This window comes from Lampetra planeri, chromosome 45, assembly GCF_965212315.1.
Source record: "Lampetra planeri chromosome 45, kcLamPlan1.2.h2, whole genome shotgun sequence".
NCBI lineage: Eukaryota > Metazoa > Chordata > Hyperoartia > Petromyzontiformes > Petromyzontidae > Lampetra > Lampetra planeri.
The window spans coordinates 7,342,304-7,411,035 of record NC_136151.1 but is presented as its reverse complement, the minus strand read 5'-3'; the positions used below and the strand labels follow the sequence as shown (position 1 = coordinate 7,411,035).

The 68,732-nt window shown below is 46.6% G+C and overlaps 2 protein-coding genes across 4 annotated transcripts in view; both read right to left on the bottom strand.

The window, feature by feature from the left end:
- Positions 1 to 10,310: 10,310 nt before the first annotated feature.
- On the bottom strand, positions 10,311 to 38,980 carry LOC144733213 (E3 ubiquitin-protein ligase TRIM11-like). Of its 3 annotated transcripts, none has more exons than XM_078615007.1 (6): positions 38,347 to 38,980; positions 37,989 to 38,084; positions 29,648 to 29,881; positions 28,779 to 28,801; positions 27,939 to 28,039; positions 10,311 to 11,006 (listed from the first exon to the last, which is right to left on the bottom strand). In XM_078615007.1, exons 1-6 carry the CDS (start codon positions 38,902 to 38,904, stop codon positions 10,456 to 10,458), a joined length of 1,563 nt encoding a protein of 520 aa, XP_078471133.1. In that variant the 5' UTR covers positions 38,905 to 38,980; the 3' UTR covers positions 10,311 to 10,455. The 3 variants fall into 3 exon arrangements, with proteins under 3 accessions (XP_078471133.1, XP_078471134.1, XP_078471135.1); XM_078615008.1 differs by having other exon boundaries at positions 29,648 to 29,866; XM_078615009.1 differs by lacking the exon at positions 29,648 to 29,881.
- A 20,277-nt stretch (positions 38,981 to 59,257) lies between these two features.
- The window catches only part of LOC144733208 (nuclear factor 7, brain-like), a 14,829-nt gene continuing 5,354 nt past the window's right edge, over positions 59,258 to 68,732 (bottom strand). Inside the window, 3 exon segments of the mRNA XM_078615002.1 lie at positions 59,258 to 59,865; positions 64,718 to 64,830; positions 67,957 to 67,979. Coding sequence (XP_078471128.1) covers positions 59,315 to 59,865; positions 64,718 to 64,830; positions 67,957 to 67,979 — 687 coding nt within the window. The 3' untranslated portion in view covers positions 59,258 to 59,314.

Genomic DNA, 68,732 nt, shown 5'->3' with positions numbered 1-68,732 from the left:
GCCGAGCACCCATGGCGCGCTGACGCGGAGCGCGGCACCCGGACGCCACGTGGCCCCGGAGGCCGCAGTTATAGCACGTGACGAGGGTCGGAGTAGATCTTGGTTGCTCCGACTTTCGGCCCGATCGCAGAGGCGACCGAGCCCCCGGCCTCCAGTCCCCTGGTCGTCCCGTGGCGAACGCCTCCTCTCGTGGGCTGACGACTTGGGGTTCGGTGACCACCGAACCCGGAGCTGCGACGACAGCAGCGTTGCAACCAACTCCTTGTTTCCGTTGTAGGGCCTCGTGCGCTTGAATACTCGTGGCGACTCTCAAAGAAGAAATATCAATCTCGTCAGCTGTGTTGATAGGGACCCCCAGGTCCTGCGCCAACTTAAGCAGCTGCTCCAAAACCATCGCGTCTTGGCCCTCCTCGTCCATCCGAGGGAACGCAGCATCAGCAAGAGCTAGCAACGCCGTGCGATAGGCCAGCGCGGTCTCCGTGGCCGCTTTCCGTCTTGCGTAGAAATGATGGCGGCACGCCGAGGGAGGTCCGTAGACCCTGGCCAACAAACCCAGCGCATCCTTCAGCGTGGAGCGGTCCGACTTCCGTGCAGACCTGAAGGCCGCGAGCGCGTCGTCGTCCAGCAGGGCAGGCAACGCCCGCAGCGCCGTAGCATCGGACCACGCTGACATCTCTTGATGCGCCAAAAACCTTCGCTGAAATTTGCCCCAGTCTCCGCCTTCCGCCTTGAAGGCTGACAACGTGGGCAGACGCTGCTGAAAAATGAAGTCATCCGCCTCGTGGTTCCTCTCCGCCTCTCCGTCGGTGTGTAAGATGGCGGCTCCAGCGGCAGACGTAAAATGGCGGACCCCCTCGCGCGCTGATGACGTCGATGCGCGCGCTTGGGAACCCACCACCATGTGGCGCTCGCCGTTCCCGCCAAAAGTAGGCCCAGGCGCAATGGCGGGAATCCCCCATTCGTTTTGGCGGGAATCTGCGGGGCGACCTTGTAAAATGTCCCCCACCGTCCCCGCTCCTCCCGACGAGCTGATCTCCGCCAAGATGGACGCGGCGGCGAGCAGCAGCTCCGCCAGTCGGGAGTGCGCCTCACGAAGCACGGCCTCGGTCCCCGGTCGCTCGGCCGGCGCCGTCGACGGATCCTGTAGCGTGGGCAAGTCTTCCTCCTCGCCCCCCGCCACCAGCGGCCCCGAGTCGTCCAGGTTTTCCTCGCGGTCAATCCCTTGGGTCCTTGTCTCCATGCTTGGAAGCCCGTTTCACTTCTGACGCCAGATGAAGTATTGGAAAATGACGGCAGGAAACTCCTTGACGGGAACACACTTCTTTTATTAAATCTTGACTTGTAACGATACAACGCGTGGCCTCTCTTCTTCACAATGCGGTCACCATACAACGGTACAACTCGTGACCTCTTCTCTCCGCCTTACGCTTCTCTCGACTCTCGTAGATTCTGTGCTGCTGGCTCTCTGTGCCTCGTGTAGACTCCGCGCCTCGGCTACACTCTTCTCTCGTCTCGTGTAGACTCTGCGCCTCTGCTACACTCTTCACTCGTCGCGTGTAGACCTTACGCCTCTGCTACACTCTTTACTCGTCTCGTGTAGACTTTACATCTCTCTCTGGCTACACCGTATGCATACTCGGCTCGTGTAGACCTTTCTCTCTCTCTGGCTACACCGTATGCATACTCGGCTCGTGTAGACCTTTCTCTCTCTCTGGCTACACACTATACATCGCTCAGCTCGTGTAGACCTTTCTCTCTCTCTGGCTACACACTATACATTACTCAGCTCGTGTAGACCGTTCTCTCTCTCTGGCTACACACTTATACCTTACTCTCCTCTACTCTCCATTACTCTCCTCTCCTCTCCATTACTCTCCTCTCCGGGCTCTATCTCTGCACCTTCGTCTTCATTCTTAGATGGTTCCACTTCTGCCCTCTACTCCTCTGTGCATCATCTTATATATCTCTTCCTCCCGGGAGACGGAGCGGATGCGGACCTCAACGTCGGCACCGCTCCTCAGTTACCCAATCACCACGCGCTATCTCTACGATCCGTTTCCGCCCAGCGCGTGTTTCCACTCCTCGACCAATCACACCGCGCTGCCACCCGATCACTCCCTCTCAGCGCGTCACCGGCACACAGCCAATCAGCAGCACTACCCCCACCCGCGCACTGACGCCTGCTCCTCCCCGTCAGCGCGCGTCACCACACACACACGTACATACGCGCTGGCACATGACGTACACACCCAGCGCGTATCACCACTACACAGACAAGAAGCAATGATATAAAATTACTTTACACGGGGTTACAAACCTCACGAGGTACCCCATGGAATGTGCTCAGATGTTTAAGGAATGTAAAAACAAGCCCCGCATCACACAAACATACAAACCTGTCTAGATGTACCTGTAGATTCGCGCCGTTGGCTTTAACAAGTACCAGCGTGTGTCACGCTAGCGCTCATTATTTCCCGCCTGTTGATTGGCCAAAACAACATTTACAATCGGGGATGTTTACACGAAAGAAAGTGTTTCTGTATTTAAAAGTTTAAATACAATAACATGTTTAAAACATACTTGAAAGTTGAATTACAATTGATTAAAATAATTTGTCTTGCTATGACCCACGGAGAGAGAAACCATTATCAACCATAGGGGTGATTCCTGCCATTATTTCACAATGTTACGACTAAAACTTTACCATATTCCGTCGATTCAAATTGTAATTTGTTAATCATTGCATAATAATCGTTACAGTGATTTTATAATGCTGTATCTTGCTTTGTATGTTTATGTTTTAAAGTAAAAGTTAATGCAAAATTATTGCTACCCCCCCCCCCCCCACCCGTTGACTGAGTGGTACATCCCGAACAGCCCAACAGCTACGGTGAGCAATGTGGATCAAAGCAGATACCGGTAACGAGATTTGTTATTATCACAGATGTTAATTTGGCATCTTTGAACTGACGTACACCAGAATCGGAATATTTACACTGCACGAGAAATCCGATGACCTGTAAAGCTCTTTGTAACAGATGTCCAGTAGGAGCACGGGGTAAGAACGTTACAACAACAAACAGAACACAAACATGATAGTAGCGCAAGTACAAGGAAAGTTAACACATCACCATAACACATCCACAGTATTTTAACACCATAACACACCTAACTGTATTCTTAGTTTTTTCGGTAAAGTCACGTCTAAAGATAAAATAATAAATTAAATAATAGAATACGACGTTTCGATTGCAACACAAGCAATCATCATCAGGTATAATGAAATAGCGACATAAAATCTAACCAGAAAACTATAGACAGACATATTAGCAGACAGATATCACCAAGATACATAGAGAGAGCAACACAGGTAACAGAGAGAGGTGGTCGTCTCTGTGGGGTGGCCTTAAATAGACAGAGGGCGGACGCAGAGAGAGGGAGGGGGGTTAGAGCACCAAGATACATAGAGAGAGCAACACAGGTAACAGAGAGAGGTGGTCGTCTCTGTGGGGTGGCCTTAAATAGACAGAGGAGGGCGGACGCAGAGAGAGGGAGGGGGGTTAGAGAAAAAATTAGCATATCAATGAGTGGACAACAAAACGTGGTGCTGCAAGTGCGATGACACGGCAAGCAAGTCTGAAAATCAGGAGAAGGACACACTAAAATTAAATAACCTAGTAAAATATCGAAATGTAATGTAATACAACACAGAGGGTCGGTCAACACACAATTAACGCATAGCCTGGTTGATTACGTATTTCAAAGATTGCGTCCGCCCTCCTCTATCTATTTAAGGCCACCCCACAGAGACGACCACCTCTCTCTGTTACCTGTGTTGCTCTCTCTATGTATCTTGGTGATATCTGTCTGCTAATATGTCTGTCTATAGTTTTCTGGTTAGATTTTATGTCGCTATTTCATTATACCTGATGATGATTGCTTGTGTTGCAATCGAAACGTCGTATTCTATTATTTAATTTATTATTTTATCTTTAGACGTGACTTAACCGAAAGAAACAAATAATAATTCATGCAGTCACGAAAGTTCTAAAAATTAAGATTTTTCGGTAAAGTCACGTAGGTAAAAATTCTAAATAAAAATTAATAAAAGTAAAATAAAAATTAAATAAAAATCACGACGTTTCGGAGGCAACACAAGCTTCCGTCTTGCCTCCGAAACGTCGTGATTTTTTATTTTATTTTACTTTTATTACTTATAATTTTTTACCTACGTGACTTTACCGAAAAAAACCTAAGAATATGAATCCTTGCAGTCACGAAAGCTTCAAATCTAGAACACCTAACAGTAGTTTAATACGTAAAGCTTTCGTGACCATATCCATTATATAGTTTTATTCGGGTTAACCATCTAACCCAATCAACCTGCATTATGCACATCCACAGTATATATACATATAAAAGTTAGTAGTTCCCTGCGTCTTGTTGACATTCGGGCGATTGCCACAAAGTGCTTTGCTTTATCCACCGCTTTCTTTGTTGTCGGAGTGCAGCGACGACTTCGCCTTGGCTCCGTGTCGCCATGGACTGCGTCTGTAGCGCGTTGTGGCGAACGGCGTGCGAGTGGTGCAGCTCGTTGACGCACAACAGCAGCAGCTGCTGCTGTTGTTGTTATACAACATTAATGGTTGACGCCTCATCAATGTCTCTTTCAATTCACGACGCGTGTTTTAATCGCCGATGTGACTTTTTTACTTTGACGACGTAATTCTTGATTTGAAGCTTTCGTGACTGTAGGCATCCATACGCTTTGGTTGTTTCGGTAAAAATATCTACGTGACTTTTACCGATAGAACCGATGAGTTTACTTCTCATAAATTTCTCACAATAACCTCGCCTTAAAGCTTTCGTGACTTCTTGGTCAGGTCTGTCATCTCGACAGACCTGTTCTCCATCTGAGGACGGCTCCTTGCGTTGTGGCCGAAACGTCGTGAGAATTATTTTATGTTTTATTATTTTATTATTTCCATTCTACGTGACTTTAACCGAAAGAACCAAGAAGAATAACCTCGCCGTTGACTGTTTACAGCTCAGATCTAGCACGTGGTGTGGGTATGCAGAGCTGTCAACCCCTTGTCAGCGCCCTACTTTGTTACGGACCAATCCAGACGTGATCGGTCACCCCGTGTCCCTTATAAACCTCAGCGTTCATGCTACAAAGTCCCCATCACAAGGGAGAAACACAAACAAATAGACAAACACAATGTTTTTACTCAATTTCCCTGTACAGGAATACGGGTACACCCGTATGGGTTGACAGGTTTGGGTATGAAACAGCATTACACATCACACTATACAGCACTCTATGCACTGTCTATAACTCAGCTATAGTATATGGTGAGGGTATGTAACAACATTACACATCACACTCTACAGCACACTATGCACTGTATGTAACTCAGCTATAGTACATGGTGAGGGTATGTAACAGCATTACACACACACGTGTACTATATCTGAGCTTTACACAGTAGATAGTGTGATGTGTCATGTTAGAGACAACCTCATTGCTTGGGTCCGGGTAACGGCCCCCCAGATAGTAAATATAAACACACCCGGACATAGCTACTCATTGGTGTGAGTCACTCTCTTTCATTTAGATACAATACTGACGCATTTACAACTCATTCAAAAATATTAATATAAACACAAAATCACATAGCTACTCAGTGGTGTAAGTTACACTCTCATAGACACACGAAGAAACCGAAATGCACGCAAATATTCGTGCAAATTCACACGTAGTAAATCGTTTTGTCGAAGTTAACAGGCATGTGTCACTTGATATCGAGGACACCCTTGCTAATGAGAAGTTCAATCGAGGGACGTTCCCATTAAAATATTTTAACCATCAACATCCTGGGGGCTCACAACATCGGAGATGAACAAGGAAGCCAACATTACTTAGCACGAGGTTACAAACCTCACGAGACACTCCGTGGAAATGTGCTCAGATAATCAAGGTCACAGACACGAGCTTCGTATCGCACGCAGCTGTCTAGACGCACCGTGAGACACGTTACACGGTCGGCTTTGACCACTTCCAGACGGGAGCCAGGTCCACTCGCTACGCTCTCAGTGGGAGCTGCGCTCGCCACGACTCTCAGTGGCTTCTCACCGATAGCCGCTCGCTGTGGCTGAGAGACGCTGTCCCTGGGGCGCACACGGCGGCGACGAACCAAGACACGAATCGACTCTCACCTGCGTAGACAGGAGCGTTGCATTCACACCGCGGTGTTGGGGTTTACGGGTCGCGATTTTTACAAAACCCACAGTGGCCAGGCAAACGGTGATGGTTTGTCCCTTGGACTAATGTCGCGAGGCTTTGTGGGTTTCTGCACCAAACCGTACCTTGTAAAAAAATATTATTAAAGGTTAAAAAAAAAGTATGTCGTCTCTATCATTGACATTTATTTGTTCTGTTTTAGCATAACTGTTTAAAATTGTCTTTAAAAAATAGTAACCATTAGTATTGTTAATTTTTTGACAAATCATCTCACTTCACGTGTAAATGAGTGGGGGATCAGGTGGGAAGGTCGGAGGGTGATCGTGTAGGTGGTTGAGCAGGTGTGTGTGTAGGTGGAGATTGGTCTTGAAGTGGTTAGTGCACTGTGCTATGAACCTGCCGATCCAAGTTAAATTCCCACTCATGACCACCAACACCAATGATCATTGTCTGAACCGGTCATGGGCCTCCCCTAGGTCGATTCAGCCTCAAATGAGTACCTGGTGCGGAGTATAAATATCACCACTCGGGAGACAAAGGCGACCGGGCTTTGTGCTGGCCGCCCACCAACTCGTGTGCCATGCCGGCCTTCATAGATGCTCGCTAACAGGACTTGCCCAACAGTATGTTCAGGCTATACGGGGGATCTTTGCCTTTGTGCGGGTGGGTGAGTGAGCGGGTGTGCAGGTGATCAGGTGGGAGAGAGATCAGACGGAAATGGGCGCTTGAAAATGCATGAGGTGGGCAGGTGGGAGGGTGGCAGGATGGGCAGGTCTATGGCCGAGCAGGTGTGAGTGTGGGCAGGTGGGAGGGAGGGTCTCTGTAGACGGCTGGGGGGGTAGTAGGTTAGGGTGTGGCAGGTGTCGGGGAGGAGAGTGTTTGGTGCAGGTGAGTTGGTGGTGGTCATCATTACCAAGCGAAGTCATCATCATCGTGCTCTTCATCATCATCCATCAGTCAGGATCCATTCATCATCATAGCTCATGGTGACGAGGAACAAGCAAACTGACTGAGAGTGCAGCTATAAATGCCACGAGATGCGCCATGGAATCTGGCCCAAGGCTACAGACAGCACATACCTGTGAAGGCGTAAGCTGAAGATTTACAAACCGTGCCCGGGTTTAATCTCCAATACTATAACATCTATACAAACAAAACAACAGTAACCATCCCAAAAAAATACATGTTTACACAAGTCAGTCTCAGCTATGAGAGATTCACATTCACAGCCTGGATGACAATCTTAACAATAGATTTTCAGATTTAATTTTTTATTCACCGAGAACACATTGACCCTTGACCCACAATACAATGTCATTACAATTCACAGGTAACCCAGAACACAATCAAGTCTATGTATATTTACGCGATCTAACCCAATAAACCTTTATCATTGATAATATTGGTCGCGAAAGCCTACGTGTTAAAGTCGATTTGTTTAACCAGGTGAGAACTCAAGAGACCAGGATGAGTCTCGGTTGCAAGAGTAATGATGATGCTGATTCTGTTGCTGATGATGATTCTGTTACTGCTGATAATGATTCTATTATTATTGATGTTACTGGTTCTACTCCTGATGCTGATTATGATTGAGCTACTGCTGTTGATGCTGTTGCTCCTGTTATTAATTCTGCTGCTGATGATACTTCTGCTGATGATCGAGTCGAGTTAAATTTAACGAGGTGAGAACTCAGGAGATCAGGATGAGTCTCATTGACAAGAGTGACCTGGGTCACAAAAATGAAAAAAGCTAAACAAGCCAAAATCATGCCAGCAATGAAGCAAATATAAATCTCACCCACAGCCCAGAGCACAATGCGATTAGCGTTCACACAAGTACACAACTGGTACGATATAATCAATGCGTCTCAAATCATCTAAGCGATGCTAAACAGCCTGAGACTCGAGGTTGGGTTCACACCGTATTGGTGTCTCACGTTAAGGAGGGACGCCGTTGTGGCTAGGATATGTTAACTCCCTCGCCTGGTATGCAAGAGGTCATCGGTTGGATTCCGACCCTAACAGTTGCTGGAAATTTGGAGTTTGTGTTGTCTCTATCCCTGTAATAACACACAGTGTCTTTGTGTTATTAATGCGTGTTGAGACAATGTTAGTCGTGTCGTATTGTAAGGTAGATCCTCACTCTAGATATATATATCAGGCGCTTAATATCTTTAACCCACTTCAAAGTCAAAACACAGTTCCCATTTTTGTCAGCAGAAGCGTTATCCCATGAATCGAAGGTTGTGGCTTCAGGCCCAAGTCTTAGAGCAGATAAATAAAATATTAATCAAAACAAATCTTTACGAATATTGGTGGTGAAAGACCTCCTACTTCTACTAGGTATTAAAATGGCTTATATCTCTCTCTATGCCCTGTAAAATAAAACTAGTTTGGGTGGGGGGAGGAGGGGGTCACTCGACCCCAGGTTATAACAACAATGTTTTGGCCCAGCGACGCTCAGCACACACCACGAGTAGTCCCCCCCTAGTGATGCCATCCCATTCCCACCCCGGGTTTATCGCCCAACGAGCGAGTAACCGCGAGGGGGACGGCGCGCGTCACCCCGCAGCGTCACGTGACGCGTGTTCCCAGCACGCCCGCGGTGGAGCTCCGCCCTCTCGGCGTTGAGCGCCACGCGGCGCGCGGTGCGAGGGACGATGACGTCAGAGAGAAGCTTGGCTCCCCCCGCCCTCCCCCACCAGTGCGCTAACCACTGCACCACCACTCCACCCCACACTACACACATAGATACCCCCTATAGCCTTAAAATACCCGCCTTTGTATCCCCAGGGGCGATATTTACTGATCGCACCAGGTACTCATTTGAGGCTGAGTCGACCTAGGGGAGACCCAAGACCGATTCAGATAATAGTTATCAATGGTGTTGGTAAACCGGTCATGGGCCTCCCCTAGGTCGTCTCAGCCTCAAATAAGTACCTGGTATAATGTGTAAATATCGCCACTTGGGAAACAAAGGTGGCCAGGCGTGATGGTGGCCACCCACACCCTCGTGTGAAGTACCGGCCTTTATAGCCGCTCACTTACAGCACTTGCCCGTACAGTCTGTTAAGGCTATACGGGGGATATTTGTCTTTGTATCTGTGTATCTGTGTGTATGTATCTGTGAGTGTATGTGTGTGTATGTACATGTGTCTATGTGTTTGTGTGTCTGTGTGTTTGTATGTATGTGAGTGTGTTTGTCGATCTGTGTGTGTGTCTATGTAGTCTTAACAGACTGTTGGGGAAAGGGCTGTTAGTAGCAAGTAGCAGAGACTGTGAAAGGTTGTCACTCTTGCACACGAGGGGGTGGGTGGCCAGCACCAAACCAAAAACACACACAAAGACACACACATAGACAAAGGTATACAGACCAACCCACGAACCCAAAGAAAATTATCCCCGTGTAGCCTTAACAGACTGTAGGAGCAAGTGCTGTTTGCTAGTAGCACCTATGAAGTCCGGCACTGTGGCACACGAGGGGGTCGGTGACCAGCACCACGCCCGACCCGCCTTTGTCTCCCCAGTGGCGATGTTTGCACATCGCAGCAGGTACTCATTTGAGGCTCAGTCGACCTAGGGGAGAGCCTGGTCGACTCAGCCTGAAAAATAGTTCCTGGTACGGTGTGTAAACATCACCACTGGGGAGACAAAGGCGGCCGGGCGTGGTGTTGGCCACCCACCCCCTCGTGTGCCGTGCCGGCCTTCATAGGGGCCGTCCATAAATGACGTCACGCGATTTTTGACCCCCCCCCCCCTTCGTCACACGGCGTCACAAAAAGTCAGACCCCCCTCTCAAATATGACCTCACAAAGCTCTGCCCCACCCCCCACCCCAAAAAAAATGCTTCAAATCGCTTTAAACTATTGTCATTGTAGTGCGTATTTAATGTGGCGCTGCACTCTGATGTTGTAGGAGAAAACATTTATAAAAAAAAGTCTTTAACTAAGTAGAACGTGTTGTCTATATTTATTTAAAGTTACTCATTTTTACGTGACGTCACAGTTCTCAAACACCCCCCCCCCCCCCATCGTCACAAATATTTGCCCCCCCCCCCCATGTGCGTGACGTCATTCATGGACGGCCCCATAGGTGCTCGCTAACAGCACTTGCCCCAACAGCCTGTGAAGGCTACACGGGGGATCTGTGTCTTTGTGTGCGCGAGTCTGTGCGTTGTGCCCGTTTCTCTGCGCTGCTCACACTCCGTGCTCTCAGCACGCACGACTCAGATCCAGAATCCTCACTGAGTTACCATCATCACCATCCACCCACAGTGCGGGGTAGAGCGGTTGACTAAACGAGTGGTGGACGGAGTGCAGCAGCTCCATGGAGTCGGCGCGGTAGAACGACAGCAGCCCCGCCTCCCAGTGCAGGTGACACCCGACTCTCCGGGGAGGATCCCTCACCGGCACTGAGGTCGCTACACCACCATGCCACACTGAGCAGCTGTTGTTATCTTTATATAAAACCCAGGATGAGTCGTTCTGTCCCAGCCCGCACTCGTCACCACTCCCTTTCCGTGCGATCGTCCCGTACGCGACTCCAACCGCACAGCCCCGCGCCGCACCCCCCACGTCCACCTCCCAGTAGTGCTGACCCGACGAGAAGCTCTCGGAGCACAGGGCTTGTTGCCAGGCATCAAAGCGGTGCGGGTGATCGGGGCGACCCTGGGAGACAGCGGTCAGCGTCACCGTCCTGAGGTCCGAGGAAATCTGGAGGTAGTTGTAGGCCGAGTTTGTGTCGACAGTCGGTGAGCGTCCGTCTGCAGTAACGACAATCACAGTAGCCGTGTAACAACAGCACCACTATAACAACAGCACTCGTGCACTAACACGCACGTGCACTGCAATAGAGCAATTCATAATGAGCATTGTTATACACCGTTGTAATGCGTAGCTATCGGTGTGATGACATGTAACGGGCACTTTGTAAATCCGCTGCTGGATGAGGGCCTCCCCACACCGTGCGGGTCGCGGGGGACATTTGACCATACTTCACCACGCCGGTCACCGCGTGTTGGCGAAGGCAGGTGGCGCAGCTGGCGAGAGCACAGAAGTACAGTACAGCGGTGCGTTTGTCTGCCCCGTCATCTACATTTTTAAAAGTCGAGCTTCAGTTCAATATTCACTGTGTAATGGATGTACAACATGTGATGATACCATCAAAATGTGAACTGCTCTATATATTCTAATGCAAGGATGAGAACTTAACAGATATGAATTGCTTCCAACATGTATTTATTTAAAGAAATTTATAGAAATAAAACGATCAAACATAGAGCAATTGTTAAGTTAAATAAATAAAGTTATATTAATAACAAATATATAAACAACTCCAATAAGAAAGTAATAGGACTTTTCAAATCGCAAAAAAATCGCAGCCTTTGCGATTTGCTAATCGCATTGTCTCAAATTGCGACTTCGATTTGGAATCGATTCATCGTTCAGCCCCACTGTGCGGAAGTGCCCGTGGGAGGCAGTGGATCACAGCAGCAGCGGCAACGTGGATATCAACACCGCCGCAGCGTCTCTGTGTGTGTACAACAAACACAAACATCTCCCGTGTGTCACCTTTCACAGACTGTAGGGGCAAGTGGTGTTGGTGAGCACCTGTGAAGGCCGACACGGCACACGAGGTGGGTGTGATAGTGTAGTGATGTACACTCGTGTGTGTGATAGTGTAGTGATGTACACTCGTGTGTGCGATAGTGTAGTGATGTACACTCGTGTGTGTGTGTGTGATGGTGTAGTGATGTACACTCGTGTGTGTGTGTGTGTGATAGTGTAGTGATGTACACTATGTGTGTGTGTGATAGTGTAGTGATGTACACTCGTGTGTGTGTGATAGTGTAGTGATGTACACTCGTGTGTGTGTGTGTGTGATAGTGTAGTGATGTAAACTCGTGTGTGTGTGTGGTAGTGTAGTGATGTACACTCGTGTGTGTGATAGTGTAGTGATGTACACTCGTGTGTGTGTGTGTGATAGTGTAGTGATGTACACTCGTGTGTGTGTGTGTGATAGTGTAGTGATGTACACTCGTGTGTGTGATAGTGTAGTGATGTACACTCGTGTGTGTGATAGTGTAGTGATGTACACTCGTGTGTGTGATAGTGTAGTGATGTACACTCGTGTGTGTGTGTGTGTGTGATATACACTCGTGTGTGTGTGTGATAGTGTAGTGATGTACACTCGTGTGTGTGTGTGTGATAGTGTAGTGATGTACACTCGTGTGTTTGTGTGGTAGTGTAGTGATGTACACTCGTGTGTGTGTGTGATAGTGTAGTGATGTACACTATGTGTGTGTGATAGTGTAGTGATGTACACTCGTGTGTGTGTGTGTGTGATAGTGTAGTGATGTACACTCGTGTGTGTGTGTGTGATAGTGTAGTGATGTACACTGTGTGTGTGTGTAATAGTGTAGTGATGTACACTCGTGTGTGTGTGATAGTGTAGTGATGTACACTCTGTGTGTGTGTGATGGTGTAGTGATGTACACTCGTGTGTGTGTTAGTGTAGTGATGTACACTCGTGTGTGTGTGTGATAGTGTAGTGATGTACACTCGTGTGTGTGTGTGTGTGATAGTGTAGTGATGTACACTCGTGTGTGTGTGTGTGATAGTGTAGTGATGCACACTCGTGTGTGTGTGTGATAGTGTAGTGATGTACACTCTGTGTGTGTGTGATAGTGTAGTGATGTACACTCGTGTGTGTGTGATAGTGTAGTGATGTACACTCGTGTGTGTGTGATAGTGTAGTGATGTACACTGTGTGTGTGTGATAGTTTAGTGATGTACACTCGTGTGTGTGTGTGTGTGATAGTGTAGTGATGTATACTCGTGTGTGTGTGTGATAGTGTAGTGATGTACAGTCGTGTGTGTGATAGTGTAGTGATGTACACTCGTGTGTGTGTGGTAGTGTAGTGATGTACACTGTGTGTGTGTGTGTGTGATAGTTTAGTGATGTACACTCGTGTGTGTGTGTGTGATAGTGTAGTGATGTATACTCGTGTGTGTGTGTGTGATGGTGTAGTGATGTACACTCGTGTGTGTGTGATAGTGTAGTGATGTACACTCGTGTGTGTGTGTGTGTGTGATAGTGTAGTGATGTACACTCGTGTGTGTGTGATAGTGTAGTGATGTACACTCGTGTGTGTGTGTGATAGTGTAGTGATGTACACTCGTGTGTGTGTGATAGTGTAGTGATGTACACTGTGTGTGTGTGTGATAGTGTAGTGATGTACACTCGTGTGTGTGTGTGATAGTGTAGTGATGTACACTCGTGTGTGTGTGTGTGTGTGGTGTAGTGATGTACACTCGTGTGTGTGTGTGTGGTGTAGTGATGTACACTCGTGTGTGTGTGTGTGTGATAGTGTAGTGATGTACACTCGTGTGTGTGTGTGGTGTAGTGATGTACACTCGTGTGTGTGTGTGATAGTGTAGTGATGTACACTCGTGTGTGTGTGTGTGATAGTGTAGTGATGCACACTCGTGTGTGTGTGTGGTGTAGTGATGTACACTCGTGTGTGTGTGTGGTGTAGTGATGTACACTCGTGTGTGTGTGAGATAGTGTAGTGATGTACACTCGTGTGTGTGTGATAGTGTAGTGATTTACACTCGTGTGTGTGTGAGATAGTGTAGTGATGTACACTCGTGTGTGTGTGATAGTGTAGTGATTTACACTCGTGTGTGTGTGATAGTGTAGTGATGTACACTCGTGTGTGTGTGTGATAGTGTAGTGATGTACACTCGTGTGTGTGTGTGATAGTGTAGTGATGTACATTCGTGTGTGTGTGATAGTGTAGTGATGTACACTCGTGTGTGTGTGATAGTGTAGTGATGTACACTCGTGTGTGTGTAATAGTGTAGTGATGTACACTCGTGTGTGTGTAATAGTGTAGTGATGTACATCTTCTTAGGTTTTTTTCGGTAAAGTCACGTAGGTAAAACATCAAAATGAATGAAAATAAAATAAAATAAAAAATCACGACGTTTCGGAGGCAACACAAGTCTCCGTCATCAGGTGGGACCGTCACAGCCAGATTAGCTGCATCAAGTGAGGCAATGATTCAAGATGTAATCCCTTAAAAGCGAGTTGAGGGGGGGAGGAGAGGGAGGGGGGAGCTCATCAGACTATGGTAGCCAATGAATGGAACGTATCGGGAGGGAGGGGGGGCGAGGCCAAAAGGGTGGGCGACGGCGTGCAAGCGATTGTGCGCAAGCGGCTAATTACTGCACACGCCAACACAATGGAGCGATTATGCGCAAGCGGCCAACTGCCACACACGCCAACACAATGGGTAGAGAGGGGGAGGGAAGCTCTAATACACATGATAGACAAAAGAACGAAAATGCCCATGTTAATACCAATGCTGGCTGAACAATGAAGAGAGTACTGTTAAAAAATAACTGGGGATGTTAACACTCGGTAAAGTAAAGTAAAATAGTGCCTGTCAGATAAGATGGTCCAAAAAATTGTAATTAAGTCTTTTTTGCGTGGTTGATAACATCTTTCCAATGATTACTAAGTTTGTACCCATCATCACGGTTGAAATTATGTCTGTGTTTGTATATTTGTATGGCTTCGTGTACAAACCTTTGATGGTAGCCGGGAGGTTTGCAGAGAACCTTGGTCTCGGAAAAGACAATTTCATGAGAGCCCACCGAGTTGTAGCAATGATCGGCAACGGCAGAAAAATCAGTTCTGCCGTGTTTCAGATCTGACTTGTGCTCGCGGACACGATCAGAAACATGACGTTTCGTTTCTCCAATGTAGCAATCACCACAAATGCAACTCAATTTGTAGACTCCAGGATACTGTAAGTCAGGAACGACATCCTTCACAGATGGAATCAGATCACGGATTTTATGCACTGTACTGAATCGGACTTGGATCTAATGTTTGTTTAGAATTTTGGAGATCTTTTTGGTCACGCCAGCTATGTATGGTAACGTGATGGTTTTGGTCGGAGTTTCATGTGGCTGTTTCTGTGTGGTGGGAGAGACAGCTTGGCTGATAGTACGGTCAGAGTATCCGTTCATCCTGAGGGCCCGATGTACATGTCTTAATTCACCAGTCAGGTGGTGTTTGTCAGAAATGCCATGGGCTCTGTGGTATAGCGTTTTGATGAGAGAATTCTTTTGAGATGGGTGGTGGTGGGAATCCGGTTTCAAGTAGGAATCTGTGTGGGTGGCTTTTCTGTAGACAGAATGTCCCAAGGATCCGTCAGGCCTCCTCTCAAACAGAATATCCAAGAATGGTAGTTTACCGTCTTTCTCCACTTCCATGGTGAATCTGATGGATGGGTGTCTGGAATTGATGTGGTCCAAGAAGTGGTTCAATGCTGGGAGGCCATGTGGCCAGATGACGAAAGTGTCATCCACATACCTCTTCCACAGGGAAGGACGTAGGGTGGATGTCTGGATGGCGTCTGATTCAAACTTTTCCATGAACATGTTGGCTATAACTGGTGACAAAGGGGAGCCCATAGGGGTACCCTCATTCTGTTTGTAGAAGGTGCCATTCCAGGTAAAATAGGTGTTGGTGAGGCAATGCCTAACCAGCGCAGGTGCATCAGAATTCAATCCATGTTGGACTAAGTCCTCAATTATTGTTAGGGTGTCCGGTACTGGGACTTTGGTAAACAAAGATACTACATCAAAGCTGACGAGGATGTCATCAGGAGATAGTACCATGTCCTTAACCATAGAGACTAATTGGGTTGAGTTGAGTACTGCCGAAGAGGTCTTGCCTGTGAAAGGGAGCAGAGTATCTGATAGAAAACGGGCTAGTTTGTACGTAGGAGAGTTTATCGTCGACACAATGGGTCGTAGCGGGGTGCCTTCCTTATGGATTTTGGGAAGACCATAGAGTCTGGGAGGTCTTGCAGCCGATGGTTTTAGAGAGGGACGTTTTCTTGGTTCGATTAGGGAAGTCGAACTCGTGATGATACTGTTGGTTTTCGTCGTTAGGCTTTTAGTGGGATCGTTTTTAATTTTGGAGTAACTCCCATCATTAAGAAGGTCCAGGATTTTGTTGTTGTATGAATCTTTATCCATGATGACCGTAGCATTGCCCTTGTCTGCCGAGAGGATGACTATATCATCTCATTTTTTTAGGTCTGCGAGTTCAGAGCGTTCGTTTTTGCTGATGTTACTAGTGGGTTTCTTAGCATTCTTAAGAATCGTAGCTATTTCAGCTCTTGCTACATCCGCATGGATGTGTCCTATGCCTCTGAGGGCTACATCAATCTGGGAAATCATATCCTCTACTGGTATATATTCAGGGGTGACGGCGAAATTTAGTCCCTTGGCCAGTACCGTTTTTAGAGTGTCAGAAATTGGGATGTTACTCTGATTAATCACGGTCTTGTTAACATCCAGCTTTGCGATGTGTAGCTCTGGTTTCTTCTTAGATAGGAGGTTGAATTTGGAAATCAGATTAGCTTTGCATTTGGCTGACATTGAGTCAGCAGAAGCAGAAGTCATGTTATCAACGTGGTTCCAATCAGAAGGTGACATTTTTTGTGTTAACATTAAATGTGTTTGTAAGAGAGTCTTGTCTAAATTATCGAGTTCAGATCGGAGTAACCTTATTCTCTCCGAGATTAGTGATAGGCTGGCTTTAAATAAGATCTGTTTGGAGTTCGGTGAGGACACAGCAGCGGATGTGAGTGTGAAAGCGATGGGTATTACCTTGTTATCTCGGCATCTCTTGAGGAAGGCCAGCGTCTCGAGAAGCTGTGACTTCTTGTCTCTTTGTCTGTTAAAAACTCTAACAGATAGGTGGAATTCCTCCCCGTAGAGGGCATTAATTCTAGATTTGAAGCTTTCGTGACTGCAAGGAATCATCTTCTTAGGTTTTTTCGGTAAAGTCACGTAGGTAAAACATCAAAATGAATGAAAATAAAATAAAAAATCACGACGTTTCGGAGGCAACACAAGTCTCCGTCATCAGGTGGGACCGTCACAGCCAGATTAGCTGCATCAAGTGAGGCAATGATTCAAGATGTAATCCCTTAAAAGCGAGTTGAGGGGGGGAGCAGAGGGAGGGGGGAGCTCATCAGACTATGGTAGCCAATGAATGGAACGTATCGGGAGAGAGGGGGGGCGAGGCCAAAAGGGTGGGCGACGGCGTGCAAGCGATTGTGCGCAAGCGGCTAATTACTGCACACGCCAACACAATGGAGCGATTATGCGCAAGCGGCCAACTGCCGGACACGCCAACACAATGGGCAGAGAGGGGGAGGGAAGCTCTAATACACATGATAGACAAAAGAACGAAAATGCCCATGTTAATACCAATGCTGGCTGAACAATGAAGAGAGTACTGTTAAAAAATAACTGGGGATGTTAACACTCGGTAAAGTAAAGTAAAATAGTGCCTGTCAGATAAGATGGTCCAAAAAATTGTAATTAAGTCTTTTTTGCGTGGTTGATAACATCTTTCCAATGATTACTAAGTTTGTACCCATCATCACGGTTGAAATTATGTCTGTGTTTGTATATTTGTATGGCTTCGTGTACAAACCTTTGATGGTAGCCGGGAGGTTTGCAGAGAACCTTGGTCTCGGAAAAGACAATTTCATGAGAGCCCACCGAGTTGTAGCAATGATCGGCAACGGCAGAAGAATCAGTTCTGCCGTGTTTCAGATCTGACTTGTGCTCGCGGACACGATCAGAAACATGACGTTTCGTTTCTCCAATGTAGCAATCACCACAAATGCAACTCAATTTGTAGACTCCAGGATACTGTAAGTCAGGAACGACATCCTTCACAGATGGAATCAGATCACGGATTTTATGCACTGTACTGAATCGGACTTGGATCTTATGTTTGTTTAGAATTTTGGAGATCTTTTTGGTCACGCCAGCTATGTATGGTAACGTGATGGTTTTGGTCGGAGTTTCATGTGGCTGTTTCTGTGTGGTGGGAGAGACAGCTTGGCTGATAGTACGGTCAGAGTATCCGTTCATCCTGAAGGCCCGATGTACATGTCTTAATTCACCAGTCAGGTGGTGTTTGTCAGAAATGCCATGGGCTCTGTGGTATAGCGTTTTGATGAGAGAATTCTTTTGAGATGGGTGGTGGTGGGAATCCTGTTTCAAGTAGGAATCTGTGTGGGTGGCTTTTCTGTAGACAGAATGTCCCAAGGATCCGTCAGGCCTCCTCTCAAACAGAATATCCAAGAATGGTAGTTTACCGTCTTTCTCCACTTCCATGGTGAATCTGATGGATGGGTGTCTGGAATTGATGTGGTCCAAGAAGTGGTTCAATGCTGGGAGGCCATGTGGCCAGATGACGAAAGTGTCATCCACATACCTCTTCCACAGGGAAGGACGTAGGGTGATGTCTGGATGGCGTCTGATTCAAACTTTTCCATGAACATGTTGGCTATAACTGGTGACAAAGGGGAGCCCATAGGGGTACCCTCATTCTGTTTGTAGAAGGTGCCATTCCAGGTAAAATAGGTGTTGGTGAGGCAATGCCTAACCAGCGCAGGTGCATCAGAATTCAATCCATGTTGGACTAAATCCTCAATTATTGTTAGGGTGTCCGGTACTGGGATTTTGGTAAACAAAGATACTACATCAAAGCTGACGAGGATGTCATCAGGAGATAGTACCATGTCCTTAACCATAGAGACTAATTGGGTTGAGTTGAGTACTGCCGAAGAGGTCTTGCCTGTGAAAGGGAGCAGAGTATCTGATAGAAAACGGGCTAGTTTGTACGTAGGAGAGTTTATCGTCGACACAATGGGTCGAAGCTGGGTGCCTTCCTTATGGATTTTGGGAAGACCATAGAGTCTGGGAGGTCTTGCAGCCGATGGTTTTAGAGAGGGACGTTTGCTTGGTTCGATTAGGGAAGTCGAACTCGTGATGATACTGTTGGTTTTCGTCATTAGGCTTTTAGTGGGATCGTTTTTAATTTTGGAGTAACTCCCATCATTAAGAAGGTCCAGGATTTTGTTGTTGTATGAATCTTTATCCATGATGACCGTAGCATTGCCCTTGTCTGCCGAGAGGATGACTATATCATCTCTCTTTTTTAGGTCTGCGAGTTCAGAGCATTGGTATTAACATGGGCATTTTCGTTCTTTTGTCTATCATGTGTATTAGAGCTTCCCTCCCCCTCTCTGCCCATTGTGTTGGCGTGTGCGGCAGTTGGCCGCTTGTGCATAATCGCTCCATTGTGTTGGCGTGTGCAGTAATTAGCCGCTTGCGCACAATCGCTTGCACGCCGTCGCCCACCCTTTTGGCCTCGCCCCCCCTCCCTCCCGATACGTTCCATTCATTGGCTACCATAGTCTGATGAGCTCCCCCCTCCCTCTCCTCCCCCCCTCAACTCGCTTTTAAGGGATTACATCTTGAATCATTGCCTCACTTGATGCAGCTAATCTGGCTGTGACGGTCCCACCTGATGACGGAGACTTGTGTTGCCTCCGAAACGTCGTGATTTTTTATTTTATTTGATTTTATTTTCATTCATTTTGATGTTTTACCTATGTGACTTTACCGAAAAAACCTAAGAAGATGATTCCTTGCAGTCACGAAAGCTTCAAATCTAGAATTAATGCCCTCTACGGGGAGGAATTCCACCTATCTGTTAGAGTTTTTAACAGACAAAGAGACAAGAAGTCACAGCTTCTCGAGACGCTGGCCTTCCTCAAGAGATGCCGAGATAACAAGGTAATACCCATCGCTTTCACACTCACATCCGCTGCTGTGTCCTCACCGAACTCCAAACAGATCTTATTTAAAGCCAGCCTATCACTAATCTCGGAGAGAATAAGGTTACTCCGATCTGAACTCGATAATTTAGACAAGACTCTCTTACAAACACATTTAATGTTAACACAAAAAATGTCACCTTCTGATTGGAACCACGTTGATAACATGACTTCTGCTGACTCAATGTCAGCCAAATGCCAAGCTAACCTGATTTCCAAATTCAACCTCCTATCTAAGAAGAAACCAGAGCCACACATCGCAAAGCTGGATGTTAACAAGACCGTGATTAATCAGAGTAACATCCCAATTTCTGACACTCTAAAAACGGTACTGGCCAAGGGACTAAATTTCGCCGTCACCCCTAAATATATACCAGTAGAGGATATGATTTCCCAGATTGATATAGCCCTCAGAGGCATAGGACACATCCATGCGGATGTAGCAAGAGCTGAAATAGCTACGATTCTTAAGAATGCTAAGAAACATCAGCAAAAACGAACGCTCTGAACTCGCAGACCTAAAAAAGAGAGATGATATAGTCATCCTCTCGGCAGACAAGGGCAATGCTACGGTCATCATGGATAAAGATTCATACAACAACAAAATCCTGGACCTTCTTAATGATGGGAGTTACTCCAAAATTAAAAACGATCCCACTAAAAGCCTAACGACGAAAACCAACAGTATCATCACGAGTTCGACTTCCCTAATCGAACCAAGCAAACGCCCCTCTCTAAAACCATCGGCTGCAAGACCTCCCAGACTCTATGGTCTTCCCAAAATCCATAAGGAAGGCACCCCGCTACGACCCATTGTGTCGACGATAAACTCTCCTACGTACAAACTAGCCCGTTTTCTATCAGATACTCTGCTCCCTTTCACAGGCAAGACCTCTTCGGCAGTACTCAACTCAACCCAATTAGTCTCTATGGTTAAGGACATGGTACTATCTCCTGATGACATCCTCGTCAGCTTTGATGTAGTATCTTTGTTTACCAAAGTCCCAGTACCGGACACCCTAACAATAATTGAGGACTTAGTCCAACATGGATTGAATTCTGATGCACCTGCGCTGGTTAGGCATTGCCTCACCAACACCTATTTTACCTGGAATGGCACCTTCTACAAACAGAATGAGGGTACCCCTATGGGCTCCCCTTTGTCACCAGTTATAGCCAACATGTTCATGGAAAAGTTTGAATCAGACGCCATCCAGACATCCACCCTACGTCCTTCCCTGTGGAAGAGGTATGTGGATGACACTTTCGTCATCTGGCCACATGGCCTCCCAGCATTGAACCACTTCTTGGACCACATCAATTCCAGACACCCATCCATCAGATTCACCATGGAAGTGGAGAAAGACGGTAAACTACCATTCTTGGATATTCTGTTTGAGAGGAGGCCTGACGGATCCTTGGGACATTCTGTCTACAGAAAAGCCACCCACACAGATTCCTACTTGAAACCGGATTCCCACCACCACCCATCTCAAAAGAATTCTCTCATCAAAACGCTATACCACAGAGCCCATGGCATTTCTGACAAACACCACCTGACTGGTGAATTAAGACATGTACATCGGGCCCTCAGGATGAACGGATACTCTGACCGTACTATCAGCCAAGCTGTCTCTCCCACCACACAGAAACAGCCACATGAAACTCCGACCAAAACCATCACGTTACCATACATAGCTGGCGTGACCAAAAAGATCTCCAAAATTCTAAACAAACATAAGATCCAAGTCCGATTCAGTACAGTGCATAAAATCCGTGATCTGATTCCATCTGTGAAGGATGTCGTTCCTGACTTACAGTATCCTGGAGTCTACAAATTGAGTTGCATTTGTGGTGATCGCTACATTGGAGAAACGAAACGTCATGTTTCTGATCGTGTCCGCGAGCACAAGTCAGATCTGAAACACGGCAGAACTGATTCTTCTGCCGTTGCCGATCATTGCTACAACTCGGTGGGCTCTCATGCAATTGTCTTTTCCGAGACCAAGGTTCTCTGCAAACCTCCCGGCTACCATCAAAGGTTTGTACACGAAGCCATACAAATATACAAACACAGACATAATTTCAACCGTGATGATGGGTACAAACTTAGTAATCATTGGAAAGATGTTATCAACCACGCAAAAAAGACTTAATTACAATTTTTTGGACCATCTTATCTGACAGGCACTATTTTACTTTACTTTACCGAGTGTTAACATCCCCAGTTATTTTTTAACAGTACTCTCTTCATTGTTCAGCCAGCATTGGTATTAACATGGGCATTTTCGTTCTTTTGTCTATCATGTGTATTAGAGCTTCCCTCCCCCTCTCTGCCCATTGTGTTGGCGTGTGCGGCAGTTGGCCGCTTGCGCACAATCGCTTGCACGCCGTCGCCCACCCTTTTGGCCTCGCCCCCCCTCCCTCCCGATACGTTCCATTCATTGGCTACCATAGTCTGATGAGCTCCCCCCTCCCTCTCCTCCCCCCCTCAACTCGCTTTTAAGGGATTACATCTTGAATCATTGCCTCACTTGATGCAGCTAATCTGGCTGTGACGGTCCCACCTGATGACGGAGACTTGTGTTGCCTCCGAAACGTCGTGATTTTTGATTTTATTTTATTTTATTTTTATTCATTTTGATGTTTTACCTACGTGACTTTACCGAAAAAACCTAAGAAGATGATTCCTTGCAGTCACGAAAGCTTCAAATCTAGAATTAGTGATGTACACTCGTGTGTGTGTGTGTGTGTGATAGTGTAGTGATGTACATTCGTGTGTGTGTGATAGTGTAGTGATGTACACTCGTGTGTGTGTGTGATAGTGTAGTGATGTACACTCGTGTGTGTGACAGTGTAGTGATGTATACTCGTGTGTGTGTGATAGTGTAGTGATGTACACTCGTGTGTGTGTGTGTGTGGTGTAGTGATGTACACTCGTGTGTGTGTGATAGTGTAGTGATGTACACTCGTGTGTGTGTGAGATAGTGTAGTGATGTACACTCGTGTGTGTGTGTGTGTGATAGTGTAGTGATGTACACTCATGTGTGTGATAGTGTAGTGATGTACACTCGTGTGTGTGTGTGTGATAGTGTAATGATGTACACTCGTGTGTGTGTGTGTGTGTGTGATAGTGTAGTGATGTACACTCGTGTGTGTGTGTCATAGTGTAGTGATGTACACTCGTGTGTGTGTGTGATAGTGTAGTGATGTACACTCGTGTGTGTGTGTGTCATAGTGTAGTGATGTACACTCGTGTGTGTGTGTGATAGTGTAGTGATGTACACTCGTGTGTGTGTGTCATAGTGTAGTGATGTACACTCGTGTGTGTGTGTGTGATAGTGTAGTGATGTACACTCGTGTGTGTGTGTGATAGTGTAGTGATGTACACTCGTGTGTGTGTGTGATAGTGTAGTGATGTACACTCGTGTGTGTGTGATAGTGTAGTGATGTACACTCGTGTGTGTATGATAGTGTAGTGATGTACACTCGTGTGTGTGTGTGTGATATTGTAGTGATGTACACTCGTGTGTGTGTGATAGTGTAGTGATGCCCACTCGTCTGTGTGTGTGATAGTGTATGTACACTGTGTGTGTGTGATAGTTTAGTGATGTCCACTCGTGTGTGTGATAGTGTAGTGATGTACACTCGTGTGTGTGTGTGATAGTGTATGTACACTGTGTGTGTGTGATAGTGTAGTGATGTACACTCGTGTGTGTGATAGTGTAGTGATGTACACTCGTGTGTGTGTGTGATAGTGTAGTGATGTACACTCGTGTGTGTGAGATAGTGTAGTGATGTACACTCGTGTGTGTCTGTGCGTGAGATAGTGTAGTGATGTACACTCGTGTGTGTGTGTGTGATAGTGTAGTGATGTACACTCGTGTGTGTCTGTGCGTGAGATAGTGTAGTGATGTACACTCGTGTGTGTGTGTGATCGTGTAGTGATGTACACTCGTGTGTGTGTGTGATAGTGTAGTGATGTACACTCGTGTGTGTGTGAGATAGTGTAGTGATGTACACTCGTGTGTGTGATAGTGTAGTGATGTACACTCGTGTGTGTGATAGTGTAGTGATGTACACTCGTGTGTGTGATAGTGTAGTGATGTACACTCGTGTGTGTGTTATAGTGTCGTGATGTACACTCGTGTGTGTGTGATGGTGTAGTGATGTACACGTGTGTGTGTGATAGTGTAGTGATGTACACTGTGTGTGTGAGATAGTGTAGTGATGACTGCGGTGTGTAGTAAACATCGCCACTGGGGACAAAGGCGGTCGGGCGTGGTGCTGGCCACCCACCCCTTCATTAGGAGCTCGCTAACAGCACTTGCCCCAACAGTCTGTTAAGGCCATACGAGGGGTCTTTGTCTATCAACTTATTGGTATTTATTGATACGTATTCTTTTGTAATTAACTTGTTGTTGCCCGTGTAGTGATTTAGGGTATGCCTTGGTCTGGCTGTCGAATAAACACTAAAGTTTCCTTTGATTCTGAGAGCTTCAGGCTGTAACACTGAACCCTAAGAATCCTCAAGGCATCTGAGTCTGGACCTTTCAGCCTCAAGTACAGTACTCTAATAATGAAATCCTAAAAATCTTTGGCATAATAGCGTGTGTGTAAAATACACTCACACGCAGGATAGCAACAGCTTCCTGACTCGATCGTACACACACGTGTGGTGTTATTAGAGCCCATGTAAGAGTGATGTACACTCGTGTGTATGCAGTGCCGGATTATCCTAGTAGCAAAAGTAGCTACAAATGCTACGGGCCCGGGCACTTTCGAGGGCCTCGCGCTAAATGCTTTCAAGCTGTCAATTCTGCTTCAGTGATTCTGCACTTGCTCTATTACTATAGTACTCTACTACCCTTAAACTTTTATGAACGACTGGGTGTTTAAGGTTAGCGATTTGTCGTTTTATCTGGCTGTATAGGAAATGAAAAGATTAAAATTACTTTACTATGCAAGTTAGACATATGTATTTTAATTTTTACGTGTATATTTTTTATTTAGAGACTCTTTATAACATATGCTACAGGCTCCGCACTAGCTTAATCCGGCACGGCACACGTGTGGTGCGAATAGAGGCAATGTAAGAGTGATGTACACTCATCTGTGTTTGTGTGTGTGCTATATATTAATGTATAGGTATATTGATACATGTTTTATTGTAATTACCTTTTTGCCTGTGTAGTGCTTTGCATGGCCAACCAAGCTTAAGCGTTGGTCTGGCTTTCTGATAAAAATCTGAATATTAACACAGAATCCTGAAGGTGCCTTTGATTCTGTGTGAGTTTCAGGCATTAACCATAAACCCCAAGAATATTTAAGGTGTCTTGAGTCTGGATCTCCCAGCCTCAAGATAAGCTACGAATGGACGCATCTGTTACATTGGAATGGACACTTCACCCATTCCTTATTCATCATTTCTAAATGAATCAGAATGTTCACGATTTTACTGAGAGGCTCTCATCCCTTATCAATTTCTCGTGTGATAACACGTCATATAACAGCCACACTCGACCTCTATGAGCAAGTGTGGGGGAGAGCAGGTGGGAGTGCTATTGGACATCTGAACTTGACAATGAAAAGCAGCATAGCGTGTGTCCAATCAGGGAAAGTTTTCAATCAGTGGAGTGGCACCTATTGTGTTAAATTGTTCAGATACATAAACACTGACAAATTCTGACAAATCTTCCGATAAGCACAGTTGGCTCAGTATTTTGCAAAATAATTTTAACATATATACACACATACATAGTGACTCACAGACACCCAGCCGCATATAGACCCGCAGAGACTCATCGATTAGCACGGTTGGCTACGTACAGTGCAAAACAAGTTCAACATGCATACATATGTAGAGGAGTAGTATGGAGACGTGACGTCATGCGCGCGGTGAGGCGCGATTATGTCATGTCACCTCGGGGTACTTAAGGGGGATCGGGTTGACGTAAGCGGGGTCATTGTTGGAGCCCGGGATGGAGAGTGTCTGAAGAGATAGCCAGGGGTAGGGCTGAGAGAAGTCTGCAAGAGCCAGCTAGGTTTATGTGGAGTGCTGCTCTCCTCGGTCGGGCAGTGTTGGTTCAGCCCCCGTCCCAACTCGAGTGAGAGAACCAAGAGATAGCCAAGGCTAGCAGCAGATAGAGCCAGAGGTCCGCGTGAAGGGCCGAGTGTAGGGACACCTACCTCTGGTGTGTAGTGTTATCCCCTTGTGTTAATAAACTGGCGTAAGCCCTTACTAGCAATTCTGCCTCCCGAGTCTTCATACACCACACAACACATACAAATGACATTTAACAAAAGCTGAAAAGTGCGCAAATAAGGATGGAGAAGTACACACTTGTAATATAACTGACAGACAGAAACAGGAGCCCGTGCAGAAGGGAACACAGGCAAATTAGATAGCATAATATAAGCTACTAAGAAGACTACGTAAAAAAACTTGCATTCATCAATAAGAGTACCTTAAAAGTAAAAATATAGTCGTGAACGTGTATAAATATGCGTGTGCTCTGAATAATCTGTTGAGTTGTTTTGTTATTTGTGATTGTGCACCAATGCCGACATGGCGCCAGCATCACCAAACCATTTGGTAAGTAAAAAAAAAGTAGGGGTGCTAGAGAATGGCTTGATGCCGACATCACAAGAGATTAGTGCCCGAAAGATGTGGTCACTACTTGAGCATATTGGCACTACTGATAACAAGAGGAAAGTGGAAACAAATTACGAAATATGCAGTGGACACCTACTTCGGGCTATCTGCCAATGGATCGTGATGATGATTGAGTCAGAGACTCAGAGACTCAGTGATCCATAGAGACTCACAGATCCAGAGATGTATGGAGAGCTATAGATACTCCTTGAGACTCGTAGATACCAACTGAGACTCGTAAAGACCAATTAGGGATTCATAGACTCATAGAGGAAGACCTATCACAGAATGAGACAAGAGATTGGTGCCAGAAAGATGTGGCACTACTTGAGAATATTGGCACAAGACAGAGGAAAGTGGAAACAAATGACCAAATTTGCAGTGCTCAGGCGGGACACATCGCCAGAACGGACGAGGTCTGGTGGTCGACCCTAATGATGGAGTGGCAGCCAATGGTGAGTGCTTGCCCGAGAGATGGAGCGACGATGTGAGCGCATTAAGATAAAAGGTGCTCTAGATATGTAAAATGAGATGTGGAGTAGCTACATTATGACTTGTGGAGGCATTCATCCAGCAGTGGATAGATCATGAATGATGATGAGGGTGTTGATGTCATTACTCCCGTGCGACAGAAGCTGAGTTGTCTACGTTATTGAGCTCCACTCTACCTCCACCACTGATATCGATGCCCTCACCCCTGGTTGAGAGTTAATTGAGTGCCATGAGTTGTGAGGATTGGATGTGTTGTTCAGTAATTGGAGATTAAGCTAAGGCTAGACTCATCCCACTTGAGGACATTGGCTATCCTGGATAGGAGTTAGAAATGGGGCTTGAACCCAGGGCCCTGCTATTTGGGCTTGGCTGCTTCAACAGCACAGGCCTCCCCTTTACACTGAGCCAGGTTTGATGAACTCATTGGGGGAATGATGATAAATACCATCTGCCACAAGCAAAAACCAATATATGTCCTCATTTATTTGTGTGTTTCTATCCTTTGGTCTGTCTCCTTGGCACAGTAGGGGGCACAGGTGGTACATCGGCCAGTCATTTCAGTCAGTCGACCCATGGCACCTGGGTTTGTCCTGTGACCTGTCAGCGGGCGTTCGACACTTCACGTGCCCTTAACGTGCACATAGCCTGGCACTGGCACCGTGGTGAAGTAACCACCACTTAGTGACAAATGGTGGTTGCTGTTGTCTCATTCTATATGTCCGTGTATGACCTCTGATTAGCACGGTTGGCTCTGTACAGTGGAAAATAAGTTGAACATACAAACATACATACGTATATTGGCAGTGTGAATGTGAACTCACATGGTGCAGACAGCTTGAGCTTCTCAATGACTCCACTCAGCCAGCTCACGTCACCCAAAGTCAAGTCACTCGGAGGAGCGGGCGGTGGGGGGCGCTCAGTCCTAAGCACACGGGAAGAGAGGACGTCACACGAGCGCGTGTCAACACGTAAACAACAAACAGTGCAGACACAGCACTGATACAGCACAGGGTAGATGACTTTAGGCAGAATCCTGCAGGAGGTGGGCTAGGTAGTGTTTAAGTTTATTTAGATTTGTTACACGGTTGGTCGCGCTTAGCCAGTTGCCTGGCTATCTTACAAAGGAGATCCGTGGTGCGTTAGCACGGCAACAACGAAACAAAAACGTCAACGTTGCAGAGAACGAGTACAGGGTCCTTAAGGAATATTGCACAACTATGGACAGAGGAAGATGGATGCGTTTGAAGCACACAATAAATATATACACAGACACAGTGAGACAGGGAGAAGACACTGAAACACTTGCGCTCAGCCACTATGTTGCTAAACTCTGCAATAATACCCTCCCCCTGAATTTAGGTGGCAATAGCCATTCTTACGTAAAGATCTTATACAATGGACTCTGCCACCATGGGGTACAACTTAGATATGCAGTAGCAGAAACCAATATTAGTAGAGACCAACATAGGAGGTTGAACAAAGACATGGACACAGGAGACACACAAAGACCTAGCGAGAGAGAGAGAGACAGACAGACAGCCATGGGGATAGACACAGCAACACTCGCCGATACATTTCTGGGTTCTTCAAATCCCTCTCTTACTAACGCATTCACATGGTGAGCAAACCCAGCCTCAGCCTGTGTTCGTGCACTAAGGTACCTCTCTGTCTTCTTCATATGGCCCTGTGGAAGAAAAAAGGGACAGAGATTGATACATAATATAAGATAAATTTAACCATTGATAGACAGGAGTGATCAGAGTGTATTATTGTATTGATGTAAAACACGATGAGAATAGAAGGCAGGGGAAGAGCATTCATGGGATGGTGACCAAAAGGAGTAAATTGCGAGGGTATTGAAAGAGATCTTGGATAATAAACAACTTGTTGACAATGTGTTAATGTGATGAAGATGCACACAGAATCTGTCTTTGTGGGCAAGTCATTTCCTTTGTTATCAGTACGTGTGCTGTATGGATAACACGTTTTTCTTCTGATTCCGATGACGTATGTGTACGTCGTAACTTTATCAGCACCAAGGCTTCCACAATGCCATGCAGGAGGGCGTTTGGCACAGTTTGGCGCCCACAATCGCAGAGTGCGGTCGAGTCGCTACCGTTTTCTGCGGTGACTACAATGTGTTTTAAAACAAAGGCGCCATGCCTCTCTGAATAAAATGTATGCTAATTGCTTGCGTGTTCCGATATTAATTGGTGAACGGAACCCACACTGCAACTTGCAGACGTTAAGAGTATGGGAAAGGGTTAACCACCGTATGGTAGGACACTACATTTCTCTTTCTCCTTTCCTCACACTAAACGTCCTTGAAAATGTCTCACTTGGTCTCTATTTACAAGTTCGAAGGTGTCAGTAGCCAGTCACTTTTTGTTCCAAACCTTGGGGCCTGTGCTCGGCAACCGTGGTTGAACACACACACACATAGATGTGTTAATATACGTGAACCCTTTAGCCAGGAGTCTGAGGACTCTGTCAAACTGGGACACTCGCCTAGGCTCTGCGAGCACTCTACCTGCAGGAACGTGAGCGAGTCCCTCTCCTCCTGCAGAGCGTGCAGGCGCATGGCTGCTTCCTGGAGCTCGCTGATCTCGCGCTCGTAATGAGCGATGTTCTCCTCGATCTGGGACAGCAGCTCGCGCCCCTTCACGTCCACGCGGTCCAGAGCTGCCCTCTCGTCCTCATTCAGCGTCGCCCTCATGCGGGTGAACTCACCTGCGATGCGAACCTTGGTCTGGGCCATGGAATCCTGCAAAGGGCGTGTGATGGATTCTATCAATTAACTTTTTCAGAGCCCTATTACCAGGTGGGATAGTGGAGGTAGGTTTGCTACTTTTCCCACAGACTAAACCCAGGCATATTTAATAGTTGGCCCAGGTTTATCTAAACCATGCAGTATAGTGTAATGAAGTTCAAGCCAATACGACCACATTTCATTACAAATCAATTCCTGGTTTAACACGTAGGCTTTCGCGACCAATATCATCCATAAAAGATTTGTTTTGGGTTAGATCGCGTAGATATATAAATGTGTCGTTAAAACCCATCACCACCCGACACAGCCAACAAGTAAGGGTTGTCACGTAAACAGAACATGCCAATTCGTCACTAGTACAGCACACTGGTTTGTTGGAGAGCCAAGCCACAACATTTACAATCTGAGTATGACGTTTCGCCAGTAATTAAAACTAGCTTCATCAGGCGACAGCCAGCTTTGTGGAGAAGTCCACCTGTTTTGTTCCTTATATAGAGGCGTAGATGTGGTGACCACACTTCTGCGCTCTTGCGGTCATTCTGTGTATTGCACATCAGTGTGTTTATTTACTACCCTCCGAGTGTAAGTGGACCGGAGTGAGATGATGTGCCATCCGGCTGACACCTTAAAAGCTCTTTTCTTGACAAGTTTCCTGTGGAAGCTGTCCCTTCGTCTGGCAACGAACGTGGCTCCCGTTGAATTCTTCTTCGCAAAATTGTGGGTCACGTGGTCTTTCCTTATATAGAGTGCCTGGCTCTCCACGTCTAAGCTCCTCCCCCTCCTATAAATACTCTATACCCATATGGTGATCTCTCGCACACTTATTAACTCTCTCCCAGAAAACAATAAATTACAATTATTATTATCCACTGTCCATTTGTACAAAATGTTCGTCACAACAGTGAATGCAGGAACCACTATAAATCAGACACAATGTATACGTTATGGAGATTTAAAACCTGTTTAATTGTATTTCAGTTCGCATGAATGTATCGTGCATTCGTGATTGAGTACCGGTGTCGTACATTTTAATGACAAAGATAATTACGTAATTGCGTCTACATTTGATGACTTCAATGATATCTCTATACGCTTGTTGTTTTGTTGTCACCTGCATAGATTTCCATTGCAAAGCAAATGCTGCTGTAAAAGAGGGCACCAAGTCACCTGGTGGTATAAATAATTTACACAATATAACCATGTTGTGGAGAATATTAATACAAACAGATAATCAGACACGACATCTTCAGATATGTCTCTATGTAAAACTTATGCAAATAAGAAACATCCCATCAGCCCCACAAACTGAGAGTACATAATTTAAGAAGTATTGATTCAGTACAGGAAACTCTGGAGAGGTTCATGCATCATATAATTTTGCGTCTCATTAAGATCCATATACAAAATAGGCTAATTGCCTATAATTTTTGGCAGGTCATCAGCATTGATTCAAGCGAGCCTGACACTGCTAATGGGATACTCCATGTCAAAGCAGGTCCAGAGTTTGCATATACTGAATCAATGGTGATAAAATTATGCATTACCAAATGCAGACGGATCTCTTAAGTAGGCGACTTGTGTGCTTATTGATTGTATTAATAATTTGCAGATCATTATCAATACACCTCTGGATGAAGGCTTCCCAACATCGTGCTAACCAATGAGGCTAGTGTGGCCATACTTAGTTCCTCCTCATTAGGGTTGACAACTTCCCAGGTTTGACTTGGGAGTTGGCTTCAGTGTTCGGGTGGTAAGAATTGATTTCATAATAGAGGGGTTTTTTCCGGTTAAATCATGTAAATATATTAGTGTCGTTAAAACCCGCCACCACCCGATACAGCCAACTAGTAAGGGTTTCTCCACAGGGAATGGATTTTTCGATTTAAAGCTTTCGTGACTGCAGGGATTCATCTTCTTGGTTCTTTCGGTAAAGTCACGTAGAAGGGAAGTAATAAAATAATAAAAATAAAACATAATAAAATGAAATAATTCTCACGACGTTTCGGCTACAACGCAAGCAGCCGTCTTCAGGTGAAGAATGAGACACTACCAAGCTAGGAGCTTATATATAAACTGGGTTGGAGGTGGAGGAGCGCCTTAACAAAAAAGAATGTGCATATGAAGAGGAATTTAGCATATTCATGGAGAATGCGTAGGAGGTGGGCGGGGGGGGTTTCAAAGGCATATTATGCCCATGCATTATGCAGGATCAACAGCACCAAGGGGGGGTGCAGGGAGTAGCATTAACAAAGGAAAGGAATGTTATTGATATGTAGCTGCAGTTACTAAACAACCACGTAGAAAACTAAAGTATAAACTACATAAAAAATTAAAGTATAAACTGCATAGCACCATCAGTATACTTACTATACTCTACAATAAGCTGAGTTACTAACTCTAGATTTGAAGCTTTCGTGACTGCAAGGAATCATCTTCTTAGGTTTTTTCGGTAAAGTCACGTAGGTAAAACATCAAAATGAATGAAAATAAAATAAAATAAAAAATCACGACGTTTCGGAGGCAACACAAGTCTCCGTCATCAGGTGCGACCGTCACAGCCAGATTAGCTACATCAAGTGAGGCAATGATTCAAGATGTAATCCCTTAAAAGCGAGTTGAGGGGGGGAGGAGAGGGAGGGGGGAGCTCATCAGACTATGGTAGCCAATGAATGGAACGTATCGGGAGGGAGGGGGGGCGAGGCCAAAAGGGTGGGCGACGGCGTGCAAGCGATTGTGCGTAAGCGGCTAATTACTGCACACGCCAACACAATGGAGCGATTATGCGCAAGCGGCCAACTGCCGCACACGCCAACACAATGGGCAGAGAGGGGGAGGGAAGCTCTAATACACATGATAGACAAAAGAACGAAAATGCCCATGTTAATACCAATGCTGGCTGAACAATGAAGAGAGTACTGTTAAAAAATAACTGGGGATGTTAACACTCGGTAAAGTAAAGTAAAATAGTGCCTGTCAGATAAGATGGTCCAAAAAATTGTAATTAAGTCTTTTTTGCGTGGTTGATAACATCTTTCCAATGATTACTAAGTTTGTACCCATCATCACGGTTGAAATTATGTCTGTGTTTGTATATTTGTATGGCTTCGTGTACAAACCTTTGATGGTAGCCGGGAGGTTTGCAGAGAACCTTGGTCTCGGAAAAGACAATTTCATGAGAGCCCACCGAGTTGTAGCAATGATCGGCAACGGCAGAAGAATCAGTTCTGCCGTGTTTCAGATCTGACTTGTGCTCGCGGACACGATCAGAAACATGACGTTTCTCCAATGTAGCAATCACCACAAATGCAACTCAATTTGTAGACTCCAGGATACTGTAAGTCAGGAACGACATCCTTCACAGATGGAATCAGATCACGGATTTTATGCACTGTACTGAATCGGACTTGGATCTTATGTTTGTTTAGAATTTTGGAGATCTTTTTGGTCACGCCAGCTATGTATGGTAACGTGATGGTTTTGGTCGGAGTTTCATGTGGCTGTTTCTGTGTGGTGGGAGAGACAGCTTGGCTGATAGTACGGTCAGAGTATCCGTTCATCCTGAGGGCCCGATGTACATGTCTTAATTCACCAGTCAGGTGGTGTTTGTCAGAAATGCCATGGGCTCTGTGGTATAGCGTTTTGATGAGAGAATTCTTTTGAGATGGGTGGTGGTGGGAATCCGGTTTCAAGTAGGAATCTGTGTGGGTGGCTTTTCTGTAGACAGAATGTCCCAAGGATCCGTCAGGCCTCCTCTCAAACAGAATATCCAAGAATGGTAGTTTACCGTCTTTCTCCACTTCCATGGTGAATCTGATGGATGGGTGTCTGGAATTGATGTGGTCCAAGAAGTGGTTCAATGCTGGGAGGCCATGTGGCCAGATGACGAAAGTGTCATCCACATACCTCTTCCACAGGGAAGGACGTAGGGTGGATGTCTGGATGGCGTCTGATTCAAACTTTTCCATGAACATGTTGGCTATAACTGGTGACAAAGGGGAGCCCATAGGGGTACCCTCATTCTGTTTGTAGAAGGTGCCATTCCAGGTAAAATAGGTGTTGGTGAGGCAATGCCTAACCAGCGCAGGTGCATCAGAATTCAATCCATGTTGGACTAAGTCCTCAATTATTGTTAGGGTGTCTGGTACTGGGACTTTGGTAAACAAAGATACTACATCAAAGCTGACGAGGATGTCATCAGGAGAGAGTACCATGTCCTTAACCATAGAGACTAATTGGGTTGAGTTGAGTACTGCCGAAGAGGTCTTGCCTGTGAAAGGGAGCAGAGTATCTGATAGAAAACGGGCTAGTTTGTACGTAGGAGAGTTTATCGTCGACACAATGGGTCGTAGCGGGGTGCCTTCCTTATGGATTTTGGGAAGACCATAGAGTCTGGGAGGTCTTGCAGCCGATGGTTTTAGAGAGGGACGTTTGCTTGGTTCGATTAGGGAAGTCGAACTCGTGATGATACTGTTGGTTTTCGTCGTTAGGCTTTTAGTGGGATATATACCAGTAGAGGATATGATTTCCCAGATTGATGTAGCCCTCAGAGGCATAGGACACATCCATGCGGATGTAGCAAGAGCTGAAATAGCTACGATTCTTAAGAATGCTAAGAAACCCACTAGTAACATCAGCAAAAACGAACGCTCTGAACTCGCAGACCTAAAAAAGAGAGATGATATAGTCATCCTCTCGGCAGACAAGGGCAATGCTACGGTCATCATGGATAAAGATTCATACAACAACAAAATCCTGGACCTTCTTAATGATGGGAGTTACTCCAAAATTAAAAACGATCCCACTAAAAGCCTAACGACGAAAACCAACAGTATCATCACGAGTTCGACTTCCCTAATCGAACCAAGCAAACGACAATTTTAACCGAGAAGATGGATTCTGGCTTAGCAATCATTGGAAGGACGTAATAAACCATTTCGATACACATTAGGGTGGGTAGAATAATACATAGTGTTATGTTGAAATGTATAAAGTATAGGGTGGTTCATAGTAATACAGTATATAATTTAATGTTGGGTTTATCTATGGCAGTATATAGTACGGTATATGCTCGTGTGATGTAAGAGAATAAAGTTTAGATGGAAGCATACTATATAACTTTTACGACGTAGAATTGTAATGTATTACTTGCTGTTAGTAACTCAGCTTATTGTAGAGTATAGTAAGTATACTGATGGTGCTATGCAGTTTATACTTTAGTTTTTTATGTAGTTTATACTTTAGTTTTCTACGTGGTTGTTTAGTAACTGCAGCTACATATCAATAACATTCCTTTCCTTTGTTAATGCTACTCCCTGCACCCCCCCCTTGGTGCTGTTGATCCTGCATAATGCATGGGCATAATATGCCTTTGAAACCCCCCCCCCCCGCCCACCTCCTACGCATTTTCCATGAATATGCTAAATTCCTCTTCATATGCACATTCTTTTTTGTTAAGGCGCTCTTCCACCTCCAACCCAGTTTATATATAAGCTCCTAGCTTGGTAGTGTCTCATTCTTCACCTGAAGACGGCTGCTTGCGTTGTAGCTGAAACGTCGTGAGAATTATTTCATTTTATTATGTTTTATTTTTATTATTTTATTACTTCCCTTCTACGTGACTTTACCGAAAGAACCAAGAAGGGAATGGATTCTTTGCTCAACTACAAGTTTCCTACCACCACTCTCCCATTGATATATTTCGGTGCTTCCTCTTAGTACCTTTCACGCGACGGTCAATGGTATAGTGTATAGCAGATTGTATAATAATAAATAGTATAAAAGTGTAATGTTTAATATAATGTATAAGGTAATATGTAGTATCGTAATTGTATAGTGAATATACAGCAGTGTGGTATACAGTAGGGTGGTTAGAATAATACAGTGTAATATTACAACGTATAGGGTGGTGTATAGTAATACAGTATATCATTTAATGTTGGGTTTGTCTATGGCAGTATATAGTACGGGGTAGACCCGTGTGATGTAAGAGAAAAAAGTTTAGCTGGAGGCATATTATATTTTTTGCGACATAGAATTGTAATGTATGACTTACTGTTAGTAGCTCAGCTTATTGGAGAGTATATTTAGTATATTGATGATACTGATGTAGTTTATATTTTAGTTTTTTACGTGGTGGTTTAGCTGCTGCAGCTCCATATTATTAACATTCCTTCCCTTTTATTAATGCTAACCCTACTCCCTCCCTTTGATGCTGCTAATCCTGCATAATGCACGGGCATAATGTGACTTTGAAACCCCCCGCCCACCTTCTACGCATTCCACAAGTAGTGACTAATCCCATATCTGCATTTCCCATAAATATGCTAAATTCCTCTTGATATTCAAATTCCTTTGTCAAGGCGCTCTTTCCCCTCCAACCCAGCTTAAATATACGCTGCCAAGCCTGGTGGTGTTCATTCAGACGTTGTCTTTCTGACAGACCTGTTCTTCACCTGAGGACGGCTGCTTGCGTTGTGGCCGAAACGTCATGAGAATTATTTTATGATGTTTTATTTTTATTATTTTATTATTTCCCTTCTATTTTACTTTACCGAAAGAACCAAGAAGATGAATCCCTGCAGTCACGAAAGCTTTAAATCGAAATTTAGCAAGGGTTGTCATGTAAACGGAACATGCCAATTCACACAATGGACAGGAAGGACAAGATCAAAGGGCTCGCATAATGTACCTTGGCATCTTTAATCCCCCTACCCCACTGCATATCTATCCTCGTAGCTTTTCAGGAGCCCGGAGACACGACACCAACTCAGGTCTGTGTCTAGTGGACAATAACTTTCAGGCAGGACCAGGCGAGACTCCACGGAGTGGGACCACGCTGGCAAGAAGCCCGCGAGATGACACCGTGGGAGCAATCGGCAAGAGCCACGGCGGAGGAGTGCTCACGGAAAGGGGAGGGAGTCTCGTCTCCGCTGAGTTTCCAGCCTCTGTTGGAGGTGCAACTGTGGATGACTGGTGGGTGGAAGTCTGAGAGAATCTGCTCTGTGGGAGGGCTACTGGGTGCCACGGTGGCGAGATGTTAACCACCTCGCCGGGTTTGCAGGACATCGTGGGTTGATCCTGACTCTGACGCCTATTGTATATTTGGAGACTGCGTGTTCCGTGGATTTTTATCTGGGTCCTCTGGGTTTTCCCTCCACATTTAGAATCAACATCACGCGTTTATAGTATTTGGCTGCAATAATTGCCTACGTGATAAGCCAATTCGTTGGACTATCATTTATGACAGCCAGGTAACTTTAGAAAAAAATGCTTTATAGCTCAGTAGCCCTTACCTGGTAAAATAAACATAGATTTGGTTAATAAAAATAACCCATCTTTAACCGCATGCTCTATGAGATGTACGAACTCTGTATAGTATTTTTTTAAGAAAACACTCTTACTACACACTGCCGTGAGTGCACGACCATATTATGGTGTACTCTATGTGAACACGTGCATTCTGATCGGGTGAACCTGTGTGCAGTATTGTCCCTGCTGACCAAGGAGAGTTGTGACCCGGTGATGTTATTGCGAGTAGCACGCTATTTGATTACCACACCCTGCAGGGTAGTTGTTGAGGATCGGGTAATACAATTCTGAAGCCTACGAAGCGTGACAGTGCATGTCAGATCGCTCTACCCCAACCCACAAGTTGCACAAACTGAACCACATTCCAATATCCGCTCCATTTCGTAACGCCAGGCATATCTCTTCAAGGTCGCATCTCGCGTTGTAAAATTTAACCGCCGATTTCTAGTAATATTTTGATCCTAATTGTATTTGTTTTATTTGTTGGTTTTTAATCCAATGCAGTCGTTGCACCATACTGTGCTTGTTTATCTCACCCATTGCAAGTCATTTGAATTATCCTGAAAAATGCGTTGCAGTCTCACGAGATATGAACTTTTTAAAATAAATGTTGCATTTGTTTAAATATACATTTCAAGCACCCATAGCCATAACACTGCAATATCCTGCACCGTTTTACACATTGACTCAAGACTAACAACATTTCACTTGGATCTACGGAATTTTCCTCACAGGGAGTCACAGACTCCACGCAGGGTGGAGGTCACAGGGTCACAGAGCCCACACGTGTTACCTGCACGTCCTTGTGAGCGGCCTTCATCTGTCCCACGGACACCTCCGCCTTTTTCCTCTTCTCCTCCACCGCTCGCGTCTCCTCTTCGACTCCACTCTGTAAGAGAAGAAGTCACTAGAGGAGATTCCACTCGTTGAGCGGCCCCCTCTCAGCCCCACTCCACACAGCCATCCACTGTGATGGCCAGTAAGTCAGCTTCTACTGACTGAACAGTCTGAAAGGCAAGGGACAGTGGAGAGGGAATTGGCCCACACTGATGATTTACATCCCATATCGTTATACCCAGCGTCTATTAGCTCTAGTTGTGGTATCGTTTGTCTGCACCTGAGTGGTTCTCACTCTATGTATGGCGCCTCACCTTCCGTGTTTCGTGCTCTTTCTCCAGCGTGATGACATCATGTCCTCTATGGTCTCCTGCGATGGTGCAAACCGTGCAGGCCAGGCCCCTGTCCTGCTTGCAGAAGAACCTGTAAGGGTCTCCATGCTGCTGGCATCTTCGCTCCTCCAGGTTGACAATAGGAGCCACCAGGACGTGGTCTATCAACTTGGGGGTTTTCAGATGAGGCTTCAGGTGGGACTCACACAGGGACATCTCACACCTGAGGCAGGTCTTCACTGCAGGAGTCTCCCCATCACCACAGCCGTCACAGAAGACAATTGCGGCCATTCTATCTCCAACTCTGAGCTGCTCCACCAGGTTGGCGAGCGCCACGTTCTTTTTCAGCTGGGGTCGCTCAGGGAAGGCCGCTCGGCACTGCGGGCAGCTGAAGCTGCTCGCTCTCTCCCAGGCACCGTCCAGACACCGGAGGCAGAACGAGTGTCCGCAGCTCAGCGTGGAGGGGCAGTCAAACGTGCGCAGGCAGATGGGGCAGCTCAGCTCACTGTCGACACAATCACTGGGAGACGCGCTCGCCATGGCCCATGGCTTCACTCGGACTCAGTCGCTCGCCGCGGCTCACAGAGGAGCTATCGCAGCAGCAGCTGCTCACACAGCGGAGACGAATAAGGAAATGAACTGACTTCACCTGCAGTTAAGTTATAAATACCTCGAGACACGCCCTGGAATGTTCCACACGGCGGCCGGGCTCACCTGTGTAGACGTGGCGTTACAGTCACGCAGTGTTAGCTAAAACTGATTTTTGTGTTTAGTTTGTTGTCCTTCCCCTGCACTTCCAATTAGCACTGTTGGCTACGTACGGTGTGGAAGAAGTTCAACATACATACATAGCTTTGACCGGTCTCAAGTGATAAAATATTTATACAAACAAAACCCAGCAGCAGCAGCCAGGGACACAGTGATAATGGTTTGTCCCACAGGCTGATTGACCGGCTAGGTCAGGCTGTGTGCATTGCACACAGTGGAACCGCACCTTGTGGAAACATTCTGATGGTAAAGGTTAACTTGTTTTTTCCCCATCTGTGTCTTTATTAATTGTTTTCTTGCAAGGCCTGTTTGTTTAAGCTTCACAGTCTGTAATCGTCTTCCACCTTTATCAACTAATATTTAACTACTGGCTTCATGCATCCTCTGTTCATCTGTCAATTATTTTTTAGTTTATTTATTCCTATGACACCGTTTTATTCTGAGTGGACAGCGGTTGTATGTATGTTGAACTTTTTTTTCACCGTACGTAGTCAACCGTGCTAAACGAAGGTGTGTGGGTGAGTGTGTAGGTGGTGATTGGTTTAGTGTGTGGGTAAGCGGTTGGGTGAGTGGGTGTGTGGGTAAGTGGGAGAATATGTATGTTGAACTTATGTCGTAGCGTACGTAGCCACTCGTGCTAATCAAAGGTGCGGGTGAGTGGGTGGTGGAGTTTGAATGAGTAAGGGGGGGGGGTTATTTGGTGAGAGGGGAGACAGATGAGCAGGAGGATGGCGTGAGGGTGGGCGAGCAGGCGGTGAGAGAGGGCTGGAGGAAGGGTGGCTGGGAGGGGCGTGCGGTTGAGTGGTTGGGTCACTGGGTGGGTGGCCTCACGCATTACCACAGCGAACAGCCCCTGGCTAAACAAACATCGTGGTTCATTTAAGCTTATTATCTGTATGACTTTCACCGTCTATTTTCCTATTATGCGTAAAAAAATCAAGGATTTAAATCTTCATAACCTAAACAATATATATTCATCACCTATTGTTAATGTTAAGATTTGACATCCTGGAATCGCTGAGTTTGGACGATTCTATAAACCTATTTTTATTTTACCAGGTAAGGCCCACGGAGGTTTATAGCTCTTTTCAGAAGCGACCTGGCCACAATTGATAGCTCAACGACGTAGCTTATTACGTGGACAGTTCTAGCAGCCAAACACTCTAAACGCATGTTTCTAGGTGTGGAGGGAAAAATTGGAGGACCGGAGACAAATTCACGCGACTACGGGGAGAGAGACAAATACATGTACAGACGTCAGGGTCGGGATCGAACCCACGACCTCCTGTATACCAGGCGAGGTAGTTAACATCTTTCAGCTACCGCAGCGAGATGTAAAAAAAGCACAGAGCAGCGACAACGAACAAGGAAACGAGCTGACTTCACCTGCAGCTCAATTATAAATACCGCGAGACGCGCCCTGGAATGTTGCACGCGGCAGCCCGCACTCACCTGTGTAGACGTGGCGTCACATTCACACACAGTGTCAAGGTTAAAGAGTCGCAATTGATATATTTTTACAAAAACCCCACGGTAACCATGAAAACGGTGATGGTTTGTCCTATAGACTGGTTACACCCGCTTGGCTGAGGCTGTGTTTTTCCACTGTAAACCTCACCGTGTAAATTTGTATTAAAGATTTAAAATTATAAGTAGGCTATCGCGACCAATATTATCTATAAAACGTGTTTTTGGGGTAGATCGCGTAAATATAAGTGTCGTTAAACCCGCCACCACCCGACACAACCAATGAGTAAGGATTGTCACGTAAACAAAATAAGTAATATTAAAAAAATATATTTTTTAAACACGCTTTAATGAAATATACCATACTCTTCTTGGTTCTTTCGGTAAAGTCACGTAGAAGGGAAGTAATAAAATAATAAAAATAAAACATAACAAAATAATTCTCACGACGTTTCGGCCACAACGCAAGCAGCCGAGGCGACAGCGTCAGACACTGTTGCCTCGGCTGCTTGCGTTGTGGCCGAAACGTCGTGAGAACTGTATTTTATTATGTTTCATTTTTATTATTTTATTACTTCCCTTCTACGTGACTTTACCGAAAGAACCAAGAAGATGAATCCCTGCAGTCACGAAAGCTTTAAATCGAAATGTTATAATGTTTTATTTTTATTATTTTATGTTTTATTTTTATTATTTTATTATGTTTTATTTTTATTATTTTATTTTTATTATTTTATTATGTTTTATTTTTATTATTTTATTATGTTTTAATTTTATTATTTTAGTATGTTTCATTTTTTTTATTATGTTTCATTTTTATTATTTTATTACTTCCCTTCTACGTGACTATACCGAAAGAACCAAGAAGATGAATCCCTGCAGACACGAAAGCTTTAAATCGAAATTGTACCATACTCGTAATGGCAGAACTCGACGACTCCAGGAAGTGGCCCCGAAGCTTGCCACAACGTAAGGGACCGTGGTGATTTACAGCCAACGTCAGTTGAGCATGGACAATTAAACCCAGGCCGAAACATAACATGTAAAAAAGATTGTTTAAAAATACTTGTTTCATTTCTTATAGAGTATAGTATTGTCATCAGTATGACGTAAGTATACCAAGTTTGCAGTCGATACCACATTGGGATGTGGGTTAAAATTGAGTTAAAAGATTTGAGGATACGACAACAACAACAGTGAGTTAAATAAAAGCGTGTAATAATACTAATAAAAACATTCCGGCTAGGGTGAGGCTGTGCGTTTTGCCCAGCAAACCACACAGCTGTCAGTTCGTATTCAAGGTTTAACAAAAAAAGATTCCCCTAAACCAGGGGGTTCAGAAACCAAAACAACAAGGAGAGACATTTTTTCCTATTTTTTACAATTCGGTAAGTAAAAGAGAAACCAAACAACTCATTATTTCAAGAGCCGCAATACAACGTGGTGTGTGTACGAGAGAAGGTGGTGGTCCTTGATAAATAAGAACGTGGTGTGAGTACGAGAGACCGTGGTGGTGGTGGTCCTTGATAAATAAAAACGTCTCACGAAGCAGCCGTCCCTCAAAGAGCCGCACGCCGCTACGGAGCTGCAGGTTGCCGACCCCGTGCCCTGAACCAACTGGCATGACCGTCAAGTAATAATACTTTCATTAGTATAATGTTATAATAATAATTAAATTATTACTTAATTTGAAATAGATAATAATTAAATGACGATTCAGCTATTTTTTTATGTATTATTAATTTAATTATAATTAAATAACTGAAATACTGACACCTAAACAATAATTAAATAAAAAATAAATGGTTGTGCTATAATACTTTGACGATAATAATGCAACAATAGTATTTTTATAATAAAATAATACATTTCTACTGATTACATAATCATGCAGTAATGGTAATATAATAATTAACATTTACAAAGCGCCATTGAACAATCGCTCTCGGGGTGCTATGCGTGGTAAGTCATAAAATAGTGAACATCACCCAATGAAAGAAGTGAGAAGGATATTTGAACATCACTAAAGGGAGAAAGCCATTTTAAACAGAGACGGCTTTAGTGGAGATGTGAAGATGAGCAGTGCCTCGGAAGTCCCCTTGACCTCGAAGGGCAACGAGTTGCAGAGTGTAGGTGCCACAATTGCCAACGCACCTCCACGTGTGCAGTCTGGAGACGGTGGGACGGTGAGCAACGCACAAGCTGAGGATCTTGACGATCTTGATGGAATATTCGTGGCTGAAGGAGGTCATGAACGTAGCGAGGAGCAAGCCCATTTAAGGCGAAGGCGAGTTGGTTGGAGCTGCCTTTTTCTCGTTTCTGTCATTGCCTCTTCTTTCTGCAAGGATTTGTTTTTACACTTTGCAGTTCTTTCTTGGTCTCATTATCTCCATCAGAATATCTGCGAAACGGGTTTATTCCTGGGGGAGATGTTCCCCCTGGTTAATGGCGGCTGGTGAGTAGTGTGTGTGGTGAGTAGTGTGTGTGGATGGTGAGTGGTGAGTAGTGTGTGTGGTGAGTAGTGTGTGTGGATGGTGAGTGGTGAGTAGTGTGTGTGGATGGTGAGTGGTGTGTGGATGGTGAGTAGTGTGTGGATGGTGAGTGGTGAGTAGTGTGTGTGGATGGTGAGTGGTGAGTAGTTTGTGTGGATGTTGAGTGGTGAGTCATGTGTGTGGATGGTGAGTGGTGAGTAGTGTGTGTGGATGGTGAGTGGTGAGTAGTGTGTGTGGATGGTGAGTGGTGAGTAGTATGTGTGGATGATGAGTAGTGTGTGTGTATGGTGAGTGGTCAGTAGTGTGTGTATGGTGAGTAGTGTGTGTGTATGGTGAGTGGTGAGTAGTGTGTGTGGATGGTGAGTAGTGTGTGTGTGTGCATATGAGATGGTGAGTAATGTTTGTGAATATCGGCTGGTTTGTCGTGTGTAGATGGTGAGTGGTGAGTATTTGTATCAGTGCTCGCAGACAGATGAAGTATTGGAAAATGACGGCAGGAAACTCCTTGACGGGAACACACTTCTTTTATTAAATCTTGACTTGTAACGATACAACGCGTGGCCTCTCTTCTTCACAATGCGGTCACCATACAACGGTACAACTCGTGACCTCTTCTCTCCGCCTTACGCTTCTCTCGACTCTCGTAGATTCTGTGCTGCTGGCTCGCTGTGCCTCGTGTAGACTCCGCGCCTCGGCTACACTCTTCTCTCGTCTCGTGTAGACTCTGCGCCTCTGCTACACTCTTCACTCGTCGCGTGTAGACCTTACGCCTCTGCTACACTCTTTACTCGTCTCGTGTAGACTTTACATCTCTCTTTGGCTACACCGTATGCATACTCGGCTCGTGTAGACCTTTCTCTCTCTCTGGCTACACCGTATGCATACTCGGCTCGTGTAGACCTTTCTCTCTCTCTGGCTACACACTATACATCGCTCAGCTCGTGTAGACCTTTCTCTCTCTCTGGCTACACACTATACATTACTCAGCTCGTGTAGACCGTTCTCTCTCTCTGGCTACACACTTATACCTTACTCTCCTCTACTCTCCATTACTCTCCTCTCCTCTCCATTACTCTCCTCTCCGGGCTCTATCTCTGCACCTTCGTCTTCATTCTTAGATGGTTCCACTTCTGCCCTCTACTCCTCTGTGCATCATCTTATATATCTCTTCCTCCCGGGAGACGGAGCGGATGCGGACCTCAACGTCGGCACCGCTCCTCAGTTACCCAATCACCACGCGCTATCTCTACGATCCGTTTCCGCCCAGCGCGTGTTTCCACTCCTCGACCAATCACACCGCGCTGCCACCCGATCACTCCCTCTCAGCGCGTCACCGGCACACAGCCAATCAGCAGCACTACCCCCACCCGCGCACTGACGCCTGCTCCTCCCCGTCAGCGCGCGTCACCACACACACACGTACATACGCGCTGGCACATGACGTACACACCCAGCGCGTATCACCACTACATCACCCCCTCCCACATAGCTCGCAGCCGGCCCGGCTGCTAACAACAACCAACCGCTACGATAAGATGACAACCAACCAAAAAAAACCCCGTAACCCCCCAGTGTGCCCCGTAACATAACAACAAGAACAACAACAACAAGAACAACTATGTACAAATTGACAACGAACACGAAAAGTCAACAACAACACAATACAAGCAAATTCCAGAAAACGAACGCGCCCCGCGCCCCTGCGACTACACGCAGTGACGAGGCGCACCAACAGCCCCGACTCCTCACGAGGCGGGTCGCGCAAAGTAGCACGACTTGGCGCGAGTCCGTCTGGCTGGTCCGTCGTATGGGGCGGGACACTGACGACCGTCCGACGGTTCCGGCTGCTCCAGACGGCGCGGAACGGGCCTGAAAGGGCCGGCCCCGCCGCGGAGATCCGGCCGCCGGTGGTCGGCAGCTGTCAGATCCGAGACACCTGGGAGCAGATCAGGCGAAAATACGCGTGGATCAGGCAGAGACATTTCCCCCTGTGGGTCGCCGGTCACGTCACACGCTCGGCCATGACGACACAAGGGGAGGCCATATGGAGGCGAGAACGGTTTCAGTCGGGAGGGGTGAACGTACCAACGGCGCTTTCCCCACTTTATCTGAACGCACTGGGGTCGTGCAACGCGCACGACCTCCACGGGTCCCCTCCACGGTCTCAACAATTTAGGCGACGTAGCCAAGGGTGCCTGAGGGCAATGCAGCCAGGCCCTGTCACCTGGTTTCCAATCGTGCCCGGACACCTTCCGTGCCCGCAACCGTTCATTAGCAATTTGGCGAGCCCGCGAATTAAGCCGTGCGGCCTCCCTCGCCTCTGTCAGCTTGCGAATATTAAACTTAATATGTTCTGCCAATTTAGAATTAGTTCGTGGAGCGGACAGGCCAAGTTGCGTTTCCATTGGCGGGTCAGCTTCCCGACCGTACATCAAATAGAATGGGGAAAACCCCGTAGCTGCATGGGGGGCCATTCTATACGCGGCAAGGACTCCCGGGACCTGCAGGTCCCAATCTACATGTGCCTCGCACACCTGCTGGCACAGCATGGAAGTCAAAGTTTTGTGGAGTCTCTCCACCATCCCGTCTGTCTGCGGGTGGTACGGGGAGGTACGCACCTTCTTGGTACCCAACAGATCGCACACCTCTTGCAACAATTTACTCGAAAAATGTTTACCTTGGTCGGTCAGCAGGCGTTCGGGAGCCACCTTGTCCAGGACATAGCCCTGGACGAAGGCGTCCGTCACAGCCGCTGCCGACTGGTTAGCGAGAGGCCACGCCATAGGCCATCGGGTAAAGTATTCGACCCCCACTAACAAATATTTATTCCCTCTCGGCGTGACTGGGAAGGGCCCCAAAATATCGAGTGCAACGAGCTCGTTAGTACGCGAGACCTGAATAGATTGCAGCGGTGGATTAGCTGCCACGGGCGGTGGTTTACGCCTGGCGCACTCAACGCACCCCTTCAGAATATTTACCACATCACTTCCCATTCCCGGCCAGTAATAGTCACGCTGAAGCAGGGCAAGCGTCTTGTTAACTCCCAAGTGCAAGAGGCGTTCGTGTGCCGCCAAGACAACCCTCCCCCTTACAGCGGAAGGCACCACGAGTGCGTTCCGCCGGGACAAACTGTCCCATCTCAATAACATGCCCTGCTCAAGTACATAGGAGCCGGTACGCTCCTGGTCCCCCTCGGGACCCCCAACCTTGCGGCGCAATGCTAGCAGCGAGCTGTCCGCCATCTGGAGACGGCCCCATTCGCTGAGCGACAACGAGAGCAGCGAGTCCCGACCCTGAGAGGCAGTGGAATCATCCACGATCGGTGCGCCCGCTGTCGCAGCCAGTGCCCCCATCTCCCCCGCAAGCGTCGGTTTACAGCGCGCCGATCCCGACAAACACGCGCATTCATCACAAGGCAAGAACCGCGACAAGCAATCGGCATTTGTGTGTCGCAACCCCTTACGGTACGTAGTCGTAAACTGATAGTCCTGGAGGACTTCCAACCAACGCGACAACTGGCCCGAGGGTTGGGCGACCCTCAATGAATACTGTAGCGCCGCGTGGTCCGTTCGGACCGTAAAGTGACGACCATAGAGATATGGCCTAAACTGCTGCACAAAAAAGACAATGGCAAGCAGCTCGCGACGGGTGACGCAGTAGCGCTGCTCCGCCGGAGACCACACCCTACTACCGTAGGCGACAACTCTTTCGACACCCCCAACGACTTGGGATAGCACCCCCCCAATGCCCGTGTTGCTAGCATCCGTGTCCAGCAAAAAGGGACTCGCAAAATCGGGATAACACAAGGGTGGGGCACCCACCAAGGCGTCCCGGAGGGAGCGAAACGCGGCCTCCTCCTCCGGTCCCCATTTGAACTTCACTCCCTTCGCCGTTAGAGCGTGCAAGGGTTTTGCAATAGTGGCGAAGTGCTCAACGAACCGCCGATAATAAGAAGCAAACCCGATGAAACTACGCACGTCGGAAACGGACGTAGGTGTCGGCCACGAACCAACACAATCCGTCTTCGCGGGATCGGTGGAGATCCCCGAAGAATCGACAATGTGACCCAAGTATCTAACCGACTTCCGAAGGAGGTGACATTTGGCCGGTTTAAATTTTAGCTTAGCCGATCGCATTCGCAAGAACACCCCTCTCAATCGCTGGAGGTGTTCTTCAAACGTTTTACTGAAAACAATGACATCGTCCATATAAATCAAGCATGTATCCCACTGCAAGCCCGACAAAACCAACTCCATAAGTCGCTGAAACGTCGCTGGAGAGGAGTGAAGTCCCATGGGTAACCGGTTAAACTGGAACAGCCCCCCTGGAGTCCGAAATGCTGTCTTAGGTTTCGACTCTTCGTCGAGCGGCAACTGCCAAAACCCCGATAACAAATCAAGAGTCGAAAAATATCGCGCACCAGACAATGCATCGAGGGACTCATCCATCCTGGGGAGCGGATACGCATCAGCCACAGAGATCTTATTCAGGCGACGGAAATCAACGCAGAATCGCAGGGACCCGTCCTGCTTCTTAACCAGCACAATAGGCGCTCCCCACGGGCTAGAGGAGGGCGAAATAATATCGGCTTCTAGCATTTCGTTAACAGCCGACTGAACATGTTCCTTCTCCACGGGACTCAGTCGGAAGGGATTTAGCTTGACCGGCGCCGCATCGCCCGTTTCAATGTGGTGGTGCAACAAATCCGTGCACCCAATGTCATACTCATGTTTACTGAACACATCAGAGAATTCTATGAGCAACTCGCGCAGCGCACCCAACTGCGCCGCCGACAAATCGTCCGAGGCGGCGCATAGCGAATGGACCCACTCAAGGTCTTCCCTTGGCTCAACGTTCCGCGCGGGGCTCGAGCCCACCTGCGCAACCAACCCATCATCCACAGGGACCCGCGCCGCGTGAGCCAGCACGGTGCCCTGTGGAATGACAGCTGGCCGCGACCCCGCGTTCAAAACCATCACAAACGGATCCCTGTCAGCCCGCACCAAAGTGTGAGCCACCGATAAATCAAGACCCCCGACAGCCTTGTTAGAAGGACCCAAAAGCATACTTTGTTCCGAAGCCTCCCTCACCCATGGTTTCCGCAACCGGAGGGGAATCAACATCTGTGAACCCGGGGGCACATGCACGGTCTGTGTCGCCACCGCTTGTATCGTAGCGCACGCCGTCCGAATGTCAGTAGGGCTCGTCAAAAATGCAATCCGGCGACCCGATGGCAGTTCAATGCATCGTTGATCGATAAGAATTTTAATGGGCATTTTAGCCAAAAAATCAGTGCCCAAAAGACACGGAACCGCCAAAGAAGACGAAACGAAAACGGGTCCCGACAATTTGATATTTCCAATGCAAATGGACGCCCTAATCTGACCGATAATGCCCAACGATCCCCCATTAGCGGCGTAAAATGGCACATCCACTGGAAGCAGCGGACGACATTGGAATGGGAGAATATCATAAATGAGGTCCGATATAATAGTTGCCGATGCCCCCGTGTCCACTAACACCCTAATCTCGACCCCATCAATAGATCCCGTAACAACGGACGAACCCGCCGAAGCAGCCACAATTCTATGCCCCAATTCCGCCCATTCAATGTCTCCCTGGTCCCGGCCGAACCCCCCTCGCCGAACCGAATCCCCGAACCTTAACCGGCCCTCCTCCGCCGCAACGCGGCGTCCCATGTGTGCCGAATAAACAGGCCGAGCGTGTGAGGTGCCGCGACTTGCCGGGGATTGTAGAGATGACTTGGGATCTCGGTCGTCGTCCAGCCGAGCACCCATGGCGCGCTGACGCGGAGCGCGGCACCCGGACGCCACGTGTTATAGCACGTGACGAGGGTCGGAGTAGATCTTGGTTGCTCCGACTTTCGGCCCGATCGCAGAGGCGACCGAGCCCCCGGCCTCCAGTCCCCTGGTCGTCCCGTGGCGAACGCCTCCTCTCGTGGGCTGACGACTTGGGGTTCGGTGACCACCGAACCCGGAGCTGCGACGACAGCAGCGTTGCAACCAACTCCTTGTTTCCGTTGTAGGGCCTCGTGCGCTTGAATACTCGTGGCGACTCTCAAAGAAGAAATATCAATCTCGTCAGCTGTGTTGATAGGGACCCCCAGGTCCTGCGCCAACTTAAGCAGCTGCTCCAAAACCATCGCGTCTTGGCCCTCCTCGTCCATCCGAGGGAACGCAGCATCAGCAAGAGCCAGCAACGCCGTGCGATAGGCCAGCGCGGTCTCCGTGGCCGCTTTCCGTCTTGCGTAGAAATGATGGCGGCACGCCGAGGGAGGTCCGTAGACCCTGGCCAACAAACCCAGCGCATCCTTCAGCGTGGAGCGGTCCGACTTCCGTGCAGACCTGAAGGCCGCGAGCGCGTCGTCGTCCAGCAGGGCAGGCAACGCCCGCAGCGCCGTAGCATCGGACCACGCTGACATCTCTTGATGCGCCAAAAACCTTCGCTGAAATTTGCCCCAGTCTCCGCCTTCCGCCTTGAAGGCTGACAACGTGGGCAGACGCTGCTGAAAAATGAAGTCATCCGCCTCGTGGTTCCTCTCCGCCTCTCCGTCGGTGTGTAAGATGGCGGCTCCAGCGGCAGACGTAAAATGGCGGACCCCCTCGCGCGCTGATGACGTCGATGCGCGCGCTTGGGAACCCACCACCATGTGGCGCTCGCCGTTCCCGCCAAAAGTAGGCCCAGGCGCAATGGCGGGAATCCCCCATTCGTTTTGGCGGGAATCTGCGGGGCGACCTTGTAAAATGTCCCCCACCGTCCCCGCTCCTCCCGACGAGCTGATCTCCGCCAAGATGGACGCGGCGGCGAGCAGCAGCTCCGCCAGTCGGGAGTGCGCCTCACGAAGCACGGCCTCGGTCCCCGGTCGCTCGGCCGGCGCCGTCGACGGATCCTGTAGCGTGGGCAAGTCTTCCTCCTCGCCCCCCGCCACCAGCGGCCCCGAGTCGTCCAGGTTTTCCTCGCGGTCAATCCCTTGGGTCCTACGGGTCTTCCTTGTCTCCATGCTTGGAAGCCCGTTTCACTTCTGACGCCAGATGAAGTATTGGAAAATGACGGCAGGAAACTCCTTGACGGGAACACACTTCTTTTATTAAATCTTGACTTGTAACGATACAACGCGTGGCCTCTCTTCTTCACAATGCGGTCACCATACAACGGTACAACTCGTGACCTCTTCTCTCCGCCTTACGCTTCTCTCGACTCTCGTAGATTCTGTGCTGCTGGCTCTCTGTGCCTCGTGTAGACTCCGCGCCTCGGCTACACTCTTCTCTCGTCGCGTGTAGACTCTGCGCCTCTGCTACACTCTTCACTCGTCGCGTGTAGACCTTACGCCTCTGCTACACTCTTTACTCGTCTCGTGTAGACTTTACATCTCTCTCTGGCTACACCGTATGCATACTCGGCTCGTGTAGACCTTTCTCTCTCTCTGGCTACACCGTATGCATACTCGGCTCGTGTAGACCTTTCTCTCTCTCTGGCTACACACTATACATCGCTCAGCTCGTGTAGACCTTTCTCTCTCTCTGGCTACACACTATACATTACTCAGCTCGTGTAGACCGTTCTCTCTCTCTGGCTACACACTTATACCTTACTCTCCTCTACTCTCCATTACTCTCCTCTCCTCTCCATTACTCTCCTCTCCGGGCTCTATCTCTGCACCTTCGTCTTCATTCTTAGATGGTTCCACTTCTGCCCTCTACTCCTCTGTGCATCATCTTATATATCTCTTCCTCCCGGGAGACGGAGCGGATGCGGACCTCAACGTCGGCACCGCTCCTCAGTTACCCAATCACCACGCGCTATCTCTACGATCCGTTTCCGCCCAGCGCGTGTTTCCACTCCTCGACCAATCACACCGCGCTGCCACCCGATCACTCCCTCTCAGCGCGTCACCGGCACACAGCCAATCAGCAGCACTACCCCCACCCGCGCACTGACGCCTGCTCCTCCCCGTCAGCGCGCGTCACCACACACACACGTACATACGCGCTGGCACATGACGTACACACCCAGCGCGTATCACCACTACACAGACAAGAAGCAATGATATAAAATTACTTTACACGGGGTTACAAACCTCACGAGGTACCCCATGGAATGTGCTCAGATGTTTAAGGAATGTAAAAACAAGCCCCGCATCACACAAACATACAAACCTGTCTAGATGTACCTGTAGATTCGCGCCGTTGGCTTTAACAAGTACCAGCGTGTGTCACGCTAGCGCTCATTATTTCCCGCCTGTTGATTGGCCAAAACAACATTTACAATCGGGGATGTTTACACGAAAGAAAGTGTTTCTGTATTTAAAAGTTTAAATACAATAACATGTTTAAAACATACTTGAAAGTTGAATTACAATTGATTAAAATAATTTGTCTTGCTATGACCCACGGAGAGAGAAACCATTATCAACCATAGGGGTGATTCCTGCCATTATTTCACAATGTTACGACTAAAACTTTACCATATTCCGTCGATTCAAATTGTAATTTGTTAATCATTGCATAATAATCGTTACAGTGATTTTATAATGCTGTATCTTGCTTTGTATGTTTATGTTTTAAAGTAAAAGTTAATGCAAAATTATTGCTACCCCCCCCCCCCCCACCCGTTGACTGAGTGGTACATCCCGAACAGCCCAACAGCTACGGTGAGCAATGTGGATCAAAGCAGATACCGGTAACGAGATTTGTTATTATCACAGATGTTAATTTGGCATCTTTGAACTGACGTACACCAGAATCGGAATATTTACACTGCACGAGAAATCCGATGACCTGTAAAGCTATTTGTAACAGATGTCCAGTAGGAGCACGGGGTAAGAACGTTACAACAACAAACAGAACACAAACATGATAGTAGCGCAAGTACAAGGAAAGTTAACACATCACCATAACACATCCACAGTATTTTAACACCATAACACACCTAACTGTATTCTTAGTTTTTTCGGTAAAGTCACGTCTAAAGATAAAATAATAAATTAAATAATAGAATACGACGTTTCGATTGCAACACAAGCAATCATCATCAGGTATAATGAAATAGCGACATAAAATCTAACCAGAAAACTATAGACAGACATATTAGCAGACATATCACCAAGATACATAGAGAGAGCAACACAGGTAACAGAGAGAGGTGGTCGTCTCTGTGGGGTGGCCTTAAATAGACAGAGGGCGGACGCAGAGAGAGGGAGGGGGGTTAGAGCACCAAGATACATAGAGAGAGCAACACAGGTAACAGAGAGAGGTGGTCGTCTCTGTGGGGTGGCCTTAAATAGACAGAGGAGGGCGGACGCAGAGAGAGGGAGGGGGGTTAGAGAAAAAATTAGCATATCAATGAGTGGACAACAAAACGTGGTGCTGCAAGTGCGATGACACGGCAAGCAAGTCTGAAAATCAGGAGAAGGACACACTAAAATTAAATAACCTAGTAAAATATCGAAATGTAATGTAATACAACACAGAGGGTCGGTCAACACACAATTAACGCATAGCCTGGTTGATTACGTATTTCAAAGATTGCGTCCGCCCTCCTCTGTCTATTTAAGGCCACCCCACAGAGACGACCACCTCTCTCTGTTACCTGTGTTGCTCTCTCTATGTATCTTGGTGATATCTGTCTGCTAATATGTCTGTCTATAGTTTTCTGGTTAGATTTTATGTCGCTATTTCATTATACCTGATGATGATTGCTTGTGTTGCAATCGAAACGTCGTATTCTATTATTTAATTTATTATTTTATCTTTAGACGTGACTTAACCGAAAGAAACAAATAATAATTCCTGCAGTCACGAAAGTTCTAAAAATTAAGATTTTTCGGTAAAGTCACGTAGGTAAAAATTCTAAATAAAAATTAATAAAAGTAAAATAAAAATTAAAACGTTTCGGAGGCAACACAAGCTTCCGTCTTGCCTCCGAAACGTCGTGATTTTTTATTTTATTTTACTTTTATTACTTATAATTTTTTACCTACGTGACTTTACCGAAAAAAACCTAAGAATATGAATCCTTGCAGTCACGAAAGCTTCAAATCTAGAACACCTAACAGTAGTTTAATACGTAAAGCTTTCGTGACCATATCCATTATATAGTTTTATTCGGGTTAACCATCTAACCCAATCAACCTGCATTATGCACATCCACAGTATATATACATATAAAAGTTAGTAGTTCCCTGCGTCTTGTTGACATTCGGGCGATTGCCACAAAGTGCTTTGCTTTATCCACCGCTTTCTTTGTTGTCGGAGTGCAGCGACGACTTCGCCTTGGCTCCGTGTCGCCATGGACTGCGTCTGTAGCGCGTTGTGGCGAACGGCGTGCGAGTGGTGCAGCTCGTTGACGCACAACAGCAGCAGCTGCTGCTGTTGTTGTTATACAACATTAATGGTTGACGCCTCATCAATGTCTCTTTCAATTCACGACGCGTGTTTTAATCGCCGATGTGACTTTTTTACTTTGACGACGTAATTCTTGATTTGAAGCTTTCGTGACTGTAGGCATCCATACGCTTTGGTTGTTTCGGTAAAAATATCTACGTGACTTTTACCGATAGAACCGATGAGTTTACTTCTCATAAATTTCTCACAATAACCTCGCCTTAAAGCTTTCGTGACTTCTTGGTCAGGTCTGTCATCTCGACAGACCTGTTCTCCATCTGAGGACGGCTCCTTGCGTTGTGGCCGAAACGTCGTGAGAATTATTTTATGTTTTATTATTTTATTATTTCCATTTTACGTGACTTTAACCGAAAGAACCAAGAAGAATAACCTCGCCGTTGACTGTTTACAGCTCAGATCTAGCACGTGGTGTGGGTATGCAGAGCTGTCAACCCCTTGTCAGCGCCCTACTTTGTTACGGACCAATCCAGACGTGATCGGTCACCCCGTGTCCCTTATAAACCTCAGCGTTCATGCTACAAAGTCCCCATCACAAGGGAGAAACACAAACAAATAGACAAACACAATGTTTTTACTCAATTTCCCTGTACAGGAATACGGGTACACCCGTATGGGTTGACAGGTTTGGGTATGAAACAGCATTACACATCACACTATACAGCACTCTATGCACTGTCTATAACTCAGCTATAGTATATGGTGAGGGTATGTAACAACATTACACATCACACTCTACAGCACACTATGCACTGTATGTAACTCAGCTATAGTACATGGTGAGGGTATGTAACAGCATTACACACACGTGTACTATATCTGAGCTTTACACAGTAGATAGTGTGATGTGTCATGTTAGAGACAACCTCATTGCTTGGGTCCGGGTAACGGCCCCCCAGATAGTAAATATAAACACACCCTGACATAGCTACTCATTGGTGTGAGTCACTCTCTTTCATTTAGATACAATACTGACGCATTTACAACTCATTCGAAAATATTAATATAAACACAAAATCACATAGCTACTCAGTGGTGTAAGTTACACTCTCATAGACACACGAAGAAACCGAAATGCACGCAAATATTCGTGCAAATTCACACGTAGTAAATCGTTTTGTCGAAGTTAACAGGCATGTGTCACTTGATATCGAGAACACCCTTGCTAATGAGAAGTTCAATCGAGGGACGTTCCCATTAAAATATTTTAACCATCAACATCCTGGGGGCTCACAACATCGGAGATGAACAAGGAAGCCAACATTACTTAGCACGAGGTTACAAACCTCACGAGACACTCCGTGGAAATGTGCTCAGATAATCAAGGTCACAGACACGAGCTTCGTATCGCACGCAGCTGTCTAGACGCACCGTGAGACACGTTACACGGTCGGCTTTGACCACTTCCAGACGGGAGCCAGGTCCACTCGCTACGCTCTCAGTGGGAGCTGCGCTCGCCACGACTCTCAGTGGCTTCTCACCGATAGCCGCTCGCTGTGGCTGAGAGACGCTGTCCCTGGGGCGCACACGGCGGCGACGAACCAAGACACGAATCGACTCTCACCTGCGTAGACAGGAGCGTTGCATTCACACCGCGGTGTTGGGGTTTACGGGTCGCGATTTTTACAAAACCCACAGTGGCCAGGCAAACGGTAATGGTTTGTCCCTTGGACTAATGTCGCGAGGCTTTGTGGGTTTCTGCACCAAACCGTACCTTGTAAAAAAATATTATTAAAGGTTAAAAAAAAAAGTATGTCGTCTCTATCATTGACATTTATTTGTTCTGTTTTAGCATAACTGTTTAAAATTGTCTTTAAAAAATAGTAACCATTATTATTGTTAATTTTTTGACAAATCATCTCACTTCACGTGTAAATGAGTGGGGGATCAGGTGGGAAGGTCGGAGGGTGATCGTGTAGGTGGTTGAGCAGGTGTGTGTGTAGGTGGAGATTGGTCTTGAAGTGGTTAGTGCACTGTGCTATGAACCTGCCGATCCAAGTTAAATTCCCACTCATGACCACCAACACCAATGATCATTGTCTGAACCGGTCATGGGCCTCCCCTAGGTCGATTCAGCCTCAAATGAGTACCTGGTGCGGAGTATAAATATCACCACTCGGGAGACAAAGGCGACCGGGCTTTGTGCTGGCCGCCCACCAACTCGTGTGCCATGCCGGCCTTCATAGATGCTCGCTAACAGGACTTGCCCAACAGTATGTTCAGGCTATACGGGGGATCTTTGCCTTTGTGCGGGTGGGTGAGTGAGCGGGTGTGCAGGTGATCAGGTGGGAGAGAGATCAGACGGAAATGGGCGCTTGAAAATGCATGAGGTGGGCAGGTGGGAGGGTGGCAGGATGGGCAGGTCTATGGCCGAGCAGGTGTGAGTGTGGGCAGGTGGGAGGGAGGGTCTCTGTAGACGGCTGGGGGGGTAGTAGGTTAGGGTGTGGCAGGTGTCGGGGAGGAGAGTGTTTGGTGCAGGTGAGTTGGTGGTGGTCATCATTACCAAGCGAAGTCATCATCATCGTGCTCTTCATCATCATCCATCAGTCAGGATCCATTCATCATCATAGCTCATGGTGACGAGGAACAAGCAAACTGACTGAGAGTGCAGCTATAAATGCCACGAGATGCGCCATGGAATCTGGCCCAAGGCTACAGACAGCACATACCTGTGAAGGCGTAAGCTGAAGATTTACAAACCGTGCCCGGGTTTAATCTCCAATACTATAACATCTATACAAACAAAACAACAGTAACCATCCCAAAAAAATACATGTTTACACAAGTCAGTCTCAGCTATGAGAGATTCACATTCACAGCCTGGATGACAATCTTAACAATAGATTTTCAGATTTAATTTTTTATTCACCGAGAACACATTGACCCTTGACCCACAATACAATGTCATTACAATTCACAGGTAACCCAGAACACAATCAAGTCTATGTATATTTACGCGATCTAACCCAATAAACCTTTATCATTGATAATATTGGTCGCGAAAGCCTACGTGTTAAAGTCGATTTGTTTAACCAGGTGAGAACTCAAGAGACCAGGATGAGTCTCGGTTGCAAGAGTAATGATGATGCTGATTCTGTTGCTGATGATGATTCTGTTACTGCTGATAATGATTCTATTATTATTGATGTTACTGGTTCTACTCCTGATGCTGATTATGATTGAGCTACTGCTGTTGATGCTGTTGCTCCTGTTATTAATTCTGCTGCTGATGATACTTCTGCTGATGATCGAGTCGAGTTAAATTTAACGAGGTGAGAACTCAGGAGATCAGGATGAGTCTCATTGACAAGAGTGACCTGGGTCACAAAAATGAAAAAAGCTAAACAAGCCAAAATCATGCCAGCAATGAAGCAAATATAAATCTCACCCACAGCCCAGAGCACAATGCGATTAGCGTTCACACAAGTACACAACTGGTACGATATAATCAATGCGTCTCAAATCATCTAAGCGATGCTAAACAGCCTGAGACTCGAGGTTGGGTTCACACCGTATTGGTGTCTCACGTTAAGGAGGGACGCCGTTGTGGCTAGGATATGTTAACTCCCTCGCCTGGTATGCAAGAGGTCATCGGTTGGATTCCGACCCTAACAGTTGCTGGAAATTTGGAGTTTGTGTTGTCTCTATCCCTGTAATAACACACAGTGTCTTTGTGTTATTAATGCGTGTTGAGACAATGTTAGTCGTGTCGTATTGTAAGGTAGATCCTCACTCTAGATATATATATCAGGCGCTTAATATCTTTAACCCACTTCAAAGTCAAAACACAGTTCCCATTTTTGTCAGCAGAAGCGTTATCCCATGAATCGAAGGTTGTGGCTTCAGGCCCAAGTCTTAGAGCAGATAAATAAAATATTAATCAAAACAAATCTTTACGAATATTGGTGGTGAAAGACCTCCTACTACTACTAGGTATTAAAATGGCTTATATCTCTCTCTATGCCCTGTAAAATAAAACTAGTTTGGGTGGGGGGAGGAGGGGGTCACTCGACCCCAGGTTATAACAACAATGTTTTGGCCCAGCGACGCTCAGCACACACCACGAGTAGTCCCCCCCTAGTGATGCCATCCCATTCCCACCCCGGGTTTATCGCCCAACGAGCGAGTAACCGCGAGGGGGACGGCGCGCGTCACCCCGCAGCGTCACGTGACGCGTGTTCCCAGCACGCCCGCGGTGGAGCTCCGCCCTCTCGGCGTTGAGCGCCACGTGGCGCGCGGTGCGAGGGACGATGACGTCAGAGAGAAGCTTGGCTCCCCCCGCCCTCCCCCACCAGTGCGCTAACCACTGCACCACCACTCCACCCCACACTACACACATAGATACCCCCTATAGCCTTAAAATACCCGCCTTTGTATCCCCAGGGGCGATATTTACTGATCGCACCAGGTACTCATTTGAGGCTGAGTCGACCTAGGGGAGACCCAAGACCGATTCAGATAATAGTTATCAATGGTGTTGGTAAACCGGTCATGGGCCTCCCCTAGGTCGTCTCAGCCTCAAATAAGTACCTGGTATAATGTGTAAATATCGCCACTTGGGAAACAAAGGTGGCCAGGCGTGATGGTGGCCACCCACACCCTCGTGTGAAGTACCGGCCTTTATAGCCGCTCACTTACAGCACTTGCCCGTACAGTCTGTTAAGGCTATACGGGGGATATTTGTCTTTGTATCTGTGTATCTGTGTGTATGTATCTGTGAGTGTATGTGTGTGTATGTACATGTGTCTATGTGTTTGTGTGTCTGTGTGTTTGTATGTATGTGAGTGTGTTTGTCGATCTGTGTGTGTGTCTATGTAGTCTTAACAGACTGTTGGGGAAAGGGCTGTTAGTAGCAAGTAGCAGAGACTGTGAAAGGTTGTCACTCTTGCACACGAGGGGGTGGGTGGCCAGCACCAAACCAAAAACACACACAAAGACACACACATAGACAAAGGGATACAGACCAACCCACGAACCCAAAGAAAATTATCCCCGTGTAGCCTTAACAGACTGTAGGGGCAAGTGCTGTTTGCTAGTAGCACCTATGAAGTCCGGCACTGTGGCACACGAGGGGGTCGGTGACCAGCACCACGCCCGACCCGCCTTTGTCTCCCCAGTGGCGATGTTTGCACATCGCAGCAGGTACTCATTTGAGGCTCAGTCGACCTAGGGGAGAGCCTGGTCGACTCAGCCTGAAAAATAGTTCCTGGTACGGTGTGTAAACATCACCACTGGGGAGACAAAGGCGGCCGGGCGTGGTGTTGGCCACCCACCCCCTCGTGTGCCGTGCCGGCCTTCATAGGGGCCGTCCATAAATGACGTCACGCGATTTTTGACCCCCCCCCCCCTTCGTCACACGGCGTCACAAAAAGTCAGACCCCCCCCTCAAATATGACCTCACAAAGCTCTGCCCCACCCCCCACCCCAAAAAAAATGCTTCAAATCGCTTTAAACTATTGTCATTGTAGTGCGTATTTAATGTGGCGCTGCACTCTGATGTTGTAGGAGAAAATATTTATAAAAAAAAAAGTCTTTAACTAAGTAGAACGTGTTGTCTATATTTATTTAAAGTTACTCATTTTGACGTGACGTCACATTTCTCAACCCCCACCCCCCACCCATCGTCACAAATGTCTAACCCCTCCCCCCAGGTGCGTGACGTCATTTATGGACGGCCCCATAGGAGCTCGCTAACAGCCCTTGCCCCAACAGCCTGTGAAGGCTGCACGGTGGATCTGTGTCTTTGTGTGCGCGAGTCTGTGCATTGTGCCCGTTTCTCTGCGCTGCTCACACTCCGTGCTCTCAGCACGCACGACTCAGATCCAGAATCCTCACTGAGTCACCATCACCCCACCACACCCACAGTGCGGGGTAGAGCGGTTGACTAAACGAGTGGTGGACGGAGTGCAGCAGCTCCATGGAGTCGGCGCGGTAGAACGACAGCAGCCCCGCCTCCCAGTGCAGGTGACACCCGACTCTCCGGGGAGGATCCCTCACCGGCACTGAGGTCGATACACCACCATGACGCACGTAGCAGCTGTTGTTATCTTTATATAAAACCCAGGATGAGTCGTTGTATCCCAGCCTGCACTCGTTACCAAGCCCTTTCCGTGCGATCGTCCCGTACGCGACTCCAACCGCACAGCCCCGCGCCGCACCCCCCACGTCCACCTCCCAGTAGTGCTGACCCGACGAGAAGCTCTCGGAGCACAGGGCTTGTAGACAGCCATCAAAGCGGTGCGGGTGATCGGGGCGACCCTGGGAGACAGCGGTCAGCGTCACCGTCCTGAGGTCCGAGGAAATCTGGAGGTAGTTGTAGGCCGAGTTTGGGTCCACAGTCGGTGAGCGTCCGTCTGCAGTAACGATAATCACAGTAGCCGTGTAACAACAGCACCACTATAACAACAGCACTCGTGCACTAACACGCACGTACACTACAATAGAGCAATTCATAATGAGCATTGTTATGCAACGTTGTAATGCGTAGCTATCGGTGTGATGACATGTAACGGGCACTTTGTCAATCCACTGCTGGATGAGGGCCTCCCTACACCGTGCGGGTCGCGGGGGATATTTGACCATACTTCACCACGCCGGTCACCGCGCGTTGGCGAAGGCAGGCGGCGCAGCTGGCGAGAGCACAGAAGTACAGTACAGCGGTGCGTTTGTCTGCCCCGTCATCTACATTTTTAAAAGTCCAGCTTCAGTTCAATATTCACTGTGTAATAGATGTAAAACATTTGATGATAGCATCACAATGTGAACTGCTCTATATATTCTAATGCAAGGCTGAAAACTAAAAATTTATTAATTGCTTTCAACATGTATTTGTTAAAAAAGATTTCTTGAAATAGAACGATCAAACATAGAACAATTGTTACGTTTTTTCGGTAAAGTCACGTAGGTAATAATAGTAACATAAAGTGATACAGTAAATCTAGCTGTGACGCTCCCACCTGAAGACGGAGACTTGTGTTGCCTCCGAAACATCGTGATTTAATTGAGTTATTTTCTTTTATTATAATATTTATTTATTTTTACCTACGTGACTTTACCGAAACAACCTCAGAGTATGAATCCTTGCAGTCACGAAAGCTTCAAATCTAGAATTGTTAAGTTAAATCAATAAAGTTCTAATAATAAAAAATAAAACACTTTTCAAAAATCGCAGCTTTTGCGATTTGCTAATCGCATTGTTTCAAATTGCGACTTCGATTTGGAATCGATTCATCGTTCAGCCCCACTGTGCGGAAGTGCCCGTGGGAGGCAGTGGATCACAGCAGCAGCAGCAGCGTGGATATCAACACCGCCGCAGCGTCTCTGTGTGTGTACAACAAACACAAACATCTCCCGTGTGTCACCTTTCACAGACTGTAGGGGCAAGTGGTGTTGGTGAGCACCTGTGAAGGCCGGCACGGCACACGAGGTGGGTGTGATAGTGTAGTGATGTACACTCGTGTGTGTGTGTGTGATAGTGTATAGTGATGTACACTGTGTGTGTGTGTGTGATAGTGTAGTGATGTACACTCGTGTGTGTTTGTGTGATAGTGTAGTGATGTACACTCGTGTGTGTTTGTGTGATAGTGTAGTGATGTACACTCGTGTGTGTTTGTGTGATAGTGTAGTGATGTACACTCGTGTGTGTGTGTGTGATAGTGTAGTGATGTACACTCGTGTGTGTTTGTGTGATAGTGTAGTGATGTACACTCGTGTGTGTTTGTGTGATAGTGTAGTGATGTACACTCGTGTGTGTTTGTGTGATAGTGTAGTGATGTACACTGTGTGTGTGTGTGATAGTGTAGTGATGTACACTCGTGTGTGTGTGATAGTGTGGTGATGTACACTGTGTGTGTGATGGTGTAGTGATGTACACTGTGTGTGTGTGTGATGGTGTAGTGATGTACACTCTGTGTGTGTGATAGTGTAGTGATGTACACTCGTGTGTGTGTGATAGTGTAGTGATGTACACTCGTGTGTGTGTGTGATAGTGTAGTGATGTACACTCTGTGTGTGTGATAGTGTGGTGATGTACACTGTGTGTGTGATGGTGTAGTGATGTACACTCGTGTGTGTGTGATAGTGTAGTGATGTACACTCGTGTGTGTGTGTGATAGTGTAGTGATGTACACTCGTGTGTGTGTGATAGTGTAGTGATGTACACTCGTGTGTGTGTGATAGTGTAGTGATGTACACTTGTGTGTGATAGTGTAGTGATGTACACTCGTGTGTGTGATGGTGTAGTGATCTACACTCGTGTGTGTGATAGTGTAGTGATGTACACTGTGTGTGTGTGTGATGGTGTAGTGATGTACACTCTGTGTGTGTGATAGTGTAGTGATGTACACTGTGTGTGTGTGATAGTGTAGTGATCTACACTCGTGTGTGTGATGGTGTAGTGATGAACACTCGTGTGTGTGTGTGATAGTGTAGTGATGTACACTCGTGTGTGTGATAGTGTAGTGATGTACACTCGTGTGAGTGTGTGTGATAGTGTAGTGATGTACACTGTGTGTGTGTGTGATAGTGTAGTGATGTACTGTACACTCGTATGTGTGTGTGTGTGATAGTGTAGTGATGTACACTCGTGTGTGTGTGTGTGATAATGTAGTGATGTACACTCGTGTGTGTGTGTGTGATAGTGTAGTGATGTGCACTCGTGTGTGTGTGTGTGTGATAGTGCAGTGATGTACACTGTGTGTGTGATAGTGTAGTGATGTACACTCGTGTGAGTGTGTGTGATAGTGTAGTGATGTACACTGTGTGTGTGTGATAGTGTAGTTATGTACTGTACACTCGTATGTGTGTGTGTGTGATAGTGTAGTGATGTACACTGTGTGTGTGTGATAGTGTAGTGATGTACACTCGTGTGTTTGTGTGTGATAGTGTAGTGATGTACACTCGTGTGTGTGATAGTGTAGTGATGTACACTCGTGTGTGTGTGTGTGATAGTGTAGTGATGTACACTGTGTGTGTGTGATAGTGTAGTGATGTACACTGTGTGTGTGTGTGATAGTGTAGTGATGTACACTCGTGTGTGTGTGTGTGTGTGATAGTGTAGTGATGTACACTCGTGTGTGTGTGTGTGTGTGATAGTGTAGTGATGTACACTGTGTGTGTGTGATAGTGTAGTGATGTACACTCGTGTGTGTGTGTGATAGTGTAGTGATGTACACTCGTGTGTGTGTGTGTGTGTGATAGTGTAGTGATGTACACTCGTGTGTGTGTGTGTGTGTGATAGTGTAGTGATGTACACTCGTGTGTGTGTGTGATAGTGTAGTGATGTACACTCGTGTGTGTGTGTGTGTGATAGTGTAGTGATGTACACTGTGTGTGTGTGTGATAGTGTAGTGATGTGCACTCGTGTGTGTGATAGTGTAGTGATGTACACTCGTGTTTGTGTGTTAGTGTAGTGATGTACACTCGTGTGTGTGTGTTAGTGTAGTGATGTACACTCGTGTGTGTGTGTGTGTGATAGTGTAGTGATGTACACTCTGTGTGTGTGTGTGTGATAGTGTAGTGATGTACACTCGTGTGTGTGTGTGTGGTAGTGTAGTGATGTAAACTCGTGTGTGTGATAGTGTTGTGATGTACACACGTGTGTGTGATAGTGTAGTGATGTACACTGTGTGTGTGTGTGATAGTGTAGTGATGTACACTCGTGTGTGTGTGTGTGTGTGATAGTGTAGTGATGTACACTCGTGTGTGTGTGTGTGATAGTGTAGTGATGTACACTCGTGTGTGTGTGTGTGATAGTGTAGTGATGTACACTCGTGTATGTGTGTGATAGTGTAGTGATGTACACACGTGTGTGTGTGTGATAGTGTAGTGATGTACACTGTGTGTGTGATAGTGTAGTGATGTACACTCGTGTGTGTGTGTGATAGTGTAGTGATGTACACTCGTGTGTGTGTGTGATAGTGTAGTGATGTAAACTCGTGTGTGTGTGGTAGTGTAGTGATGTACTCTGTGTGTGTGATAGTGTAGTGATGCACACTCGTGTGTGTGTGTGATAGTGTAGTGATGACTGCGGTGTTTAAACATCGCCACTGGGGAGACAAAGGCGGTCGGGCGTGGTGCTGGCCACCCACCCCTTCATAGGAGCTCTCTAACAGCACTTGCCCCAACACTCTGTTAAGGCCATACGAGGGATCTCTGTCTATATCAACGTAATATGTTGATACGTATTTTTTTGTAATTAACTTGTTGCCTGTGTAGTTATTTACACGGCAACTCAGGTTATGCCTTGGTCTGGCTGTCTAAATAAACCTAAAGTTGCCTTTGATTCTGAGAGCTTCAAGCTGTAACACTGAACCCTGAGAATGCTCAAGGTGTCTGGATCTCCCTGCCTCAAGCACTAATAATGAATCCTAATAATATTAGCCATAGCGTGTGTGTGTGTCAAAGATTCACACGCAGAATAGCAACAGCATCCTCACTCAATCGTACACACGTGTAGTGTTAATAGAGCTCATGTTATAGTGATTTACACTCGTCTTTGTGTGTGCGCTATATATTATGGGGAGCGATAGTGTAGCGGTTAGCGCGCTGCGCTATGAACCCAGCGACCCGGGTTCGATTCCCGCTCACGGCCAACACCAGTGACGATTATCTAAACCGGTCCCGGGCCTCCCCTAGGTCGACTCAGCCTCAAATGAGTACCTGGTGCGGTGTGTAAACATTGCCACTAGGGAGACAAAGGCGGTCGGGCGTGGTGCTGGCCACCCACCCCCTCGTGTACCGTTCTGGCCTTCATAGGTGCTCGCTAACAGCACTTGCCTCTACAGTCTGTTAAGGCTATATGGGGGATCTTTGTCTTTGTGCTACATATTAATGTATATTGATACACGTTCTATAGTAATATACATTTTTGTCCGTGTAGTGATGTACACGATCAACCAAGGTTAAGCCTTTGGCTGACTGTCTTATAAACCTACGAATATTAATACAGAATCTTAAAGGTACCTTGGAGTCTGAGAGCTTCAGGCATTAACACTGAACTCTAAGGATCATCAAGGTGTGCGTGTTTGGATCTTGCAGCCTCAATTACGAATAATGAATCTGAATAATCTTAGCCATAGCGTGTGTGTGTGCGTGTAATGAATTCATACATGAAGAATGTCAACAGCATCCTCAATCATACCCACGTGTAGCGATTTACACTCATCTGTGTGTGTGTGTTTGAGCTACATGAATGTTTCTACATACACAGGACAGCCAGGAGTTTCAATTCGACTCCTCCTGCTGAGATGACCTTTGTGAGCTCCTGCTGGCTGAATGTGGGAGCAGGGTCATCTTGAATCTCCTGAGATACCGAGTTTCTGCACCCACAACACAGGGCACACAGAACAATGCAGACCCAGGTCTCTTTACACACACAACACAGGGCATACAGAACAATGCGGGGCAAGGTCTCTCCATAATAACAATAGACAACATTGGCCACTAAGTGGTGATGTCACCACGATGCCTGTGCCAGGCTAGGTACACTTTGATGCCACGTGAAGTATCCAAGACTCGCTGGCAGAAGGGCGCAGGGCAAACCTAGCAGGTGCCAATGGTGACTGAGAGAATTGGCAGATAACCCCACCTGTGTCCTCTCCTGATCCGACTTGCTGTGTTTTATCCACCGGCGTTCTATTCGTTGTTGTGAGCGCCGATCCTCTGCCCTCCGTTGTTGTTGGACTGCCGAGTAGCGTCCCTCATGATTCTCCTGCACAGAGGCCGATCTTAACACCACTGGAACCAGACACCGTTAATACCACTCATCTCCATATTCTCCTGTGCCACATTAGTCCATCTCTTCTCTATCCTGTGCCACGCCCGTTTTGGCATGCGGTGGCTGGGCATACAACCTACATGCCCCAGCCAACGCAGCCTTGCCTTGAGGATCAGTTCACCGATGGGACTGTGCCCAGATCTTTCAGGGATTTGTGAGTTTCTGGCATAATCTAGAATGGTTATACCCAGGATGCATCATCGTCAGGACAGCCTGAATGTTTCTAACTGGGGCAGGCATTCCATCAAAGGGGTCCATGCTTCACAAGCATAGAAAATGGAGGGCATGACTGTAGCCGAGAAGACCCGAAGCTTCGTATGGAGCGAAACACCAGTTAGATTCCACACAGGGTTATGCAGCTGAAGAAAATATAAATGCCACCCGACTATTTAGGAGTGCTACCTCTGCTGTCAAACTGGAGTTGGTCATAAGCACACTGCCCAGGTATGGACACCTCTCCACTCTTTACACAAATGCCACCACATCTACGCCTCTATATGAGGAATGAAACAGTTAAGACTTCTCCACAAATATGGCTGTCGCCTGAAGAAGCTATTTGTAATTACTGGCGAAACGTCATTCTCAGATTGTAAATATTGACAGATTGGCATGTTCTGTTTACGTGGCAACCCTAACTAGTTTGCTGTGTCAGGTGGTGGCGGGTTTTAATGACACATTTATATGTTCACAGGATCTAACCCCAAAAAAACATCTTATGGATGAATGGATGAGATTGGTCGCAAACGCCTACGTGTTAAACTGGAGGGAAAGTCTTGAGGCTTTCTGGGTTTTCAGAATGGCGATGACTTTGGCATCCCTTGTTTTGGATTTTGCATGTCCTGTGCATGACGGTGAAGAGGTTTGCCAGCCATTGTTGTCGATATCGTCCCAGGTTTAGGAATGCAGGACAAAGGCCATCCATATCCTTGTGCCTTGTTGGACTTTGCAGTCATGAAGGATGCTTCCACTTCAGCTGCAGTGTACGGCCTGGTTAGCTCTGTTGCATGTGGTAGTTGACGCATGGAGATGGTGAGTTGTTTCCAGACAGCTTATTTGATGAGATCGTCCATTGGTGCCTTTGAGCAGGTCAGCTTGTAGGAAGGCACCGGATTTGCTGCAGTGTTTCGAGGTCTGTGCTGTCTGTTTTGAGGCACCTAGGTTTAGGAGCTTCCAGGCTTTACAGCTGGAGTGAGTGAAGTCCACGTTTGCCGTGATGTTTTCCCATCGTTTTCTTTGTGCAAAGTTCAGGAACTCTGGCAGTGTGGTGCCCTTATCTTGGTCACCAGTTCTGATTAAGATAATAGAGGTTTCCCATTTTTTCTGACAACAAAATAGGTGTTAAGGCGTCCTCTGGTCTAACACCGTTTGAGACGAGGCTCAAAAGAAAGCTGTCTCTGGTGTGGACCAATCAGTTTCAAGGACAATGCATTTATTATAAGAGTATGTTTTTTTTTGCATTCTGACCACAAGCATTGTGGTTAATGCAGACATGATTCCTTGTTAAAGGATTTCAGTTTTGTGTTTTAACATCTTAACACCTGTTTTGTTGCCAGAAAAAAGGGGAAAAACATATTATCATATTTTGGGACTGGCAAAGGGGAGGTCCCATGATGTTGTTCTGATTAACTCTTTCAAGAATTGCTCTGGTTTTGGTTGCCAACATGGCATATAGCTTTTCCGATGCCCTATCAGGATTTTTTCCTCTCGCATATGTCATAATTGTTTTCAATATATTGAAATTCCCAAGCTTTGGCTGCACGTTATTCAATTCAGCTTCGGTTTATTGTTCATATCCCGGGCTTCAGTTGGCTTTCAATGCGGCCGTCGTGTTGAGGTTATGACTGGTATCAGTTGTCCACTGATCGTGATTGCTGGCCCGTGTTGGCTCTTCTGAAAATTGCCAATAATTGTTTGTGAAACAATGAGTGGAGCTGACAAGAAGCATAATTCGGGGTTTTTGTTCTTTATCCATCGTGCTGAGTGAATCGTGCCAGGTTGTTTAGGGTCACACGAAAGAAAAGTGTCTTGTGTCGATGAGCATTTCTTGACTCTCCGGCTTCATCATTTCCTGAGTACCCCCCTTGTTGTGTGTGGTGGCTGTTGAAGTCACCCCACATCTATAGCCGGGTGAGTGGTTGCTGGCAGAGGTGGTGATGGCTATTTCGTATTTCAGGGGCTGATATACATTGATGACCGTTGCATTACCAATTGTGACGGTTCTTGTCCATGTGCCATCACTTATGGCGAAGCACTTGAGAGCAAAGGCCTTGCCTGAAAAAGGTCACGAAGAGGTCATGATGTGGGTGGTAGATGGCAGCAACAAGGGTGCTTCCATTTATTCTGATTTTTGTGTTTAGTTTGTTGTCCTTCCCATGCACCTACGATTAGCATGGTTGGTTACATACAATGGAAAGAAGATCAACATACATACATATTCAGTAATTTGCCATCCGTGTGCTGACATGAACGTTCATCTCCCGTGAGGTGATGACGTCAATTATATTTACCCATCTCCCACCCACAGATTCTAACATAGTATAATTATATTCTTAGTCTCGCTGCATACAGCACAGGATACGCAGAATAGTCGATGTCCAGGTCTCTCTACAGTCTACACACAGCATGAGATACAAAGACTAATGAGGGTCCACGTCTCTCTGGTACTGACCTGAGTTCCTCGTACTTGGGATCCTGAAAGACACAATTGTGCAACTCATGTCAATAAAAATATTCACTCCATCACCAACATCTCCTCCTCTTCTTCCACACACTCAACTCCTGTTGTCAGGATCGATTGACATCACGATACGGGATAACAATATCTGGCTATTGAATAGGGTGTCCTGCACTGGATAGGCTTTTTGGGTGTCAACATCATTTCTTGTTGTTTTCTATATGTTAATACACCTGCAGTGTTAATCAGGGTTGTCCCTGCAAACTCTGCAAAGAGTGATAATAAACATGCTACTACTGGGCCATATCACATGAATCTTTTAGCCCAGTAATAAGGTTTTGAATGAAAAGGAAACACAACAACGTGTTATAGTTATATCAAGTTCAGAATAATGTGGTGGCTGGCTAGGTCATAGGTCAGAGCGCCGAGCTCCTACTGCTGAGTTTATGAGTTTGAATCTAAGTTTCAGGCGCCCGTAATAATCAAGGAAGGCCTTCCAGGGACTCTACCCCTTTTTTCAGTCTCGCATTGGGAAGTATGGCCATTTCCATTGTAAGAGGAGGAATTTGCACTTGGATGGAAATTAATTCTTAAAGGAAACCCCAATATACGTGAGAGATAGCACTTAAGCGTGTAAACAGGAAGATTCACAACCAACTTTCTTTACTGCAATCCCCGAGTAACTTTGCAGATCGCTTGGTTTTGGAGTTTCACATGTCTGAGTAATCAACCAATCGTTACATCAATGATTTGAGGATCTGCTAATGCAA

Coding starts and splice junctions, on each gene's coding strand:
- LOC144733213 (XM_078615007.1), bottom strand. CDS start 38,904: ATGGCGAGCGCGTCTCCCAGTGATTGTGTCGACAGTGAGCTGAGCTGC. Junction 38,085..38,346: donor AAGAGCACGAAACACGGAAG/GTGAGGCGCCAT, acceptor CTTCTCTTACAG/AGTGGAGTCGAAGAGGAGAC. Junction 11,007..27,938: donor GCTCAAGCTGTCTGCACCAT/GTGAGTTCACAT, acceptor TCGTTACTGCAG/ACGGACGCTCACCGACTGTC.